Source organism: Dipteris shenzhenensis, chromosome 15 (assembly GCF_047967505.1).
Source record: "Dipteris shenzhenensis isolate YYH24624 ecotype China chromosome 15, Dip_SZ_1.0, whole genome shotgun sequence".
Classification (NCBI taxonomy): domain Eukaryota; kingdom Viridiplantae; phylum Streptophyta; class Polypodiopsida; order Gleicheniales; family Dipteridaceae; genus Dipteris; species Dipteris shenzhenensis.
Genome location: NC_141610.1, coordinates 6,704,600 through 6,776,688, shown reverse-complemented (window position 1 = coordinate 6,776,688; position 72,089 = coordinate 6,704,600). Strand labels below are relative to the sequence as shown.

The 72,089-nt window shown below is 41.1% G+C and overlaps 1 protein-coding gene across 1 annotated transcript; it reads right to left on the bottom strand.

Annotated features, from left to right (window-relative positions):
- Positions 1-22,069: 22,069 nt before the first annotated feature.
- Positions 22,070-68,429, bottom strand: LOC147893275 (pentatricopeptide repeat-containing protein At3g09040, mitochondrial-like). Its single transcript, XM_087385491.1, has 4 exons — positions 68,136-68,429; positions 67,945-68,021; positions 65,440-67,863; positions 22,070-24,934 (listed from the first exon to the last, which is right to left on the bottom strand). Exons 1-4 carry the CDS (start codon positions 68,287-68,289, stop codon positions 22,418-22,420), a joined length of 5,172 nt encoding a protein of 1,723 aa, XP_087241617.1. The 5' UTR covers positions 68,290-68,429; the 3' UTR covers positions 22,070-22,417.
- Between the last annotated feature and the right edge of the window lie 3,660 nt (positions 68,430-72,089).

Genomic DNA, 72,089 nt, shown 5'->3' with positions numbered 1-72,089 from the left:
ACGGGTCTACATCTGTCTTAATTTTAAGGACAAGATTTGCAACGAGAAGGTGGAGGTTTAACATGACATTAAACACTACAAACTTTGCTTTTCATGTCTTCGCTCACTGAACACTACAAATGCAAACCTTGCCATGCATATTTCGAGTATTGCATGATAGACACCGAATTGAACATTAAGAAAATTCTCAAAACTAGGCTAGAGCAAGGCTTTGGTAGCATTGATTAAAAAATTGCTTGATACAAGGGGTAGAAGTGATAAGTATGAATTTTGGAAGGTCTGGAATTATTGTAACAAATTTCCAAAATTTTTGGAATTGGAAAAAATATCCATATTTATTTGACTCCTATCAAATTAATTGTTTTGCATAATTTTACTAGGAGGATAGAAAATCAACTTAAAAATTGATAGTGGTTTGTAGTAGTGTAGTGAGGGTTAAAGAGCTATCTCATTGAGAATTACCATTAATTCACCATCATTAATATGCAACATCCTTTTAAAGTGATCCCCCTCTTCTTGGGAGATATTTCTCTTGGATAGTCCTAGCAAAATATCTCTTGCTTTTAGTAGATCAAGTTTGCCATGAAGCCCTCTAAGCTTGAGCTAGTTGGGATTTTAACATGAATTTCATTACTAGTGTTTTGGAATTCATAAGAGCTAAAAATACTTGCACACCTTGTTTGGCATTCCCATCCTAGTAAATCTAAAAGGAAGGCTCTTGAGTGACATTTTGTACATGCTTTTTGAGCTTTGCTAGCATGATAGCTTGTCTATAAAAGTGCTTTCAAGATTAAAGAAACAATGATATTCTAGATGGAAGACCCATATGGGCTTTAGAAGGTGGAATTCTCACCAAGGATAGAGTAGATCTTGTTTCAAAAGGAAGCTTACAATAGTGGAGTAACTAATACGCAATAAAGTATCACAATGCAAATTTCAAGAATGGTGTAAGTGGAGTTCAATATATCAAAGGACCTCAATACGGATCAAATTGCATATTTCATCAAAGTGGTAGTTGATGTTAGCATACCAAAGGATTAAAGGGGATGAGGTAAAGAGATGCTCACATTTTGAATCCAAGAAGGTGGATGGATGCCCCTACCACTCCCACTTGAGACCACTCTTGAATTCTCAATGTACATAAAGCCTTTGATCCAAAGGAGGAATGTCAAAACTTTGTTTTAGAGAGAGGTTATTGTCTCAGGGTATCCTTTTTGTAATAGAAGGGCCTCGTTGTTGCTTAAGTGGTATCTTAATCTATAAGATTTCCAACAAATAGGGGCACTCTCATTGATCCATCTCAAAAGAATATTCTAATCATCATTTTTATAAGTAAGGCACTAATAAGATGCCTTTATGATAGGCTATAACCTGGAATCCTGGAAGAACTTTTAGAGCAGCTCCTTGGAGTTTTGTACAAACTTTATATACGATGTGTTGTCAATGGCTTGGCATGATGACTACACTGGGAGGATACGCTACAACTTAAGGGTAAACGGTCAGGATGTGTGTTGCAAAGCATGATATGAGATGCATGGAATTCCAAGGACATCTTTTTATCGATACAGGGAGCAATTCGAGAGTGGTGTACAACGATATGTGCATGGGAATTCAGGGATTCTGAGGAGAAGAAGGGAGCACATAGGTATGGGAAGGGCTCTTATTCAACACTTTGTGGGATAATAGCACAAAGCATATGCCTCACAAGAGTAGAAACATGCAAGATGGATCTAGAGAGACACAGCAAGTGATACTTGAACTGTATAAGAAGATAGATGTCCTATGTGAGGTCAAGACTTCACTTAATCAACGTGCTTATCATAGCCTATTCACATCCACATTTGGCAAATTTTGAAAATCAGACTTTAAAAATGTAGCCCTTGCTAAGACGAGTGAATTCTCTAAATGTACCTTGTGCAATTGGATCAAGGCTCAATTGGCAGCCACAAAAGTCAAGATGAGCATAATTCACTGATAGAGGAAAGAAAGATGCATATGATACAGCAATAAAGTTGTAGGAACTTATACTATCCATGGCATAGGTATTCCGAAATGGATCCAAAAAAGTGTGTATGCATAATCCATGATAAGATGGACCAAAAAGAAGATGGCAATTCCAAGACTTCCAAGGACATCGATTCTGCATGGCAATTACAGGTTTCACTCATTGGAATGATTACCCATGGGCATGGACACAATCATTATTGGACATGATGGATACATTCAAAAAATGTACATCATCTTCACCAGTACCATTTCTTCTTACACGGGTTCCTAACTTCAAGGATTATGTGGATGGTTATCAATGTGATGGGCAAGAATGCTAGTTGGACATGCAAAGCCATTACAATTTCGATTTTACATGCAAGGTGACAAACCTATGATGCAGTACAAGGTGCATCCAAAATCACCGAATTGGATGCCCATTGAAGGGGGAATTGAGTTGTGGAAGAAAGATAGTGAGGGTGGACCATTGTTGCCAACAGGTTGTGTAGATATACTGTCAATGGATGCATTTGTGAGAGATCACTTGCAAGTAATATTAGGGATAAAGGATTACATTAAGTTTTGGGAGAGATGTGCAAGTGGAAAGAATGCATCGTATGAGTCCTACATTAGGCCAGTGATAGACTATTGTAAAACCATGATCGGTGAGCTCGAACAGGAAAACATCTCAGAGATAGGAGTGTACATAGATTTTGGCCAAGAACACAATCGCCTGATGAGGAGAATGATATAGATGCTTGCATTAATAAGCTCCAAGGCAATGAGGAATGGAATGATTACTATTGCGGGCCTCTAAACGATAGGATAAGGGAAGAGTTTAGACCAATGGTGGATGTTAAGCAAGGTAACTTCGTCTTGGTGAGGCCATCAGACCCTATATACCCATATGGCTTGGGGTTGCTGTATCAAGTGATGAGATGGATGTTGCATCTCCTTACTTTAATAAATTATTAATTCAGTATTGGGCACCATCAATTAAGAGAATGGGGCTCAATGATGCACATGTTGCTGGAACAAGTATTGGGAAGAGAATAGGTTGGATCCACAAGTATCGGAGTGTATTGATGCGGTCATCTAGTCATGAACATCAAAAACCATAAATAGACCCAAGAAGATTAAGATTCCACAGAGTGTATGTATCAAATCACAGGAGAGCTTGCTTGGTATTAGAGCATAGAAAATGGTGTCGATTTTCTCCCTCTTGACCTCCCAAACTTCCATTGTAATGTGTGTTCTCATGTGATGTTTCTCAATTGTTGTTATCTTGTCAATGGATATTTGCAAATTGTTAATATGTCAATTTTCAAAAGCTGTCTTTCACCAACAATTACTTTTTTCTAGTGGTTCACTATGCACAGTGTTTGTTAACACCACCAACTAGTGTTTATTAACACCTCAAGTAAAATGTACATGTTGTCACCAAATGGTGTTTATTAACACCACCAAATACATGATTTTTAAACTCTGCCACAAATGCTTTGTTTCGATTGCTATAACCAATGAAATGTTTCACAACCAATGAAGTTTTTCATAATCATTGGAATTTCCAAATATCAAGATATTCAATATTGGCATAATTCCCACAATCAATGAAAATTTTTCCAAATTTAATAAAACCTTTCCCAATTTCAACAAAATCCACCCAATTTTGAAATTCCCAAAATGCAACTTTTGTCCCACTTTATCTAATACGGTGTTAAAATGAGAACTCTAGCAAAGATTCTCTTCTTTTCATGTGAATTTTACATATTTTTTAAAAGATGGCCATTTTATCGCTCTCTTCCAAAATGAGGGATTTGCTTTACATAGCCATCTTAGGGCCCAAAATTGAATTATGTCCATCAAACTTGCAATAATAAAACAAATACAAAATTGGCCCATGACCATATATAATGCGCTGTGCGACACCTCGATCGGTACCCTCGCACTAACTCCAATCCTCACTATGAGTTCCATCACCTGTACTCAAGCCGCCAATTACATTAGTTATTAACAATCGATTGAACGAATCACTGAATCAACCGATCCCAACATAACCGTGCTCAAAGCATAATAATCAGACACAACACCAATAACACTAGTGACATTAGTATTAACATGGAATCACCCACAATACCGACCATCTAGCATGGCAAAACACAAGCTAGTCAGGTGTCCCCAACTAACCACACAGTATCCACTAGGACCCCCGCCGTGTCTGATGCGCTCCTATGGAGTACTTTGCCATAGTCACACTTGACTAAAATAATAATGTCCAAAGCAAGATATACCATAAATATAATTTTCATAACACATCATCACTTGTTTATCTTGATATTCTTGATTGGACTCACTTCCTACCTTGCTATCTTAATTGACAGATTATAACCCTTTTGTCTACCTTGGGAATAGAAGATTCATATCCCAATTCATCTTCCAAGTGCTCGAGCACCAACCATCCTACCAACACAGTGCACACAAGAAGAGAAATATAAAAGAGTCTCTCGATTAAGATAGCAAGGTAGGAAGTGAGTCCATTCACGAATATCAAGAGAAACACGTGATGATGAAAACTTTTCATGCTTGGCCTCTGTTTTCTTTTGTTTTCTCCCTTAAAGCGTTATGCTTGGTTTGAAGCATATGCTTCAAGACTTTACGCATATGCTTTAAAGCTTTTAAGAACTTATAAGCTTTAAGCATATGCACAAGCATATGCATAAAGCTTAAATAAAGCTTCAAATCTTTAAGCATATGCATGTTTAATTAGAATGCATTCTAAAGTTTAAATAAAATCTTTTCAAAAGTTTAAATAAACCCTCCCATTTCGTTTCATGAAGGATGTCGAGTGGAGGATCAAGTTGTAAGAAGCAACCCTCCTCCGATAGTACTACCTTGGGTAGTAGTACAGAGAAAGCTCACACATTACTCAGGAATCTAGATCCCAATGCTAGGGAAAGACTCCTACACGAGTGGGATGAGGAGAGAGAGTGAATGTTGTGTCAACTGGCCTCCATAGTGATCTCCCAAGGCACCCATTAAGGTGGTGGACCTAGGGGGAGAGAGAGAGAGAGAGCGTCATTGCTGACATAGACTATTGTGCTACAGAACAATGTAACATTGGTACCCATTTTAAGATTCCCTAAAAAATTCATGAAAATTATAACTTTTTTAAATAAAAGCTATACTTTGCATAGTCAAAAACTAAAAACTTACAGAATTCATACATTTTTCAAACATCATGCCTATAAATTAAAAAGGGCCTCCACTATATCGCAAAATATCTTTCGATTTTCTATATTCTCAAAGTCTTAAAGATTTTTCCTTCCCATGACCTTTGTATTTTTATCAAAATATAACTTTTATTATCTTAACTTATTGTACCTAATAGCATGTTCTACTCATTATTGTCCAAACGAGACTTTTCACTCACTTTTTAAATCACATAAAGAAAGAATGGAAAACTTTTATTCGAGTGAGCCAAAACCTTTAAATTATTTGAGAAAAAAAAGTAAAATTTTTGTAGATTCATAGTTTGGTACTTTTGACATTATAAACGATCTCAAAAGGCCCTAAAACCCTGAAAACGTCTGCAAACATGGATACCTTCTGACGATTTTTAACAAATCCCAGATGGGAAAGCATGCACCCGGCTCTAGGTCGACGATAGCATTTTTTTTTCAAAGAAGGTCAATGATACCATTGACCTGGTGCGCGTTTGGTCGATGATACTTGGTCAATGATATCATTGACCAAATGTGCGCCAGGTCGATGATATCATCGACCTAACACGTGGGCGCATGCTTTTCTCTCTGGGCTTTTTTTAAAAATCATCAGAAGGTACGCATGTTTGCAGTCGTTTTTAGGATTTTGGGGATTTCCAAGCTCATTTATGATGTTGAAAGTACCAAAATATCTATCTACAAAAAGTTTAAAATTTTTCCTAAATAATTTAGAGCTTTCAAAAGTTTTGGCTCACTCGGTCAATCATATCATTGACCAAGCATATAGCTTGGTTGCATAAAGCAAGCAAGGTAGAGCTTGGTAGATGATATCATTGACTAAGCAATTGGGTTAGATATTTTGGTATATGCATTTCAATTAAGACAAGCAGGGGAATTGCCAAAGGCGACACAATACATAACATTATCCCGAAAGATTCCAAAGACATTGATTGGATGTAGTGCACAAGTTAAAGCCAAGACACGCCATGCAAGAAAGAGAGTGGCATCTCAACTTGGCTAGGTTGACTCAGAGAATGTTCTAGTGGTTGGTTTGGACGAGGAAGGCTCTTACAACTTTTATCCCACAAAGCTTTAGCTCTAGTGCATTTAAAGATATAGTATCTGAGGATGAGTACTATTCTTTGTAGAATCAACGGCATGTATATTTGTGAAGCAATGTAATTTCTAGAATGTTAGACTTTTGAAATATGTCATGCCATGGTCCTTTTATTTGCATTTGATGCATAGGTCCATATTGTAATGATTTTGAGACATTATTGTATTTTATGTGGATTTTCTAAGTAAAGGTTTTCATGCCTATTTTTTGAAATACCGTTGTCGATTTTGTTTCAAAAAAAGATGGTTTTAATGTCTTTTGTCAAATTCGATCATGATACAGTGATCATCTACAAGCAGGGGGGAGCCACGATAATAGACCATATGTTGTTGACAGTATATATAGGCACTGCAGGTAATTTTATGATCAGCTTATATATATCATTCCATTCATGTAGTCGGCTGACCCATGAGTACAGGTCGGCATTACTACAGCAGTGCAAAAGGAGCCATATTTGTGGGGGTCCATGAGATAGAGCTCAGCAAGGTGAGGGCTGGTTGGGGAGCCATTGTTGTGAGCTCTGTGAGGTAAGGGATAGTCGGGGACTTGAGGAGCCATTGCGATGCCTGCGAGCTAGAAGAGAGGGGATTTTCCTCCAAAAATTTTATTCACCTGCATGTTCGCATCAAACCCAACCCCCCCCCCCCCCCCCCCCCCCCCACCTCCTTTACCCAACCCCCCTTGGGCACTTGGCTCCTTGGTGCTTTTATGAAATATCATAAATACTCTAGATGAGGAAGCGTGAGCCACTAATCTAGGGGGGGAGATTGTACCCAATCTACTATCGCTTTTGTGGTGTGATTGTGTTCTTCTTCTCCAATTGATTAAGTGGTGAATTTGTGTGAAAAGAATTACCTTTTGGTTTCAGTGGTATTAGAGCTTTGGTCATGCTCCTGTGAAGGAATTAAAGAGAATCTCCCTTGTGTGGAAATTGAAAGAAAGAGAAGTCCTATGGACTGTGGAGGCTTCAAGAGGACCACTTGAGTGTGTGCAGAATCACAGCTTATGGGGAGAGGAAGGTTACATTGAAAGATGTGCCCATGGCACCATGGGTGTGTTTTAGGAACCCCGTTCAAGCTCGCTCACGTACCTGCACCATGCGAATTTTGAAGACGCCTCCCATTCCTCAGATCTCATAGTGCGCAAACTCCAGAGTTCAAACTCCCATCACAGGCATGCATTAAAGCCGTCTTGGCCATCATGTACTCTGCTAGGCCTAGCCTTCACCCAAATTTTCAACCCACGCGACGTGTGCCCACTGCAGATTCTTCAAGATTCTCTCCTCTGTGGCTCTGCCTTTACCCAACCTTGCATTAAAAGACCAGTGCATTGAAGTGCAGCCAGCCACCTCTAGACTGCATGAACCCGTCTGCAAGGTGCAGACCTACAGTCTCACCGACAGCCCAGCCTCTGCCCATGCACATTGCAGCCATGCACCCAAGCAATCCCAACATCAAGGCAGCCTCTTCCCACCTGTAGTTTTGCGGCCCACGTTCTCCTGGACTTCCGAATTCTGAACGAAAGCACCATAGCAGGTCCTCTGCCATCGCGATCGGCAATCACAGTAGCCCCATCAGCTCTTGGTCTCCATGCCCTGCTCTTCAATCCGCATGCCCTATGTAAGTCTTTGCCTGTCTGCTGCTCTGAGAATTGACACAACGTTTTTCAAGTCAAAGAATCCTTCGACTTGCTACAAAGCAAGGGTCAAGGAACCCAAGGCTCAAAGGACCTATAAAGAATTTATTTTTTTTTTTAAAGAAAAAAAAGAGAGCACTCTAAAGTTCTCAAAAAGAAGACGAGGTCCTTTCGGCGATCTGCAACATAAATGCAAGGCCACTCCATCGACCAGCAAAGGCATATTATAAAAAAAGAGAACAAAGCAAAATCTGAAGAAGCTTGAATCAAGAAGATGATTTGGAACCACTAAATCACCGTGCAATTAATTAGAGAGCAATCGAGTGCAAAGACGATGACAAGCGACATCATCGGTCACATATCTCCCACTCTATTCTTTTCTACGTCCGATCAAAGAGCGAGATAAGTGATTTCTTTTGCTTTATATTTCATACACTTAGTATCTTCCGCCATCCATTTCTTACCATACATTCGAATCACACTTTTTCATCCATTTAAATTTCTCATACACTTATTATCTTTATTCCCCTCCGTTCCACTTTATTTGTATTTATCGCATTATCATGGTGCATCAACCATAACCACCCATGCTCCAAGAGCAGTTAGATGCACTTCAGACACAGTTGGCCGATGAGCGTGAGCATAGGGAGCGATCAGAAAAGAACGATGGTAAGAAAAGGAAGAGGCATTCATCCTGACGATGAGTCATCCAACGATGATTCCGATGATGATCCTATTATCAGATAGTCAAAGCCACACTAAGAGCACATAATTCAAGAAAGGAGAGTAAGATAAGTAGAAAAGCTTTCTCATTTTAAAATTTCAATGGAAAGAAAGAAGCACGCACTGTTTTGTCTTAGATCAGTCAGCTAGATGATTATTTTTCAGGGGAGAAATTCTCTAAAAAGGATAAGATTAAATGTGCTGCAAATCATTTAGTTGAGAGTGCTGCACTTTGGCGGAACATCACTAAGCACAGTAAAAGGCGACCAAAATCTTGGAAGTCTTTTCAAAATCTCATTAAGAGAGATTTCCTTCTCTCACATTTCAAAGCAAAAGCCAGACAACAGTGGGATACTTTCAAGCAATTCAATAAAGAAAGGATCTCCACATATACTGATAGGTTTTGGCAAACGTTGATCCAATTATAGTCCTTAGAGAAAGTGAATGAGCGAGAACAATGAAGGAAGTATGTGGTAGGTCTAAAATCTAAGTTGAGAGCCGAAATTAACATGTTTCATCCTCGCTCACTGAACTTTGTGATTTCTCTTGCAATGAATTGTGAGAGGAAGAATGGGATCCCAAAGGAAGGAAAGGATTTGGAATGGCATGTACCCTTTCATAAGAAAAAGAGGTTTAATAAAAAGCCCTTCTTTAAATCTAAAAATGGTTTTGTTCCACAGAAGACAGATTCTTCTTTGAAGCCGAACGGTGGAAATTTTCCAAAGAAAGAAATAAGGTATTTCAGGTGCAACAAGGTGAGGCATATAGCAATTGAATGTCCCAAAAGAAAGAAGACCCCAACAGCAAAAGTGTACAAGATCGATGACGAAGCAGCCAAGCAAGAGGGAGGTAAGTATAATTGTCATGCTCTTCTGAAAATGAAAGGTTTCATTAATGGAAAAGACATTACTCTACATGATGATGGTAGTACGCATGATTTTATTTTGGAAAGAGCTTAGCAAAGCTGAACCTAGGGTCATTCCCATCTAACTATAAGGTCAAAGCTACTTTTACCAAGACAAAGGTACAATTGCACTAGAGAAGTCAAGAATCTTGAAATTTCAATCAAACCATACAAGGATGGACGAGACTTTCTAGTGGCGCCCTACAGGGAGTGGATATCATCTTAGGAATGCCATGGAGACATCAATATAATCCTAAGATAGATTATGATTCACACCAGATGTGGATTGAGGACAAATAAGAAATATGTCTGAAAAGCTCTATGAAACCTGAGATCAGCCCTTTACTCAACCACACACAAGCCAAGAGAGCAATTAGGAAACATGAGAAGACATATCTGATTTTGGTGAATACAGTAGCGGCTACTTGGCCAAACACTAATCCTATAGACCAAAAGTTTCTTTCTCAATTTTCTGATTGTTTCTTAGAGGATTTACCACCTGGACTACCATGTTCTCAACCTGAAGCATAGGATAGAAATCCTACTGGGCAATACTCCACCTTGCAAAGCTTTGTATAGAGTCAACCAGCTAGAGCAAAAGGAAATTCAATAGCGAGTGGAGGAACTGATAGAGAGAGGATTGATAAGACCTAGTAGTTATCCTTATTTTCTTTTGGGCCAGATTTGCTCATATGGATGCATAGTACATGCACATGAGTCAACTGCATCTTTTGATGCTTTGAGCTTTGAGTTTTGGTGATATTTCACTCTATTGTGGCATACACATTTGGGTGCACCTGGTATTTGGTGTGATTCTCTCTTGTATGCACTAGCATTTGGGATTTTGTTTTATTTGCATTATGGCATCCTCTTCCATGCCTGAAAAGGAGTTTTTCAACATTAAAAAGTTTGATGGGACAAACTTTTCTTTGTGGAAAGAACAAATAAGGGATGTGCTTATTCAAAAGAAGCAGATTAAACCCTTGGCAGGGATTGAAGCTAAGACTGCAAATATGTTTAAGGATGATTGGAATGAGTTGGATGCAAAGTCTACTATTAGACTTCATCTTGCAGAGTCAGTTTATTTCATAGTAGTAAATGAGCAGACTACGGAAGATTTGTGGAAGAAACTGTGTGCCACTTATGAGAAGGAAACTGCCTCTAATAAAGTTTACCTCATGAAGGGGTCTCCATTGCTTCTCACTTGAATGAATTCAATATTATTTTCAGCCAGCTTCAGGCTGAGAAAATGAATTTTGATGCGGAGACTAAGGCAATATTTCTCTTATGTTCATTGCCATCCTCATGGGATACCTTCCGTACAGCTGTCAGTAACTCTGCACCTGGTGGAGTACTGAAATTTGATGATGTTGTGGGTAGCTTGTTGGCCGAGGAGATTAGACCGAAGCCTATGGACGGCAACAAGCAGGATGCAGCCTTAAATGTGCAAAGGGGAAGATCACAGTTCAGGGGGAAGTCCCAAGAAAGAGGGAAGTCTCGTAGCAAATCCAGGGCACGGAACATTGAGTGTTACCATTGTGGCAAGAAGGGCCATATGAAAAAGGATTGCTACAAGCTGAAAAGAGAGCAAAAGGATAAGAAAAAGAATGCAAATTGGGGTGCAAATCAAAAGGAAGAGAGTCCAAGGGAGGACAAAGTAAAAGTGAAGATCGAGGAGATCAATGCAGTCACACATGATAGTGACAATGATGTTCTCTTCATGTCTAGTTTATCTGCAGAGTTGCTTACCACTTCAGATGATGCATATTCCCAGCATTGGATTTTGGACTTTGGTGCTTCATTCCATGTTACTCCCCATAGGGAATGGTTCTCCACTTATGACAATGGAAAGACAGGTTGTGTGCATCTTGGAAATGACTATGCATGTGACATAGTGGGAGCAGGTGACATAAAGTTTTCTTTTGCAAATGGGTCTGCATTTGTTTTGAAACATGTGAGACATGTGCCTAAGCTGACCAAGAGTCTTCTTTCAGTGGGTCAGCTAGATGATGCTGGTTTTCACACCACTTTTGGCTTTCAGAGTTGGAAAATTCAGAAGGGCTCTATGCTTTTGGCCAGGGGTGCCAAGTGTGGGACTTTGTATCCCTTACATGTATCAGGGGTATTTGATCATGTTGTTGCAATAACCGAGCAGCCAAGCACTTCTTTGTGGCATTGCAGGTTGGGGCACATGAGCCAGAATGGAATGAAACTCTTATGCCGTTTGGGTTATGTACCGCATTTGAGTTTCTCTGATTTTGACTTTTGTGAGCATTGTCTCTATGGGAAGCAGACTAAATCAGCCCATAAAAGAAGGGGAAAGAAAGAGTTTGAAAAGCTTGATTTGGTGCATTCAAACGTATGTGGTCCCATGCCTACACGGTCATCAGACGTCAGTCAGGTAGAATGCTTAAATGCCTACGGACTGACAATGGTGGAGAGTATCTCTCTCATGACTTTCAGCATTTCTGTGATACATGTGGGATTAAGAGGGAGCTCACATCCCCTCGTACTCCAGAGCAAAATCCAGTTGCAGAAAAGATGAACCGTACCATTCAAGAAAGGTTGCAATGCATGCTTTCCAATGCAAGTCTTTCTGGTGGTTTTTGGGCTGAGGCAATGAAGACTGCAGTGCATGTGATCAATAGATCACCTAGTAAGAGTTTGGATGGTGGTATTCCTGAAGAGGCATGGAGTGGCAAGAAGCCCTCTTACTCTCATTTGCGTATATTTGGGTGTGAGGCATATGCACATGTGCCAAAAGAGCTTCGAAAAAAGCTAGATCCTAAGTCTAGGAAATGCATCTTTCTGGGTTATGGTGAAAGTGGAGAGATGGGCTATCGTCTCTGGGATCCAGAAGCAAAGAAGATCATACGCAGCCATGATGTGGTCTTCAATGAGAAGAAGATGCATAAGGCACCCATGAGGGATGTGGAAATGAGGAGAATCACTTTCCAGGATGTGAATCCACCTGCATATGTTGATAGACAACAAGCTGTCCATGCACCAAATGTGCAAGAAATGGTACCACCAAGTACTCCTACAGGATACAATCAAGAATAGATGATGGATCATCTATTGGTGGAAATGATGAGCCAAATGTGGCTGATATGCAGGTGGGACAGCAAGTTGAAATGCCCTTGAGAAGATCATCTAGAGTGTCTAGACCACCTGATAGGTTTGTTCCAGGGGTAGACTATGTGATGCTTACTGATTGCGGGGAGCCTTCTTGCTATAGAGAGGCTATGATGCGTGAGGATCAACGCAAGTGGGAGTATGCTATGCAATCAGATGAGTTCACTTATGAAGAATAAGACTTGGGACTTGGTTTCTTTGCCACATGGAAAGAAAGCATTGCCATGTAAATGGGTCTACAAAATGAAGGTCACAGGTGATGATGTGGCTAGGTACAAGGCCCGTTTGGTTGCTAAAGGGTTCAAGCAAGAGAAGGGTGTGGACTTTGATGAGATATTCTCTCCGATTGTGAAGATGACCACACTTAGATGCATGCTTGGACTAGTGGCATCAGAGGATATGGAGCTTATGCAGATGGATGTCAAGACAGCTTTCTTGCATGGGGACTTGCATGAGGAAATTTACATGGTGCAGCCGGAAGGCTTTGAAGAAAAGGGCAAAGAGCATTTAGTTTGCAAGCTGAAGAAGAGTCTCTATGGTCTTAAGCAAGCGCCTAGAGAATGGTATCAGAAGTTTGATGCTTTCATTCGGTCCCAGGGTTTTAGAAGGAGTGAAATTGATCATTGCCTCTACACTAAAAGGGCTAAGGATAATAGCCTGATAATCTTGGCACTATATGTGGATGATATGCTATTGGCTAGCAAGAATACTTATGAGCTAGATGCATTAAAGGCCAAGTTGCATGAGGCCTTTGATATGAAGGATTTGGGACTTGCAGGTCATATTCTTGGTATGCGCATCACGCGTGATCGGAGTAGGAAACTCCTTTGGCTTTCACAAAAAGAGTATGTTACAAAAGTATTACAGCGTTTCAATATGGAGGGGGGGAAGGCAGTGAGTACTCCATTGCCTCCATATGTGAAACTGAGTCATACAGATAGTCCCAAATCAGATGAGGAAAGGGCCATGATGGCCAAGGTTCCTTATGCATCAGTAGTTGGGAGTCTTATGTATGCTATGATAGCTACTAGACCAGACATTGCATTTGCAATGGGAGTTGTTAGCCGGTATATGGCTAATCCAGGAAAGAGGCATTGGGAGGCAGTTAAGTGCATCATGAGGTACATGAAGGGTACCAAGGAGATGTACATCTGCTTTGGTAGAGGGGACATGCGTGTACTTGGGTACACAGATTCAGACTATGCAGGGCATGTGGATAGTAGGAGATCCACTTCTGGTTATGTGTTCACCTTTGCAGGTGGTGCAGTGTCGTGGATGTCTCGCGCACAAAAGTGCGTTGCTTTGTCTACCACAGAGGCTGAGTATGTTGCAGCCACAGAGGGTTGCAAGGAGGCTATATGGCTTGATCGGCTAGTGGGAGATTTGGGGATTCATACAAGTGTACCGACATTGCATAGTGATTCCATGAGTGCTATTCAGCTAGCACGGAATCCAGTCTTTCATGCAAAGACCAAACACATTGAGGTCAGGTACCATTTCATCAGGGAGGTACTTGAGGACAAGCGCATAGAGCTTGTCAAGGTTCATACAGATGATAACCCTGCAGATATGCTGACGAAGAGTCTACCTAGTCAGCGGTTTGAGTATTGTCGTGTATTGATGGGCATTGGATAGTATGCTCACTGGTTGTTCTCCCTTAAAGGCACATTGTCCTTTAAGTGGGAGGTTGTGGGGGTTAAAGGTCACTGTGCCTTAACCTCGGTTATGTACAATACTCAAACACATATATAAATGAATGAAAAAGAAGATTAGGGTGGTTTTGCACCCACCAAAACTTGTGTGGCTCTCTGTCTCTCTCTCTCTCTCTTTTTCTGTTCTTGCTTCCGTTGAGAGCACTCTCAGGATACCTCTTTTATCAAAAGAAATTATGCATCACTCAACCCTTTAGACAAATTGTAATGGAAGAAATGCACCAACCACCATATATGGGACATAGGGGAGTGACTGCCACTTTACAAGTGATAGTGAGGGAATTTCATTGGCCTACTATAAGAAAAGATGTGGCTAAGTTTGTAGCCGAATGCATCACTTGTCAAAATATCAAGAGTTATAAAGGAAAGACCCCAGGATTGCTAATTCCTTTTCCTATTCCTATGCAACCTTGGGAACAAATATCTATGAGGTTTTCCTACTACAACGAATCAAAATGATATGATATGGACGCTAGTAGATCGCTTTAGTAAGCAAGCTTATGTCATCCCATGCAAGAATACTTTAATAGCTCAGTAAGCTGCAAATCTATTCATTAAGCATATCTTTATCCATCATGGCTTGCCAAAGATTAAAGTGTCTGATTGAGATTCAAAGTTTTGCAGTAATTTTTGGACTGCATTATTTCATAATCTAGGCACTAAGTTAGATTAGTTTTTCATCCGGAATAAAATGGACATATTGAAGTCACAAATAGTACTATGAGCTTATGCAGGAAGTTAACCAAAGACTTAAAACAAATATCTTCACCTCTTATAGTTTGCTTATAATAATACTCCTCATTCTGCAACTGGAAGAGCACCCTTTGAGATTATCTATGGGAAGGTTTTACCTATTCCTATCACATGATTGACCCATAGAGTGGAGGCAGCAGATGCATTTACCCATGACTATCAAAATATTTTGAAAGAGATTCGAGAAGCCATTGCAATCGCTCAAGAGAAGTACACAAAACAAGCTAATAAGAAATGGAAACACATGCTTTTTAAAGAAGGTGATTATGTGCTTCTTTGGATTGAAAAAAGAAGATTGAAGAGTGTTGAGAAATGGCCAATAATCAAGATGTCCCCTCATTTTTATGGACCTTTCAAGGTGATTCTGAAAATCAATGATCTAGCTTATAGGCTTGAATTACCTGATAATTGGAAAATACATAATGCTTTTCATATCAGACTCTTAAAGCCCTTCAAAGGACCTTTACCTATACACCCTATTTATGAAGAGGCTCCATTGATTGTTGATGAAGAAGAAATTCTAGAACTTGAATGCATTATTCATCATCAATAGACCTCGACCAAAAAAGGAAATGTCTACACTAAATACTTACTCAAATTTAAGAATCATCCAAGAGATGATGCTCAATGGATGCCTAAGCAGTTCTTTTGAACTTTTCCAGACCTCATTAGTTCCTATAATCAAACACGCAACTAAGGTCAGTTGCAATCCAAGCAAGAGGGATGTTACGAAAATTACATTTTTGGTATATCTTGCTTTGGACATTATTATTTTATTCCAGTGTGACTGTGGCAAAGTACTCCATAGGAGCGCACCGGACATGGCAGGGGTCCTAATGGATACTTTGTGTGGTTAGTTGGGGACGCTTGACTAGCTTGTGTTTTGCCATGCTAGATGGTCGATATTGTGGGTGATTCCATGTTAATACTGATGTCGCTAGTGTTATTGGTGTTTATTGTACTTTGAGCACGGTTATGTTGGGATCGGTTGATTTGGTGATTCATTCAATCAATTGTTAATAACTAATGTAATTGGCGGCTTGAGTACAGGTGATGGAACTCATAACGAGGATTGGAGTTAGTGCGAGGATACCGATCGAGGTGTCATACAGCGCATTATATATGGCCATGGGCCAATTTTGTATTTGCTTTATTATTGCAAGTTTGAGCAATATATTTTGAAATGGGCATAATTCAAATTTGGGCCCTAAGATGGCTATGTAAAGCAAATCCCTCATATTGGAAGAGAGGGATAATTTTGGCTTCTTGGTGCTTTTATGAAATATCATAAATACTCTAGATGAGGAAGTGTGAGCCACTCATCTAGGGGGGGAGATTGTACCTAGTCTCCTATCGGCTTTGTGGTGTGATTGTGTTCTTCTTCTCCAATTGATTAACTGGTGAATTTGTGTGGAAAGAATTACCTTTTGGTTTCACGATGAAAACTTTTTTATGCTTGGCCTCAAAGAAATCTTGTGGCATGACGTTGGATCAACAACCACAACACCTTTCTATCTACCATATCTTATCTTAAAGCTTTATGCATATGCATGAAGCTTAAATCTTTAAATCATATGCTTATGCATATGCATTAAGCTTAAAGCTTTGAAGGATATGCTTAAAGCTTTATCAATTTAAAGCATATGCATAAAGCTTTGAAGCATATGGTTAAAGCTTAAAGCTTTAAAGCATATGCTTATGCATATGCACATGCTTCGAACCTATAGGCCTTGCAAATTCAACTTATTAAACACACATTCGTTTTGAAAGAAGGGAAAGCATATGTTCCAAGCCTATTTTTCAAAAACATACATTCATAAAGCCTAACACTCATTATTATTTCAATTACTTAAACATACATAAATTTTGAAACAAAGGGAGGAAAAGGAGAAAAGAGAAAAGAGAAAAAGAGAAAAGGGAAAGAGAGGGAAGAGAGAAAAGGGAAAGGGATGGAAAGGGAAAGTGAAGGAAAGGGAAAGGGAAAGGGAAGGAAAGGGAAAGGAAAAAGGAAGGGAAAGGAAAGGAAAAGTGAAGGAAAGGGAAAAGGGAAAAGGGAAAGGAAAGAAAAACTAAAGAAAACCAAAGAAAATCAACATACGTAGATTGAAGCCTTTGCAAAGTATTATGGCCATCAGATCCCATTTGCATGGTCAAGAACGAACTTTTCCATGCTTTTGCCCATGCATCTCCTCTTTTGGTTCGAAATAATGCACTAGTGGTATTCTAGTCATGCAAATGGAACCCAATGGCCACATTACTTTGCAAGGGACTTAAAATCACCGAGATTGAGGCCCGTACAAAGTATCATGGCCATTGGATCCCATTTTCATGGTCAAGAACAAACATTTCAAAACAAGAGCAATTAGTAAAACTTATGCTCAGAACCGTAATCTACGCTTAATAAATGAACAGCAAACAACAATTTAAGTATCTGAACTTGACCATATTTGGACAAATGCTCCTATAGTAAGCAATTACTGTTGGACAACTAAAGCATACTGGACCAATCACAATCCTATATATATTGCTTATCAGTTCCCAGCAAAATTTGCATTGTGTTTGACTTCCAAAAAGAATTGTTCTTGATTAGACTACTTCTCATGTTTTCCTAAAAGGCATAGCAATAACTATCGCCCCGTGATTTATTGCAGTAAGTATTTTTTACGCCATCGCTGGCACTAATGACAACAGAAATTCAATTAGTTGCACTGATTTTATTGAAATTGTTCGAGAAAAAGGAGTTGGCTAATTCAATGATTTGATTGCACACAGGTAATAGGTCTACCACCAAAAGGCGAAAGACTCACCCTAGCAAAATTCAATAACGAGAAAACAAGGACAAAGAAAGGGCTATGAGCATTTTTCCTTGAATTCTTTGGGCTTTGGAGCCAATGCTTTTGTGCACCATGTGCACCCTTGTTAAAAGTTAGTTTAGTAACTCTAGTTAGACTGAGTATGTAAAGGTAGAACCTCCTCTATTGTTTCTTTATCAATGTTAGATTGGACTTGAGATAGGAATTCATGTTTAAAAATTGATTTACTTTAAGATATCCAAGGAACATGATCTCATTTCCACCATCCATCGATGTACTAGGAAAAATTAGTCATTATAGTAGCTTCAACAATCTATTACTCTAGGTGTACATGATGATTCCTACCCCAAACGAATCCAAAAAGTTACAACATCCCATATCATCATCTTTATCTATCATTATCATAGTGTTAATGGTAGAACAACTCACTTGCCACAACCCCACAATGCTCAAAGTTAGAACTCATCTTGGGCATGCTTCAATTCTAGTCATCAGGATATTAATAAATGTTTGAAAATAGTCAATGCTAAACAAGTCAAACACATGAGGAGCTAGGAAGATAGATAATGAAGAGGATGCTCCTTATAAGCATGAATAATAGATATCAAGGACACAATTGATTGTTCAAATCAACCTTCAATTTAATAAGGGGATTAAATACTTATGGATTTGTGACTAGTAAAAAATTGCTATAGTCACTCCTTTGCATAGTCCATCAATCACCCACTTCCATGCTAAAGTAGTAACTAGTCAAGGTGAAATAAATATGTATTCTAGAATGCGCTCTGATACCATTTAATAAATCAACTAAGGTGATCAATTGGGATACATCGACCAAGGGTTAATACGATAATCATATCATCATTTGGTATAACTCAGGGATCCACCATCTCATGAAGATTTTATTACAAAGGCCAAAGTTACAACTAGAAGAGTAGATAGGGTTGAATTGATAGGAAACTCCATTGGCATATCCCCCAACACTTCTTTATCGAAAGTATACCTCCATGAAACAAGTCTTTGGTCATTGAATCTTCCTTATTGGTTGTCATAGACACTCTGTCTCATCATTCTTTATCATAGCTATCTCAAAATACTCAATGTCAAATACTCTGAGTTTTACATTATCACAATAAACTAATCACCTTGATCATCATTCAGCTACACTTTCTATTGAAGCATTGGCTATTTCAGATTCACAGCATGCTGAAACTCATCTTTGGCATGAGAGAATGGGCCATCTCAATTATAGAGCTCTTGCAAAGCTACATTCACAACAAATGGCAAATGATGTAGAGTCAGACTCACACGGTTTCCAAACATCTGTGTGAGGGTTGTCTTTTGGGTAAGATGCATCGATTTCCTTTTCAAAAGAATTGTCCAAAACTCTCACAAAGGAAATTGCAGCTAGTACACACTGATGTCTGTGGCCCAATGAGGACAAATGCCATTGGGGGATATAAGTATTTCATGACTTTCATTGCTGTTTCTGAAAGGAAAAACAGGTCCACAATGGAGATGGCCAGATGCATGCTTAAGGCCAAGTCTTTGCCTAATAAATTTTGGCTTAATGAAGTAATGTATGCCAACTATGTGCTGAATAGATCACCTACACGGGCATTAAAGACTGTTACACCTTATGAAGCATGGAAAGGCAGGAAGCCGTCACTTTCACACATGAGAGTTTTTGGGTCTCTTGCATATGTTCATGTACCATCTCAACTGAGACATAAGCTTGATGACAAGGTAATCAAATACATATTTATTGGTTACAGCTAAGAGAGCAGAGGGTATCGGTTATACCAACCAAATACTGGAAAGATTATTGTCAGTAGAGATGTAATCTTTGCTGAACATTCAGCTTCTCCTCTTGTGGACTGCAAAGCAAAGCCAGATGTTGACATGTTTGATGCCTTTGAATCTTGGTTACCTCTGCCATCATCAGAAGAGGATTTTGACCAGCAACATGAGCCTCCTGCAGGCCCTCCACTAAGCAATAATCAACCACAACCTCATGCTGATTTGCAAGTTTCTCTTCCAGTCAAAATGATCCCATTATTCATGATGCAGTCATTGAAGAAAGGACTGTCAATAAACAGCACAGGGAAGTTCCCAGATGGCTTCTTGATACATTGAGGGACATCAAACAAGATCAGCCTTTTGCTGCTCGGACAAGATCAGGGAATAGACAGCATGGTCACTTTCTTGAGTTTGCACTCCTTGCTACAGCTTGCAATGAAGAGCCTCTGTGCCATAAAGATGCTTTTCACAGCAAAGAGTGGATGGATGCAATGAGAGCTAAGTTACAATCTATTGCCAAAAATGACACATGGGAATTAGTAGATCTCCCTCCCAACAAGCATGCCATTGGAACACTGTGGGTCTACAAATTAAAAAGGAAATCTAATGGCAGCATAGATCGATACAAAGCCTGTCTTGTTGCAAAAGGGTATGCCTAACAACAAGGCATTGATTTTGAGGAAACATTTGCTCCCACATCCAGGATTACTACCATTAGATGTGTCATTGCCATTGCAGCCCATCATCATTGGCAAGTGCACCAACTTGACATCAAGACTGCTTTTCTTCATGGGGATCTGCAGGAAGAAGTCTATGTCACACAACCTCCCGGCTTTGAGGTTGTTAATTCTGAAAATAAGGTATGCCGGCTTAGAAAAGCCCTTTATGGTTTGAAGCAGGCACCAAGGGCATGGTATGCCAAAATTCATGCACACTTACTATCCCTTCGTTCTTAGAATAGTCCCACAGAACCCACTCTTTATGTCCATGGGAGTGGATCTGAGTTTTTAGTGCTAATTTTATATGTGGATGATATGCTCATCACGGGCCCAAATACTCAACAAATTGCAGCTTTCAAGGCTAATTTGCAACAGTTTTTTTAAATGTCAAACATGGGACAGCTTTACTATTATTTGGGCATTCAGTTTGCTCATGTTGAGGGAGGTATCATGATGTCTCAGTCCAAGTATATTAGACAGCTCCTTGACCGTTTTCAATTTGAGGATTGCAAGCCAATCTCTACTCCAGCGGACCCTGGCTTCAAATTCTCAGCTCATGATGGAAGCCCACCATGTGATATCACTCTTTATCAGCAGGCTGTTGGATGTCTTATTTATTTGTCACACCAGACCTGACTTGCAGTATGCAGTATCTCAGCTCAGCAAATTCATGCACATGCCCAGTTCACAGCATTGGCAGACAGTGAAGAGAGTCTTCAAATATCTCAGAGGCACTCAAGATTTAGCCCTCTTCTATGGTGATCAGGGTTCACTTACCATGCATGCTTACACGGATAGTGACTGGGCAGGATGTTCCAATACCCAGAGTCACATACTGGCAATTGTTTTTTGCTTGGCAATTCATGTATCTCTTGGCTCAACAAGAAGCAACCATCAGTTGCCACGTTTAGCTGTGAGGCTGAGTACAATGCAGCTTTCACCGCTACAGTAGAGTGTGTTTGGCTTCGACAGTTACTTACAGATCTTGGTATTCGCCAGACATCCTCCACTATTATCTACACTGACAGCCAGAGTGCTTTGGCCATTGCGCGTATCCCAATGTTTCAAGCGCGTACCAAGCATATTGAAGTTCACTATCATTATGTTCGAGAGCGGTTGTCAACAGGAGACATAGAGTTGTCCTATCTTCCCACAGAGGACAACATAGCAGATATGTTTACAAAGGCACTTCCTCGTTCCAAGTTCGAAGTCTTTCGATAGGCTTTACACTTGGTTCCCTTTGTTACATGATCTGACATCCCTTGTACATTCATAGGTGGCCATATCCTTTTGGATGAACATGTGCCACCATGACTAGAAAATACTAGGTATTCTGAGACGTTTCCAGAGTACTTCAGCCCATCCCATGGAGGGGGCTTTGTAGGCCATCCTCTGGTGGTTCTAGTGATGCCCTATAGGCCATGGTATGTGCCTTGTAGGCATAAATAAAGACACTTATAGTGTTAGTGTCTTTTAGGCCACATAGGACACTTAGTCCTATGTGACACCTAGGACACTTAGTCCTAGGTGTAGGTACTTGTACTCTTTAGTTTTGGATAATCTAAGTTTGGCGTGACGGGTGTTCTTTTGTGACCCTTTGCTACCTGCACTCTCTCCTTTCTATCCGATCCTACAATGAAAACACTTTGCATCTCCGACAAGTATAGTTTTTGCTTTGTCTAAGCCCGAGGTTGTTCACATGTATTAGAGTCCCCTTGGGAGTGTTGATCAGGGCACGCACGATAACCAGTTTCTCACTGTGCCCACATAAGTTTCTCTGCATCAATGGATATGTCTCATGACACCCAATGCAAATCTGTTTTTACCCTTTCCCCCTCACTTTGAGCCTCACAGAGTTGCATATATGTTTTTGCTCAAAGACGAATGCGCTATTTCCATTCAGCGACTCTGTCCTCGCATCTTCTCAGCTTGTTTTCTCACTCTCATTGCCTCCTTCTCTTCCTCCTGCATATGAGCATCTGCATATATGTTAGACATCAAGACATAAATTGCAGCATCCTTGTCATGCAGTTGCACTGCATGGTCAAAGGCCAGTCTTCCAAGCTCCACATTACCCCATTTTTGGCATGCACCCAAAAGTGTATGCCACATCACAAGATTAGGATCGAAAGGCATCTTCTTCACCATTGCTACTGCCTTGTCTAATTGGCCCGCACGGCCAAGAAGATCAACCATGCAAATAAGGTGCTCAACCGTTGGAGTGATGCCATAGTCTTTGATCATGGAATCAAAGTAATTCTGTCCCTTATCCACGAGACCCATGTGACTGCATACAGTAAGAACAACAGAGAATGTGGACTCATTTGGCTTTCTCCCTTGTACTTGCATTATCTCAAGCATATGGAAAACAACTTCACTTTCTCCTTGCTGGGCAGACCCTGAGATCAGCGCAGACCATGAGACATCATTTCGGACTGGCAGCCTGTCAAATGCTTCCTGTGCTTCTGCAACAGATCCACATTTTCCATACATACCCACCAAGGTGTTGCCCACAACAAGATCTCCTTCCAGCCCCTTCCTACCAATCTTGGCATGCATTTCTCGGCCCTTGTCCAGGGCCCCTATGCTGCCACAAGCTTTCAAGATGCCAACAAACGTGAGAACATCTGGAGAGAGACTCTCCAGTTGCATCTGTTCAAAACACTTCAGTGCTTCCTCACCAAGCCCCTGCTCGGCATATCCTGCAATCAGTGCATTCCATGAGACTACATCTCGAACTGACAGCTTGTCAAACCATTCCCGAGCTTCTGCAAGCAAGCTACATTTGGCATACATATCCACCAAGGTACTGCCAACAAAATGATCTCTTTCCACACCCATTCTGGCTATCTCGGCATGCAGTTCTCGGCCCTTGCCCATGGCTCCTATGCTGGCACAAGCTTTCAAGCTACAAACAAATGTGAAAGCGTTTGGAGAGACACCCTCCAGTAGCATCTGTTCGAGACAGTTCAGTGATTCCTCACCTAGTCCATGTTTGGCGTATCCTGCCATGAGTGCATTCCAGGCAAATATATCCAGAATTGGCACCTTGTCAAATGCTTCCCGTGCTTCTGCAAGTGAGCCACATTTGGCATACATATCGACCAAGCTGCTGCCAACAATAACATCTCTTTCCAGCCCCTTCCTGGCTATCTCGGTGTGGATTTCTCGGCCCTCGTCCATGGCTGCTATGCTTCCACAAGCTTTCAATCCACAAACAAGAGTGACAGCATTTGGAGAGAGACCCTCCAGTTGCATCTGTTTGAGACAGTTCAGCGCTTCTTCACCAGGCCCCTGCTCGGCATATCCTGATATGACTGCAGTCCATGAGACCTCATTACGAACTGGCAGCTTTTCAAAGACTTCCCATGCTTCCGCAAGAGAGCCACATTTGGCATACACATCCACCAAGATGCTGCCAACAACAAAATCTCTCTCCAGCCCCTTTCTGGCTATCTCGGCATGTATTTCTTGGCCCTTGTCTAAGTCTCCTATGCCGCCACAGGCTTTCAAGCTGCAAACAAACGTGACAGCATCTGGAGAGAGACCCTCGAGTTGCATCTGTTCGAGACAGTTAAGTGCTTTCTCACCAAGCCCCAAGTTGGCATATCCTGCAATGAGTGTAGTCCATGAAACCTCATTACGAACTGGCAGCTTGTCAAACGCTTCCCATGCTTCAGCAAGCAAGCCACATTTAGCATACATATCTATCAATGTGTTGCCAACAACAAGATCTCTTTCCAGCCCCTTTCTGGCTATCTCGGCATGTATTCCTCGGCCCTTGTCCATGGCTCCTATGCTGCCACAAGCTTTCAAGCTGCAAACAAATGTAACAACATTTGGAGAGAGATCCTCCTGTTGCATCTGTTTGAGACAGTTCAGCGCTTGTTCACCAAGGCCATGCTCAGCATATCCTGCAATGAGAGCAGTCCACAAGAATACGTCTCTAACTGGCAGCTTGTCCAATGCTTCTCGTGCTTCTACAAGCAAGCCACATTTGGCATACATATCCACCAAGCTGCTGCCAACAACAAGATCTCTTTCCAGCCCCTTTCTGGCTATCTCTGCATGCAGTTCTCGGCCCTTGTCCATGGCTCCAATGGTCCCACAAGCTTTCAAGCTGCAAACAAACGTGACAGCATTTGGAGAGAGACCCTCCAGTTTCATCTTTTCGAGACAGTTCAGCGATTCCTCACTGTGCCCATGTTTCGCATATCCTGCAATGAGTGCATTCCAGGCGACCTCATTTCGAGCTGGCAGCATGTCAAACATTCCCCGTGCCTCTGCCAGCGACCCACATTTGGCATACATATCCACCAAAGTGCTGCCAATAAAAAGATCTCTTTCCAGGCCCTTTCTGGCTATCTCAGTATGTATTTCTCGACCTCTTTCTGCATCTTTCAGCCTAGCACAAGCCTTCAATACCGACACTAACGTATACTTGCAAGGGTATAACGACTCCTCTTGCATTTTCTGGTAGAGGTTCAGGGCATACTTTGAATCTCCAAATTCTATATAACCCCAGATGAGAGAATTCCAAGAATGAGCATTCCGATCAACCAACTTGTTAAAAAGCTGCTGGGCATCGTACATGCTTCCAACTTGCACCAACATCGGGACCAGATAGTTTCCAAGAGATCTATGATCTTCCAGCCCATTTTTGCACATGAAGGCATAGAAACGCTTGGTGTACGCTAGATTTTTCTTTATTCTGCACTTATGCAAGATGCATGTAAGGTTCTCGACTGAAGCAGGCTGGGGCATCTGTTCCATAAACGTGAGCGCCTCCTCTAAGCTAAGCGTTTCCCAGCCATTCTTCTCGTGCAGTTGTTGTGCATTGACCTTTTCTCTAGCCGTGCCACATTCATCCACCAAGACACGGTCTTGGGCCTGGCCAGTGGATGCTTTGGCCTCTTTCTTGAGCATGTCTTTAGCCCGACTTCGATTGTACCAGCCGTCAACGCATTGCGTCTCCTTAGTTCTTGCGTTTTTCTGTGTCAAAATTCTCAAGAGACTCGTCAGAGTGGCCAATCTATAGATTTACCTGTGCAAATAATTCAGCTTACACCCGTCGCACACTTACTTTGCTCTCCCGGTTATCACACATTGGGAGGGATCCGTGAAATGCTCTTTGCATAAGGGCTCGGTCCATGACCTACCTGCAAAACCACATCGAAAACCAACGCAGAGAATAACAAATGGTAAAAATAAGTTTTTTCTCAATTTGGGTCGTTGCAAGATACAAGAAAGGACGGCAGGACCTGAACGAGGACATTTCTCGAAGATCGCTCCACTAGCCACCGGAGACAGAGGACTGTGTAGACGAGCTGGCAACCAGTCGGAGTGTGGATCTCCGCTACGAAAATACGCAAGGCCATGAACCTGAGCGGCGACAGGGCTGCATAGTTTCGTTGCGCATGAACGACAGGGGTCTAAATGTCGTCTTGTGCATATGTTCACCATTATCGCGAGAACAATTCGAGGAATGCTGTGAATTTTCTTAACAGATGCAGGCTGTAAGCAAATCAAAACATTTTAGTTATTCCTCCGAGGAATGCTGCAAAACCTTTGAAAAGATCCACCTTGAAGTTGAGTGAGGAAAGCAATTCTAAGAGTCACTCCACAAGGGACAAAGAGTGCACAACTCCGTGCGCGACTCTATAGCCTGAATGGTTTTTGCTCGCGTGGTGAACAAGAAGGTGAATGATATTTAATCATTCATAAGGCCTGCCAAGGATAAACAAGGTGGAGGGTCCAGTGAGGCCTGAGGCCCTGCTTTGAGAAGGGTGTAGTAGGTGTAAGATCAGTGGAAGGTGCGTGGATGAGGGTATGTGAGTGTTTTTTTCTTCGGTCTACTTGTGGGCTAGGCTTTAAATGATGGTTATGTTTTTCATCTCTATATTTCTTTTTTAGCTTTCAGTTTGCTAGATCAGGCCCCTTGAATGTATTCAACTTGTTTTATTTTGTTTGGTCCAAGTTTTTTCGCGGAAGGTGTTTGGTTCATTTTGTTTTAGGTTTGGAATTAATGGTTGGGTTTTGTTTTAGGACTAGAATTATTATTATTGGCCTGTCCCATGGGGGTATCCTTAGCAATGATTCAGATTTCGTAAAGCAAAGAATAGGGTTTTTTGCAATTAAGTAATTCATTATTTACATGTCTTTCCCCAATTGGTTAGGTACTTAGTATTTAAGGATGACATTCTATGTGATCCCTTTTTCGGCGGCGCTGATCGAAGAGGATGAAGCATTCAATACGAAGTTCGAGGTGCAACTATTGACAGCTGCACCTCTTCTCTTCAATCGTGGCCGTTCGTGCCTTATCGAAGGCGTCTTAGCCGCGTCCAAATGCAAGTGGAGGATTATGACTCTGCAAGTGTGGGCAGCTGCAGCTCTGTTGTAGAATTATATCTCCTCCCTTTGCGAAGGCGTCAGCTGCATGCAGTGCTGTCGTAAACAGTCGAATTACATCTCCTCCCTTTACGAAGCCGTTTGCATGCAAGTGGAGGAATACGAATCAATTGTGCTGAATGCATGCAGCTGGAATCAGCCATCATAATGACTGCCAAGAATATTTTCAACGAGGTATGGCGCATGCACGTTAAGGGCTCTAAGTCTTGAGCTTGCCTCTAGCTAACGTCAAATGTTCTTCATACAACTGCATGATGGGGAAGGCAAACGAAGAACAATATCAACATATGGTCCTCTAATGTGTACTGGAACTTGAACTCCACCACGTTGCACAATATCGCTAGTGAGAGAAGGGACTAGCTCAATAGTTTGAGGGCTTGAGTAGCAATATGGATGCAAAGGGTCTCTACTAACTCGGCCACCTCCACATGCCTCGCAAATGTGCTCGATTAAGTATGCATTCACATACGTAAAGTGGAGCACCCCAAATACTTGCATTCACAAGAGGAGTTTTTAGTAATGCGTGTACTCAAAAGAAGATTGGATTGAAACAAGGGCAACACAAGTACCTTAGTTCCGTAACCCAAGCGTGCCACCTGGCTCATGAAAGCAGCTTTCAAATTGTCTTTTATTGGACCATCGGGAACTTCAGCTAGGATTGTAAAATCAAATACACAAATTGCACCCTTTGCTTTCAAGAACAAAATGTTCTTCAAGATGTACATAACGACACCTTCTTCATTGAACTCTAGTCACGAAAGTTAACTGTGCACCAAAACATATTAGGGATGAAATTTAAAGAGGAGGAAATAAGAAGTTTCAAAGAAGAAACAATGATTGCTTTAATTTACTACAGCTCTGTCTTCATCTCGTGAGGGCCATCAGCAACAATGATCTGATCGTTTGAGCCGTTCTCTCTAGCTACTTTGATTATAACAATGCCAATCGTTCCCATTACATTGGAGACATTCCATTTGTTAAAGTTGACCATCTCCGCTGCCCAAGGAACATATGTGCATATTTCTCCTTTGAAGGGAGAACCCTTTGATGGAACATACCTGCATAGTCAATGATCCGGTAGCAAGAAAAGGTTCCCATCAAAGGGTTCTCCTTTGTTAAAGTTGACCATCCCACCCAAGGAACATATATGCATAATAAAAGATCCGATAGCAAGCAAAGGTTCCCATCAAAGGGTTCTCCTTTGATAATACATGTGGTGGCATCAAGAAGCAAGGAGAATTTGGATGTTCCATCTTCAGTGGCTCCTTTCTCCCCCACTTGTAGGAAGTTCACAAATTGGTGAATGTAACTAGATGGCACTAGCAACATCACAATGTGTGAACAAAACTTGTCTGTAAGGTCTCCTTTCAAAAACACTGGGTACTATGGATTTATCACTTTGTAAGTACCATATTTACAAAGCAATTTACCCTTAAAGACAAATCTATGAGGTGCATAATTAGACAATTGAGTAATACTTAAGGAGACCAAAGCATTCCCTCCACCCTCAAAAATTTCTTTTGATGGTATTATAGCTTTCGAAATAGCAACATTGTGTGGAGAGGGCATGAGCTTGCTAATTGCATTACATCCCTTGTAGGAATTGACATCATTGTTCTCTTCTTTGCACACACGTTGTTTGCTTGCTGTAATACAAATATGACGTAAAATAAGCACGTTGACTATAAGCCCATGTTACTCACATAGTTTTTCGTGTGAAATATTAAACTTTTAATATTTTACATTGCAATGGAATTACCATGGTTGTGAAAGAATTGAAAAATAAATTTTACGAAAGCATAATTTACAATTAATATGAGAAGACATATTAACATTCTTTTGAACTAGCTCATTCAATGACACTAAAGTAATACTGAAAAACAAACTTGCATGCTAGTATGTAGAAATTAAAAGATTTACAACATCAAAATGAAAATTATAAATTAATCGGACTCAATGTTGATAACATCATTGTCTTCAATTGTAGGTTTAGGTTTGTTATCCTCCAAATGTTTTTTGGTTTTTACTCTAGAGGAGCGTTTGATTGTAGAGGTGATCGTGGATCTAAAACTAACATACTCCGGGTAGTCTCGTAAGAGTTTCCTTGCTGGCAACAAAGAAAACCAATGTAACTAATCAAAGCTTTCACAAGAAAGTAAAAGTAGAAAATTGCAACACTATGAAGGTACCTTGGGCATATGCCACTTCGGCAACCTCTTGAAAGATCCCTTTCAAGGATCGGCGAGGGGACTTCTTAATAGGCGAATGTTTCAACAAATTCTCCTTCGGTGGTTTGCTTGGAGAAGCTAAAACCGACGGTGTTGACTTCGAGGTTAGCGGGGAAGCGCTCTTACCCATGTAAGAGCAAGCCGAGACAGTCGAGCAGCGTAAAAAAGGATGGTATCTAAAGAAGGGAAGACACATTGAATAACAAGTCACCCTTCACGAAAGCGCCGCTGCTCGTCTCCATGTAGGCATTCGAGGTGTCCATCGCTACTTACTCTCGTACTCAAATCAAATATTGACGTTGTGCAAAAATCACTCACGGACTTACGTTTTATAGTAGAGGAAAGTGCATGTGAGGTCCATGACTCGACAATGCCTTCGAATGAATAACGTATCACCTGAAATCTAAGGAAACCTAGTGGGAGCTTTACCATCAATAGCTCTAGATTTGTAATTGCATTTGAGGCTGATGCATGATAGCCTCCTTTTGCAAGTATGTTTTTCCACTTTATGTTCTTGAATATGTAGCGAATGCAATCATTTCACTTGTACTCACAAAATTTGCAAGAATTGCCTCATTGACATATGCATCTCTCCTTTCAAATTTATGACAATGATCATACATCTTCTCTTGAAAGAAAAACAACTAGCAATAGACAAGAGTTTCGCTTTAGGTAATCCAATTAATTCAAATGTTTTACTTTGCCTACAATATTTATTTCCTTCTCTTGCATACCAACAAATTTTGCAAAGTATTTTTAAGAGCATTACCTTAGTATGGTCCACAATGAGCACTCCATGGCATATGTTTTGTTCAATGAACAAGAACTACTTTTTAACATTGGAGGCACTTCAAAACCTCACTCTAAAGTCAGGATCTTCGCGTGCACTCACTGTAGACATTGTGCAATGCTTCCACCTAATATTTGGGCCAACTTTCACAATCCTCTACTATGATGGATGAAAACTTTCCTACAAAATCAACTTAGGGAAAACAAATAAAAATTCCACATTCTTTTCAACACCATATGTTTGAAAATTTTGATTATGGTATTGGTTTTTGTGTGTTGTTTTGTTCATGTCAATTGCACTGCCGTATCCTTCATTGTTCTTGTTTGATTGTTGACTTGTTGATGTGTTTATGGCATTTGTAGTTGCTTAAGATCTTGTTGGAAACATAGGAATAAGCTTGTTGAAATGCACTTTGTTTGGATCTATAATGTCCTTATATTGGAGATACATGTCATGCCATGTAGTGATTTTTTCGTCAAGAACTGGCTCGATATTGTGGTATGGAAAGAATAAAAGACATAGCTCTTTGTAGTAGTTCTCGGGATCTTTTGTTTGGTCGTAATTGTTGAATCGAATAATTTTTTGCTTTTTCCTTTTCCTTGTTGTGGTTCTTATAATTGTGTAGCTGCTTGCATATTTTGCAAGGCATATATCATGAAGATCTTCATGTCTTTGCAAGTACTTTGTGTTGATATTGTCAAAGAAAATGTTGGTGCTTTCTGGGTGCATGTTTTGAAGCTGCTCTTTGTGCTTGAGCATTTCTCTGGTGGGTTGATGTATTGAAATTGTCTTGTTGTGCTCAAAACCAGTAGCGATAGTGCTAAGTATACTGCTTGTTGTGAACTTATATGTTGAGTGTTCAAGATTGCATTTACAACTATTCTAATTTGTTCATTTGGTGGAGCGCTAGAATCCATGCATTGTGCCAAAGCTTGCTTGATGGCAGAAGTAGTTTCTTTGTCTGCTTTTGTCATGTAAGATGTGCAATAAGCTATAGCTCCATGGGGGTTTAATATGAATTACACATCTGTATTTGCTTCCCATAATCTCAACATAGCAGGGTTAAAGTTGTTAGTATAAATGTCTCTTGGTTCTCGTTTGAGAAAAAGCATTGGTTGGGAAATGGATGCTTGCAATGCTAAGATATATTCTTCCTTTGTCATACCAATAGTTTCTAAGAAAATTTGGTAGGTCAATGTTGTGATGTTTTCCTCTTGAAGAGTAGATGTAATTTGCTTAAACTTTTTTTTTAGTGTGGGTGGTGCCACATCATCTCTTATTGGTGTTAAAATTCTAGTGTTACACACTGGTAGACGTGGAAATCCAAAACGGCATTTGTTCTTTCTTTTGAAGCATGTTTTGTGGTACTTATGTGTTTGAATGTCTTTTTTTGTGTTGGTGAATTTGCTTATGTCAGCAGTAATGTATTTTTCGCATTCGTACCCATGATGATGAAAGAACTTGTTTTGCCAATATTTTCATGGTTTTGGAGAAAAGATTCTCGATGCTAAATGCAAAGCGACGGTCCACATTTGTTAGTTCCCATTTTGCAATGTCTTGGTAGGATGTGTACTTTGGAATTGTGTACTCTCGTGGGCTGCCATAGAAGAGTCTAGGAAAAGAAGGCTCTTCACAATAAGTGTCCTTGAAGATGCTTAATGGCGAGAAGCCTTTTGTAGGTGCAATTGCAATGGTTTGATTCTCAAAATCTACTACTTGTTGGCTTGTATATATTCCATGGACTAAAGTAGTTGTGAGAAGCTCTTCTTCTTGTGCTTCGTGAAATGGTTCATCAATGCAATCGTATGTTTTGTTTAGTATTTGTATGGCTTTAATGTGTTCTTCCCAAAGATTATTTATAAGAACTTTGTTGTCTTCATATAATGGTGTTGAAAGTAATTCTTTCAATGCAAGCATTGTATACATAGGCCTCACAATCCCACTCATCTAATTGTGCTTGTACGAAAATTTATGCTTCAATTCTACTAGTAGAACAGTGTCATTTTCACTCAAAAATCTAGGTAGTGCTTGTTGCGCTCGATCGACATCTGCAAATATGTTTACCACACTTCCATGAAGTCAGTATTGTCCTTCATATGTTAATTCACGGATTTGTGCAAATGGTATTCTAATTGAAATCAATCGTGCTTCAATGTCATTGAGGGTACTGGTAAATTTTGTTGTGGGGTTCATATGCATATTCGAAGAGTAGAACAAGAGCATTTGTTGTTTCTTGACATCTTTCCAAAAATTCATACATATTGCTTTGTCTGGTGGTTCATTTTTTGCAATGTCCACACCATTCGATAGTAGGAATACCCCCATTTCAATGGTAAGATTCTTTGTCTTCAATCAAAATTTTAATGAACAGCGACATGCACATGGATAGGTAGGAGTGTCGAACAATTTTTTCATGTATTGTTTTTCAAAGAACATACTTTTTCTTTTTCTCTTGTGACCATGACGATCATCTTCGATTGGAATTTCTTGCATTTGTGGACTTGTGGCAAAGTAGTGGATTGGCTCTAGAATGACTTTACGTAGTTTGTAGACTTTGTTTGTAATTGCTCTTGTTGTATGATGGTTTTCCAACAACGAAGCAGTTTCATATAAGGTTGCTATGTCCTTTGCTGGTAGATTGGGATTTTTTGCTACTAAGTCATGTAGGATTAAATCATTCTCTTTTGACCAAACTTTATAAGAACATTTACCTTGTAAGTGAATGAATGGGCTCACTGTGCAAAAATGATTAGAAACAAGATCTCATTATGGACGATATTATGCTCTCCAAAAGAGTCTCACCAACAAAACCATTTTTACCTTTTCCTAACCGGAAATGCCGGCACAAGAAAAACATACACCCTTCAAGCCATTGTTCAAGCACTCTTGCGCTATTACTCCCACAAAGAAATAGAAAATGTCAACTGCCAAAACTCCTCTTGCTAGCATACACAGGTAAAGTAGCATTCAACATAGGCAGAACAACTATTCATGCAGCCTTGCACCTACCACTGATGGCATCCCACTATACAAGCCTCTCCAGTGAAAAACTATAAGGACTTTCTTAGTTATACAAAGACCTTCAACTAGTTGTATTCAACGAATTCTCTCTTATTGGCACAGCATGCTCGTTGCAGCGGACATGCGCCACAACCACTTGCAACGATTCAGGGGTGTTGACATCCTCTTCTCTGGGACCTTTGTCAAGCTAGCCCAACCAAAGACTCGTGCCTCTTTATGACTCACACCTTAAACACATCCACACAATCTTCATTCTCGAAAAACAATGTTCTATTGTTCGAACTTAAAACACCAATGTGCCAAACAAACAAACAATTTCTTATGGTACTCAATAGAATGAGAATAGCAAATCACATGCTAGCTGCTGACATCTCCTTTCTTAACAATTCATATTACAAACAACCCATACAAAAAGAAAACATTCCTCATTTGTTCTACACCAATGATTCCAAAGACATCCACAACAAAGAAGTTTTCGAACTACTATAACAACAAGCTCATATCCTCGAATCCATAGATAAAAAACACAAAACATGTAGCAAAACTATTGATGTCCCACCTAACCCAAGGAATTGTGAAGGACAACATAAAACACTGCACTTAAAACTAGGAATGATCGTCGAAATATGTTCGGGTAATCTCGACATATCTGATGGATTGGTCAATGGCGCTAACGGTGTATTCAAACATTCAAAAAGAGAAACATAGATTCAATCATCTGGATCTTGTTCAACAACACTAACACTAGAAGACAAGCATGTTACAAATACTCCTCTCTTTACAACGAAGACATTCCAAAAACATGGACACCCATACATTCAATTACACGAGAATTTCAAGTAGGCAAAAATCATTTGAATACAATCTCAAGAACACAATTTCCTATTCAACCAGTAGTTGCTAGACATCATTCACAAGGTTTGTCCATGGATAGCCTTGAGTTTGATCCCTCCTTGATCAAACCACATGGTCTAGCATACACAGCTCTATCACGTATTCGAGACCCCGCCAATCTCTACATTGTCAAGCCAATAAAACCAAAACACATCAAAGTGGACAAACATGTTTTGGAAGAATTGCAACACCTCCAAGCACATATGCAATGGGTTCCAAAGCAAATGAATTTCTCATCATCAAGACATATATATGACACATTACAATCTCTGAACACAAGAAAATTTTCACCCCATTGGATAAACCTTGTCAACAATAAGAGCATAATGAGTGCTCCAATCCTTTTCTTGCAAGAATTGCATGAACCAATCCAAACAAATGTGTCTTTCCCTTCATTTACATGTTTACATAACAATAATAGAGTGGGCATAGCTACATGCTACAAGAATAACATCGAATTGCTCAAACATCATTACACTAACCAAAATGGTTGTGAATGCTATCTGACAATTTTAAAAAATAGCAAATCTAGCATAATTACAATCATAAATGTATACAACTCATCTTCATCTACAATCGCAACACTTGTTTCATGCATAAAAGAACAACTACAAAACATTGATAACAACATACACATAATAATCATAGGAGATTTCAACATTAACTTAAACAATTCAAACTACTCTACAAAAAAATTACAAAGTTTCATGAACGAAAATAATTTCACACAATTAATTAACCATCCAACAACTATTAGTGGAACAACCATCAACCACATCTGGACAAACTAAACCAATGAATGCACGGTCTCAGGGACAAACTTTATTTATTGGTCAGACCACTCCCTACTCTACAAAAGCATTTAATCATAATCAAAATACAAAGTTATTTAATTTCAATATGTTCAAAATAACATTAAAATTTTTGGCTCAATTCAACGACGTTACAATTGACTCCAACATACCAAAACAACAGAAATAACAAAAATAATACTTTCACAAAATTATACAAAAACAAATTGGGCAGGCCTCATGAATGAATTTTGTCATTCACCTTGTGTCTTTTTTTTTTTAAAAGGTGGAGTTGGTTTAAGGTTAGTGGGAGTTATATGGATTAGGGTTTGTAGATGATTTGTTGTTTTCTCTAGTTTTTTTCAGGCTTGTTTTCTAGGTTTGAAATTAATGGTTAGGTTTTGTTTTAGGACTAGAATTAATGGGTTTGCTTTTTTGGGTTTAAAGGTTGTTTGAGATAGTTAGTTATCGACAAGTATGTAGACCATAGAATGGTCTGAGCAATATGCGTACGCAGATCCACTATCATTTTTTTTGTTAGGTATGTTAGTCCAAATGTGATCTAGTTGTGAACCATATATTGTTATGATATGATGGCATTGAAGGTTATTGTAGTGTTTGTGATTGTTTTGTTTGTTGAAGCATGTCAATGTTAAAGTCTCCTATGAGAATTCTTTTTTGTGTGGCAATAGTTGTTGATAATTTTTAGCGAAGTAATTGAAAGATTGTTTTTGTGTTTTCGGATGGTGGTCTGTATATATATACAATTTCATATGTTTCATTTTTTGTTATGATTTTCGTCGTCGTGATTTCAATTCCGTGTAGTGAAATTTTTTCTGAATGTTCAATGACAATGTTGTTTCGAACTAGGGTACAACTGTTATGATTGTTTATATATTGGAAGTCGGATGCTAGATATGGTTGGTAGTGTTCAGTTTTTGTTTCTTGCAAACATATAATATCATAATCGACAAGCGAGTATGTGGCTTGTATATCTTCTTTGTATTTATGTAGTGACCTAGTGTTTAAAGATTGTATCAGTATAGTTGTGTGTGTGTGTTGGTAGATTTTGTTGTTTAATGTTTCCTATTTTGAATGAGTTGTTAGCCTTTTTATTTCATCGTGAACATCTTTGTCTACGAGGAGATGTTGTTGTTGGAGTGGCTGAAGTAAGTAAAGGTTGTCTATGTTTTTAATGCGTGAAAGCGATGTGTATGCAAGCCCATGTGTACGAATTCCTACTGGTGAGAAAGCTAGCTTATCCATTGTTAGTCCTTGTGCTCTGTGTATTGTTCTAGCAGCAGCTGCTTGGATTGAAAATTGTTGTCGAGTAAGAATACTTATTTTAGAAAGGCCAATTTGTATTTCCCTTGTAACTCAAAATATAAGTATCCATTTGCAATTGATGTTTGTAGTGTATGCATGATAGTTTTTTTGACGGGTTTCATTTCCAATTTTTGGATTTTGAAATTAAATCCATACAATATCATTACTATTGTAGGTAGTCATGTTCATGAAAACTCCATTAACTAATCCATCTTGTTGGTTAATGTTTCTTGCACATAATTCAACCAGCGTTCCTTCTTTGATTTGGTCATTCGTAGCCCATCTGCTGCTTTAGGGTTTTCTAAAATTTTGGATGAGATGTGGCTATCATTATTAAATGTATCGATTGCTCTAACATTGTATTCTTTACCTATTACTTGCTAGAAGAATTTATTGTTTTGTTTATTTGTTTCAAGATTGGTGTAGTAAAGGTGAGGGAAAGTATGGTCTCTAGATGGCTCGCGACGACATCGGTTTATGTATTGTATTTGTTCATTTGTATGTGTACATTTTCTAAAAGCGTTCAATGTCTGTATGAACTCATTATTATGTTGACGCATTGTTTTTTTTTAGCTCATAACTTTGTGCTTTGTGTGCTAGTATGTATTTGCCATTGTTTGTAACGAATCTTCTTCTGGTTTGAATACCCAGCTATCTCTCACTGGTTTAGCTTGATATACATCACCACAACATATGACATCGATATTTCCAAAGTATTCTGAATGGTTTCTTTTAAATGCTCTCATGCGAAGGTCTGCAAAGTCCACAGTGCATCTTCTTTCTAATGAAATTTCATCAAAGACAATAAGTTGTAATTGTTCATAAAGATGGATTAGTATGTCAAGCTATTCCCTTGAGAGGGAGGTTAAGTTTTTTGTTTGTAATGGTAAATATAATGCGTCATGAATATGAGGCCATTTATGTTGTAAGCTGCTTTTCTTATGTAAGCTAGCATTAATACAAATCTATATTTGAAATGGTTCCATTATAAAACCGGAGCAAACCTTGGACTATAAGTAATCAAAGGTAAGTTTTGCCTGTGTCTGCTCCACCAGTGAGAAACAAATGTATTTTTTCTGTTGGATGTATTCTTTTTCGTATCATAATATCATCGAATAGTTGTATTTGTTCGTTGTTTAAGGAGCGAATCATCTTGAAATACTCATCATTGTGCATTAGGATTTGTTTCTTAACTAGAATAATAAAATTGTCGATTTTCTTTTTTTATTTGTATTCTGCCTGCCAGATGCAATGTCATATGTAGGGAAGTTATTTTGTTTGACGTCGTCGTTGTTAATATTATTAGTGTTATAGTTTTGTGTTTGTGAAATGTTTTTTTCTGGCTTTTGATCATCATTAATTTCTTGTGTGTATAAAGCCTTATTTTGTAGTATAATGTCATGGCTAGAATCAAAGACTTGTTTCCAGGAACCATGTATCTATAGACTGATGCATATCATAAAGTAGTTTACGCAACCAAGCTACCTCACATGCAGCCATTACTGCACCCCTGTACTCAGTCTCTGTGCTCGACAAGGCAACTATAGGATGTTTCTTGCTGCTCCAAGTAACTGTAGCACTCTCAAAAGAGAACACATATCCATTGATAGATCGTCTATCAGAAATACTACCAGGCCAATCAGCATCAATGTATCCATGCAACTGTATCTAAATCCCAGTCTCATAAAATAGTCCATACTGCAATGTGGACTTCACATATCTCAGTATGCATCTAGCCACATCTAAATGTGGTTTCCTTGGAGCCTGTATAAAATTACTAATACAACAGCATAGCTCAAATCTGGCTTGATAATCGTTATATAAATCAAACTTCGTACTATGCGTCTGTATATAGTAGGGTCTTCTAGAAGCTCACCTGCATCTGCGCTCAGCTTCACATTCTGCTCCAAAGGAACTGAAATAGGCTTACAGCTTGTCATTCCATATTTGAACAGCATGTCCAATCCATACTGCCTCTGCAAGAGTCATATCCCACTTGTAGACTTAATCACCTCAATGCCCAAGAAGTAACGCAGCTCTCCCAAATCCTTCATCTCAAACTTCTGCTTCAATAGCATTTTCACATGAGGGATATTTTCATCACTATTACCTATGATAATCAAATCATCAACATAAATGACAAGCAGCATAATACATTTCTCTATTTTTTTCACATAAAGTGAGAAATCTGCCGTGAAAATCTGAAAGCCAATAGTGACAAGATACTGTCCTATCTTGTCAGACCATGCTCTGGATGCTTGCTTTAAGTCATACAAGGCTTTCTTCAACCTGCAAACAAACTCAAGATAAACAGCATGCACATAACCTGGTGGTTGCTCCATATACACCTCTTCTTGCAAATCACCATGCGAAAAGGCATTCTTTATATCCATCTGATGTAAAGACCATCCCTTTGATGCAGCCATAGCAATGACTGCTCTTACGGTTGTCATTCTTACAACCGGACTGAATGTTTTTTCATAATCAATGCCATATGTCTGTGCATGCCCCTTGACAACTAATCTTGCCTTGTATCTGCTCAGAGAACCATCTGTATTATGCTTCATCTTATAGACCCACTTGCAGCGAATTGCATTCTTGTCTTTAGGCAAAGGCACCAATTTGCATGTAGCATTTGCTTCCAAGGCATCCATTTCTTCATCCATGGCTTTCTCCCATTTTTCTTTTCCCATGGCTTGCTCAAAAGAAGTGGGTTCTGATTCATGTATCACTTTGATCATATAGGCATAATGAATAGTTGTAAATCCATCATATTTCAGCCTATCCACAGGATACTTAACTTTGGTAGACCTACGCAAAATAGGCTCACTACCAGGTGCTCTCAAAACATCCCTTGTCTTCTTTACTCCAAGTGTAACAACAGAAGGAATACCCAACTCATCATCAAAGCTTTGTTCTAAGCCACTGGATTCACCATCCACATAAGAGTGACCTGCATTCATATCAACCATGGACTGATCTACTTTCTCTTTTCCCTTTCGTGATACTTGCATACCACTATCTGCATTGCTTTGAGGAGATTCTCCTGATCTCAATCTGCCTGTCCATGGCAAAGTATGTGAACCATTGCTAAAGAACACTATAGGTCCACTAATATTTTGTGATTGCTGCTGTGAATTCTGTGCTGCATTACCATTTTGTGTATTTACATCATCAATCACATTCACTGGTTTATACCAGCTGCTCATCTCATCAAAAATAACATCTCTGCTCACTGTAAACTTATGAATAGAAGGGTTATAGCATCATACCCTTTCTGCTGCAGAGAATAACCAATAAAGATGCACTTCTTAGCTTTTGGATCCAACTTAGATCTCAACTCATCTAGCACATAAACATAGGCAAAGCAACAAAAAACTTTCAAATGAGAAATATCTGGTTTCCTACCAGTATACCTCTCCTCTGGTGTCATGCCATGTATTGCTGCAGTGCGAGTCCTATTCATTATGTAGATGTTTTTCCTTTCTGCAAGTCCATTTTGCTGTGGGGTATGACTGCATGAATATTGTTGCTTTATGCCATGCTCCTGCAGGAACCTTGCAAACTCATTTGAGAGGTACTCTCTCCCTCCATCTAACCTTAGACATTTTATTTGCAAGCCTATTTCTTTCTCAACCATAGCTTTAAAAGCTTTGAAATGCCCAAACACTTCACTTTTCTTTTTCATAATATACACCCAAACTTTTTTGCTGTAGTCATCAATAAAAGTGACAAAATAATGATAGCCTCCAATAGATGCAGCTTTAGTAGTCCACACATCAGAGTGGATTAATTCCAATGGCCTCTTACTCTCTTGAACATGTCTAGGAAATGGTTTCCTTGCCTGTTTTTCAAATTGACAGGCTTCACATATCTTATGCATTTCTATAACCTTGAACTTAGGCAATCCTAAAACAATATTTTAGGCCAACATTAATTTAAGTCGCTATACATTAACATGACCAATGCGTTTATGTTAAATATCAATATCTACAATTACACCGGTCCTATGTGCAAACATTGCTGCACTCAATTCAAACATGTCTGCATCTAACGTAAACATCCTGCCCTTCTTCTTCCCTTTTGCTATCAAGCGACCTTTATTTTTTATATCCTCAACAAAGCATCCATGAGGATTAAATCTGACCTGCAAGCCTTGCTCAACCATTTGACCAACAGAAACCAAGTTCTTAGTGATATTCGAAAATGAAATACATCAGACAGGTATTTCTTTTTCCCATCTTGCATAGACAAAGAAATTTTATCAATCTGCACAATAAGATGTGCAATATCATTACCAGTCTCCATAAATCTTGTTCTTTCCATTTTCCTTGCACCCTGCATCAATTCTGCATAACCTGTCATGTGGTTTGACGCACCTGAGTCAACATACCACATATCATTACTTTCTTCTGTACTTGTCACAGAATTGGTCATGTGCTGCACCATAAACAAATGCTTATTTTTGTCATCACCCTGTCTACTAGAGGATGCATAATTGCCTTGCTGCAATTTTTCATTCATGATGTCATTCTGCTTTTTGTAGCAGTCTTTAGCCATATGATCCATTTTACCACAGTAGTAGCAATCTGTTTGTATTTTGACCTCTGCCATCTACCACGACCTCTTTGGCTCCCCCTACCTCTAAAGTTACTACGTCCTCCTCCATAAGACTGATTTTCAAGACAGCTTCTTTTGAAGTTCCTCCTAAAGAAGATGCACCACCATTTCTCTGCTCTTCAGAAATTAGAAGATGACCTCTGCCATCTACCACGACCTCTTTGGCTCCCCCTACCTCTAAAGTTACTACGTCCTCCTCCATAAGACTGATTTTCAAGACAGCTTCTTTTGAAGTTCCTCCTAAAGAAAATGCACCACCATTTCTCTGCTCTTCAGAAATTAGAAGAGCAATCAACTCCCGAAAATCAAAAAAATTCTTACGGATGGCAATGGATGTCCAAAACTGTGCATAATCTTTTCCTAGATCATTCAAGGTCACAGAATCTAAATCATCTTCCACTAACGACCGAATGGAAGCAAGTGCATCTGCAATCTTCTTCACCTTCATGTGGTAATCATTGATGCTTACATCAGATGCCATTACAGAACACTACAAAAATATTCTATCACTGCAAAAAACATAACTTCTGTCTCACAAGGGCAAATCTGTAAAACTGACGAAAGTGATTTGACCACACAATCACTTCCTAGTGACGATTTTGCATCAACATGCAATAAGAACGATTCTGTCACTCCCAATATCTCTACGCATAGGCATATGATGCAATTTTTACGGTAACTTTTTACCGACCTATAGAACAATGGTCACACAACAAAAACAAGACACCTTTCTGAGTGCCTGCGAAAAACTTTCGTCACCAAAACGAGTCTCAAAATGACCTCGAATCAAAAAAATAATGTCACCAATGGCTTTGCTTTCTTCCGCAACATATACTACCCTCACCACACCGCAAAAAGCGTCCCAATCTGAGACAATGCCCTCTTGCATTTTTCGACTGTGCTACCTATAGAGATTTACGAAAAATGAAAGCAACACTAATCCTCTTACCAAGACACCGCGAACTTGGTTTGCTTTCTTGAGCTCCTTACCACGAACCGAGCTCTGATACCATGTGAAGAGAGTAAGAGAGAAGTAAGGAGTCTCATTTGCAGCTTTCACACATACACAATGGGAATTTACGCACAAAGGTGGAGGCTGAAAACAGTTTTCCTCTTCTTAGTTGTGAAAGCAAAAAAAACTCTCTGAGTACAAAAGAAATAGATGAACCCTATATGTGGGTCTCAAACCAAACTTAGCTAACCTAGGTGGCATACTAATTGAGCCACTAACTAGAGTACATAAAGATAGCTGTCATCCAGCTATTATTCATGGACGGTGTACCAACCGCATCTGCAACTAATAAGTCAATGACATAAATGCACAACGATCACCCTGGCATATCACGAGTGGAGCTCGATATCTCAACACATGGAGCACTGAGAGGGAGAGAGTAGCAAGGAAGAGGAAGGAGAAGCAAATGAGGACAAGAGAAAGAGGAGGAGGAGAGTAGGCCGACAGGTGTAGAAGGAAGGAAAGGAGATACTGCAGAAGGGAGGAGGAGGGGAGAGATGCTACATGAGGGAGGAGGAGGGAAGAGATTCTACAGGAGGGAGGAGCAGAGGAGAGAGAGCTTGAGCAGCTCGAGGAGGAGGGGAGAGGAAGGAGGGAGGAGGAACCAGAAGGAGGAGGAGGGGAGAGGGAGGAGGGAGAAGGAGAAGGAGCAAGACGGAGGGGAGAGGGAGGGGAGAGGAGAAGGGAGGGGAGCGGAGGAGGGAGGGGGAGGGAGAGGAGAGAAAGGAGAAGGGAGGAAGAGAGGGAGGGAGGAGGGAGGGAGGGAGAGGGAGGGAGAGAGAGAAAGGAAGGGAGAAAGAGAGAGAGAGAGAGAGGGAGGGAGAGAGATTTAAAATTTGAAATTCAAATTTCAAAAAGTGGCCCCCTCTCCTCATTGATGGGAGGAGAGGTGGACTCAAATATGGGATTAACCCACCTAGGTTTAGGCTGGTTAGGCCTCTTTACCAAGCCCCTTGCATTAGCCCACTAAGCATTCCCTAATCCATTCCTTATGAGGCCCTTTTGAGACCCCAATTCTCTCCTAATGGAAGTATAAAAATTGAGCTAATTTATCTTTTCACAAAAGCAATTTAGAATACTATTAAAAGAATGCAAAAATACAACAAAGCAACATTTTTGGATTGCTAAGCTACTAACAAAGACACTTGAAATGTGAGGATTCTTATTCATGTTTTCATTATAAGTATTCTTGCCCATGCACACCCTCCTACAAATACACATTTTTGTTATCTCTTACTTAAGCATATACATTTGTAATGCTATATTCTAAGATTCACCAACAAAAGGTCATGTTACTAAATCAAGTCCAACCTTTCTCTTCACTAAGAAGAATGAAATGGACCTTATTCTCTGAACTTTCATTAAGTTACAATTATGAAGGTGTAGCATATACTCAGACATACTAAGCATTCTAGAGTTGATGGTTGCATTAATATGGTATTTGGAGCTCACCTATTTGTTTACTCTTTCAAAACAAGAAATCCCAATGCTCTTTAACTCTTTAGATAGGCATTATATCTGAAACAACATGGAGTCTCTTCTCAGCATTTAATTCCTTCACTTACCTTTATTTTAGGCTGGAAATAAAATAATCCCCTAGTGTGAGGAACTATTGAGTCTGTAAATAATCCATCACAATTACAAAAAAACATACATTCACCAATCGAAGCATACATGATCAGAAATAGTCCTCAACATTATGGGCAATATTTGTTGTTTGTAGAGAAGCCATTAATGCTTTAGAAATTGATATCATCATTTCTTAACTAAAAAGAGTGCCTGAGATAAGGTGTAGAGATCCTACATATCAAATAAGATTTCCAATATCAGTTAGATTAGTAGCATTCAACAGTAAATAAATTTTTCAAGCTTTATACCATAAAAGAGTTCAAGAAGTAAATACCTTAAAAAATAGACACCTTGGGCCAAGAAATAGATGTATTGCATACCAAAAAAGATACCATCTGCAAGAAAAAACAAAAATGAACTAAGCACCTGCATAAAAGGAAGGCAAGAAAGAAGCATAAAATAGAACATGAAACTTATCATATTTAAGTCTCATAAATTTGAAAACTTTCCACATCATCTAATGGTCTTCCATCATCCAAAGATGTATTGTTTCCACCCCTTCTATGGCAATCTGAGTCCCACAAAGTATAGGCCTCCTCAAATGGAAAAGTCTCCAAATTAGGCTTCGCAGTGTACAATCTCATACATGTGTCCAAATTTTTGTCAAGCCTATTTCGTAGGTAATTTTTAATGAAGGTCAAGCTACTAAACACTCGTGCGTCTTCAAGTGATCCAAGGATCATGGTTTAGCATAGATCAGCAAGCTTAAAGTATTCTGACATCCTCTCTTTCACCTGAATCTAATTTTTTCCACAATCTAGTCATGGCTCCGAGCTTTGACGAATGTTCTATCTTACTATATTGCTCCCACAGTTTGCCCAAAGATGCCTGACTGATTTATCAGCTCTTTGGAATCAAGTAGTGCATTCAATCATGAAACTCCATGCCTTTTCCAAACTCATTTGAAATGACTTGCACCTTGTTCTTGAAGTCAGGCATCAATATTTTTTTATCTCTTGCATTGTTCCAATACAAAGGGTGAACAATAGCAAATAATTTTAGAAGTTCTTCTTTAGGAAATCTTTGTCGAATTTCATCTGTTAAAGTGGTACAAATAGAAAAATCTCTTTCTTTACAGAACTAATGAGCTGCGGAAAGGCTTCTTGTTTGACTTTTTGACATCTATCAAGTCATTTCACCTTTCTTCTGACATAAAGCTCTATCAACTTACCTTTGGAGTTCATGCAAAGATATCCTTTTTTGTCATAGCACAGATAGCTATTCTCATTCCCAACATCCAACATAGTATTCCACTCACGAAACTCTTCACTTGAGAAGCTTGAGCATTCCCCATAGAGAGTATTTAATTAAAGGCATGCCAACTTTTATGCTACAGTGTACTCCATGATGTAGTACTCCCTTTGTTGAGTTATTTTGACCACATGATTCATCTCATGCAACATAGGAAGTAGGCCACCAAGATACAAAAATGTTTCAGCATCTGTAAGAAGATCTAGCAACCTATACAATCGCTACACCGGGCCCATGAGTGAAATCCACCTTATATCAACCTACTTCATGAGCTTCTTACCTTGGCTGATCCCATCTACAAACACCTTAAACTCATTGAGTCGTTTAGGACTCCTTGAGAAAAAAGCATATGCTTTGCGCATCAAATCCTCTACCTTTTGTACACGATCCAAAGTTTTGAGAATCTGATAAGCCAAGTTTGTGCGATGAGCCATGCAATGTATTCCCACCATGTATGGAGCATAACTATTCTTCAATTGAACACAAAGTCTAGCTTGTTGCCCATGCATTACTGAGCAGCCATCAACACCCACACAAACAACTTTCTGAGACATCTTTTAAGCTCATCCCGCCAGCTATTGTCATGGCATCACAAACCAATCTCACTAAAGTATTTGAATCTGCACTACTTTGTAACTTGAAGATGCCCACTTAGCACACATGTCTCACATGTCCCTCCACAAAATATGCACTCATGCATGCCCATGAACTATTATCACGAGTGGTCACTTCATCAAGTGAGATAGCAATAAATGTGGCATTTACTAGCTTCTCTTGTAACCTTCCCTTGACTATCTGTGCCATGAACTTAGCAAATTCCCAACCACAAGGCTCATTCCAATAACGTGTCGGAAAATGTGGAACTTGAAGTCCAATGGACTTCAAAGGCTTTTGCCACTTTGGATAGTCTGACATGGGCTTTCCTATGGAGAGTATGTGTAATACAATAGCAAATTGTGTAATCCTTCACATACTTTTTGTCATATAAGCAATCCTTCACATACTTTTTGTCATATAAGCATTGAATAGCTGCTCCAACCTTCTTATCCTCTTCTAGCTGAAGTAAATGAGCTTCATATTGAGCCATGTTTTGTACATGCCGGCATTCATCTTTGGACTTCCATTGAGCAAGAGTTTTCATATTTCCATCAACCAGCTCTTTCTCATACACCTTGCCTAAATGTTTCTCTATTGTATCAAGCTTCAATTGCAACTTGATCTTTCGACCCAACTTCCAACTACAAGCTATACACGTAGCAAACTTTAGTGGCTCATCACTTTTAGATTGCAATGGCTGTATGATAGGAAATTTTGACACCCAATCAGCTTGGAATTCCCTTCCAATATCCCACTGACCTCTCCTCCTCCTACTTTCTTTTGCAACGACTTTCTTTCCTTCCTCTATTGAATTTTCTTGAGAAGATGAGGAGGAGCTTTTTGGAATGGACTATAATACATCATTTGTTCCATCTTCAAGTTGATGAGAAGGTGATGATGATGATGAAGTAGTTAAAGTTGATTGCAAAGAGTGGATCATCGTATTAGTGTCAGTGAGGCTTGTTGTTGATGGGCTTGGACCCTCTAAGGAAGCACCCTTGGCATTCTTAGCAAGGAAAATTTGTTCCAAGCTTCTTTTGACAGCTAGTGGACTGCTCTTCTTCTTTATTGGAGCCATAGAGATCAAACCAATAGACTACGATCAATGTGGTAGAGCTGGAAAAAAGCCAATAGCATGAGTATTAGGCTCTCTCGCTCTGTGTGTGTGTGTGCGCGCGCGCGCAGAAATGGCATAGTTGTTCACACTAGACTATGATCTTCAATGATCTTAAGCCTCTCTTGAATTGTCGAAAACCAAAATTTGGCCAAACAAACATGGTGTGTGGCATGAATTTCCACCTACCAATCAACTTAGATGGTGGATGTTGGAAAGGTCAACTCCCCATATGAGGAGAGCGTGGAGGAGGGAGACCTAGGGCATGTGCCCAAGAGAAAAGGTGAGAGGGGGCTGCCACATGGGCAGCACCTCACAGGGACAGGACAGCCAAAGGGGCTGCCACATGGGCAGCACACAGGCTGCCATGTGGGCAGCTATCAAGACAGGGCCAATGGGCTGACAGAGGAGTAGCATGGCAGGCCAAAAGGCGCCTGCAAAGGGCAGGCTATGGGCCTGCAAAAGAGCAATGGCAGAGGCGCAACAGACGGGGCAGACCAACAGGAGTCCGGCCAGGAGAGAGGCTGGTTGGGCTGCTTGAACGCAGCCAACCATGCCTTATATAGGGCAGACCTGAGGGCAGATGCTGTGTTGTTTAGTATTGCTACAACGGATGGAACCTATGGAAGGAGCAGATGGTGGGGACAAGTCCTGGATCTAGCCTGGTAGGAGGTCAGTTAGGAGCAGTAGACATGGCGAGGGATTCCACAAATAGAGGCACTGTGGATGGGCATCTGTGAGCAGATGGACAGCATGCAACAGAACCTACCGGCTCCACAACCATGGAAGGGAGAAGCAGCACCTGTGTCAGCCATTGGCTAAGGCTGGTGGGGCTGGTTGGAGCCAGCTAACCAGACTTGGAGATGGGGTGAGCAAGGGGGCAGAACAATGAGTTGGAGACTCTGGTGCCTCACATTGGGCTATGCACACAAGAGCAAGGGGGCAAGACATTGAAAGATTACAACACTATTATGATTATGAGATGAATCGAAATCAGAATATTCAACAGGATGTCAAATATTGCCTACTCAAACCTTAAATTAGAATTAAGTGAATTAGATTGAATCAATTTTTGAGTTCACTTAAAAGAGGATTCTAGAACTGGTACTTCTCAATTTACCTAGCATGGTAAATACAGAGATTCAAAGGTCCTTTGTGGTACTACCTTACAAATACTACTATTGGAATTCGATTGCATTGATTTGTTTGGGCATGTATATAGCCCTAGCTAACATCTCATCTGAGCATTTGCAAGGTCTCTCTAGCCTCAACCTTGACCCATCAATCACCACATGTGTTGGCCTTTATCCATAGCCAATCAAGGCTGATCCTTTTGATCAAATGCGCTTCTATTGTTTGAAGATCGACTAGACCTTGTGTGGTAGATCTTGTGCATGCCTTGCTGCCCACATGGTTTTCCTTCTACTACCCATGTAGCAAACCTTGATAACTGCAGATTGCTACACTACAACCAACATCATGATCACATTCTTACAAGTGATGGTCATTGTAGCCACGTTTACACTTTTGGATAGCCATCTTGTCAGTATACTTTTGCAAATACAAGCACCACATGCAATCCAAAAAAAGAAATGGCTCCCTAGGAAAGACTCCCATATGCTAGGCCGGCATCGCTCCTGTGAATGGCGAGGGGCATCACTTCCCCCGCTCATTAACCTCTAGGGATCCAAACCCTACTGCATAAAGAAACATGTATACACAAGCAATTTAAGGAGGTAAGAAGGTCTTATATATCTTCATGTCATCCTGCTTCAACATGTATCCACTTGCTTGGTACTATTTCTTTTTGTTTTTCAATAGTATGCTTATTAAGAAATGAAATGTTTTCCTTCTGTTCAGTTACGGACAATGGGGACTAGGTCTAGCATTTGAGGGTGGACCCCCTTGCTTGGGGTTATGGGCATTAGTGACCCACAAGAGTGATGGCCTCTCTTTGAGAGGGACATCTAGAAACCACACCCCACCTGAGTACCCAAACATGGGACCAATCAAATGCACAGATTGCATACTGACCTAGGAACCATTCAAGAGAATGTTCCCTGAGCTTTGGGTGTGGGCCTGGCAGCATGCCAAGAGTAATGGAGATACAAGATAAGACGACAAACAAATGAGCTCAGTATGGCTCAATTATGACCTTAGAGTACGTCAATAGATAGTCTAAGCTGTTAGGAACCCGTGGGTGCGATCAGAATTAAATTCTGACAACTTTGAAATTTTAGGGTTTTTGGGAGTGACGTGGCAGCTGACACGTGGCAAGCTGACACGTGGAATCTGAGCTGGCAGGTCAGTCCACCTGTCCCACACATGTGGCAGCATGCATGGCAAGTGGCAGGGCATGCAGGCCAAGTGTTTGGCCCCAAATCTGGTAGATTTGGGGCAGGTTGTGGGTTGTCCTCTTTGGGACTGCAGCCCACCAAAAATCTGGGACAAGTGTCCACCTTCCACTCTAGGCCTAGGGGGGGGGCTGAGCCTATAAAAGAAGGCCTCTCCCCTTCATTCCACACATGAAAATTTCGTCACTTTTCTTCTCCCTCCTTTTGGATGATGCAGCAGAACCTCTCCAGCTCCTTGGGTGCAGCCAGCTTCTCCCCAGGCCATTCTCTCACCTCAGCAGCACTTTCTCTCTCTACAACAGCACATTCTCTCTCTACAGTTCCAGCCCCTCCTCTCCAGAAATCTGCCCCCTCTCAGCTCTTCTGGAACAGCAGCAGCATCCTCTCTCCTTCACCTAGCCTGGAGCAGCCACAGCCCCTTTCTCTCTCCTGCTGCAGTCTTTCTCTCTCTACTGCAGAATTTCTCTCTCTACTGTTCCAGCCCATTTCCCTTGCAGAAATCTGCCTTTCTGTGCACCTCTGGAACAGCAGCAGCTCCTCTCTTACATCTCCTCCCTTGGGATCAGCATTGGCACTCTCTCTCTACAGCTATCACTCCATAAAAGATGTCTCTCTCTAGCCTACAGGCTGTTTTTCTAAGCTGTTCTCATTCCAGCCCCATTTCCACACTCTCCTCACCCAAGGTAGCTTCAGAGGCATCAAGGATTTCATCTACAAAAGGGTCAAGTCACGAAGGGAGCCTGTATTGTCAAGTTTATCTCATTTACAGCACTATTTCATGTTGTTTCTACTATCTTCTAGAAACTAGTGCTTGTCTCTAATGTTGGATGTAAGTGGTGATTGTTGCAGGCTTCTTCCTTGTGGATTGGGCAAGCCAAGAGTTGAAACCTGAGCTTGGAGTCCTCTTTTTTTGTTGTCTACCTTGTACATATGCTCTTGAGTCTTGTATCTAGGTCCTAGGTTTTCACTGAGTTCATCAGTTTGGAAGGTGCATTGCACCTTGGTCTTGTATCTCCATTTTCAAGAATAAAGTGAGCCTGGATAAGAGGGGGGGCCCGTCTTGGCCCCTCAATCATATTGCATCCTCCAATGATGTCATTTTGTGTTTAAGCTGTATAAGTCTTAATTCCAGCTTAATTGCAAACTCTTAAGTTCAAGTATATGTGTTTGGCAACTCGCAATCATCTCATTCAAATGCCTCTGCAAAATCCGTTGTTTGAATTGATAGAAAGCACCGAGTAGTTTACATTGGTATCAGAGCTTAGGCAGTGGTCCTGTACTCTGTGCTTTCTCTTGTTGAGTCTCTCCTTCATTGAGTCATCTTGTCATCATGGCAGCCAATGGACCTGACCCTCCTCCTAACCTGCATGAGTTGAGTGCTCTCTTGGCAAACATTGCTCAACAGGTTCAAGTGTTGGAAAGCAACCAAGCAGAAATTCATGACATAGGGCCCCAATCCCAAGGAAGAGGCCGTGCGGACAACACCAACTCCACTCATGCAAACAAAAGAGAAAATCTTTGCCGCTGATCAATTCGTGGAGGATTATGACTCTGCTTATGCCACAGTTCGAGCAGCCATTCAAAAGGCACAGGAGAAACAAAGAGCAGCTGCAAATAAAAGACGGAGGGCGTTTGCAGTGAAAGAAGGCCAATGGGTCTTATTGAAATTTGAGAAAGCCCGGTTAAAAACCAAAGTGGGCAAAAAGCGCATCTACTTCAAGCTATCCTTTCGATATTATGGTCCTTTTCAGGTGTTGCAGGTAATAAATGATGTCTCAGTCCGATTGAGACTTCCAGAGCATTGGAAGATCCACAATGTCTTCCACGTAAGCTTGGTGAAACCCTTCATTGGGGAACCACCTCAAGAGCCCACACTGAACGATGCACCTGAAGTAGAGGACACTGAGATCTTGTTGATCCCAGAGCAAATTATTTTGCGTAACTTCACTACGGGACGTCGAGGCACGACTCGCAAAATGTACCTTTTGAAGTTCAGAGGGCTCCCATCCTCCGATGCCCAATGGGTGGACAGAGCCACATTTCAGGAGTGTCCTGCAATCTTGGATGCTTACGAGGAACCATTTCAGTTGCGGACAACCGAATGAAAGACGGAGGGAATGTCATCCTGCTTCAACATGTATCCACTTGCTTGGTACTATTTCTTTTTGTTTTTCAATAGTATGCTTATTAAGAAATGAAATGTTTTCCTTCTGTTCAGTTACGGACAATGGGGACTAGGTCTAGCATTTGAGGGTGGACCCCCTTGCTTGGGATTATGGGCATTAGTGACCCACAAGAGTGATGGCCTCTCTTTGAGAGGGACATCTAGAAACCACACCCCACCTGAGTACCCAAACATGGGACCAATCAAATGCACAGATTGCATACCGACCTAGGAAATTGCATACCGACCTAGGAACCATTCAAGAGAATGTTCCCTGAGCTTTGGGTGTGGGCCTGGCAGCATGCCAAGAGTAATGGAGATACAAGATAAGACGACAAACAAATGAGCTCAGTATGGCTCAATTATGACCTTAGAGTACGTCAATAGATAGTCTAAGCTGTTAGGAACCCGTGGGTACGATCAGAATTAAATTCTGACAACTTTGAAATTTTAGGGTTTTTGGGAGTGACGTGGCAGCTGACACGTGGCAAGCTGACACGTGGAATCTGAGCTGGCAGGTCAGTCCACCTGTCCCACACATGTGGCAGCATGCATGGCAAGTGGCAGGGCATGCAGGCCAAGTGTTTGGCCCCAAATCTGATAGATTTGGGGCAGGTTGTGGGCTGTCCTCTTTGGGACTGCAGCCCACCAAAAATCTGGGACAAGTGTCCACCTTCCACTCTAGGCCTAGGGGGGGGGCTGAGCCTATAAAAGAAGGCCTCTCCCCTTCATTCCACACATGAAAATTTCGTCACTTTTCTTCTCCCTCCTTTTGGATGATGCAGCAGAACCTCTCCAGCTCCTTGGGTGCAGCCAGCTTCTCCCCAAGCCATTCTCTCACCTCAGCAGCACTTTCTCTCTCTACAACAGCACATTCTCTCTCTACAGTTCCAGCCCCTCCTCTCCAGAAATCTGCCCCCTCTCAGCTCTTCTGGAACAGCAGCAGCATCCTCTCTCCTTCACCTAGCCTGGAGCAGCCACAGCCCCTTTCTCTCTCCTGCTGCAGTCTTTCTCTCTCTACTGCAAAATTTCTCTCTCTACTGTTCCAGCCCATTTCCCTTGCAGAAATCTGCCTTTCTGTGCACCTCTGGAACAGGAGCAGCTCCTCTCTTACATATCCTCCCTTGGGATCAGCATTGGCACTCTCTCTCTACAGCTATCACTCCATAAAAGCTTTCTCTCTCTAGCCTACAGGCTGTTTTTCTAAGCTGTTCTCATTCCAGCCCCATTTCCACACTCTCCTCACCCAAGGTAGCTTCAGAGGCATCAAGGATTTCATCTACAAAAGGGTCAAGTCACGAAGGGAGCCTGTATTGTCAAGTTTATCTCATTTACAGCACTATTTCATGTTGTTTCTACTATCTTCTAGAAACTAGTGCTTGTCTCTAATGTTGGATGTAAGTGGTGATTGTTGCAGGCTTCTTCCTTGTGGATTGGGCAAGCCAAGAGTTGAAACCTGAGCTTGGAGTCCTCTTTTTTTGTTGTCTACCTTGTACATATGCTCTTGAGTCTTGTATCTAGGTCCTAGGTTTTCACTGAGTTCATCAGTTTGGAAGGTGCATTGCACCTTGGTCTTGTATCTCCATTTTCAAGAATAAAGTGAGCCTGGATAAGGGGGGGGGGCCGTCTTGGCCCCTCAATCATATTGCATCCTCCAATGATGTCATTTTGTGTTTAAGCTGTATAAGTCTTAATTCCAGCTTAATTGCAAACTCTTAAGTTCAAGTATATGTGTTTGGCAACTCGCAATCATCTCATTCAAATGCCTCTGCAAAATCCGTTGTTTGAATTGATAGAAAGCACCGAGTAGTTTACACTTCAAGATGAAAAAACCAAAGAACAAAGGATTGTTAGTACAAAATTGTGAAGGTGCAAGAACATGAGTATGCCTTAGGTGCATGTGTCCATGTTAAAAAATATGTGTTCATATTTGTACATGTGCAAACATGTGAGTACATCTGTAAAACTAGGTGCATGTGTCCATGTTTCCACCAAAACTATAACAATATGGGATATGAAGGGGGTAAATTAGTTCATAGGATACATTAGAGAAAAAACCAAAAAAGCATAAAAACCTATATGCAAAACACATATTAAAAAGCAAAGAACAAGAAACAGCAAATGCCATGGAAAACAACCATTCAAAAAAAGTAAAATCCTACACCATTTGATTGTCACCTTTGGTTCTATAGCCCCACCTCTAGCAGGCCTTTCATGGTGGGTAGAGGTGGGCCAGCCTATGTGGCCACCCTTAGGGCAGCAGACCCACAAGTCTCCAAGCTCTAGGAGGCTATATACTAGCTAAGGTGTTCTGACTTGCTGGTTGGCCACCTAGGTTGTATGTTCAAAGCCCCTATGGGGGCAGCTCCTTTTATGGCTGTGTGACAACCCATTGTGGGGCAGACCTAGTCAGCCCATATAGGGTAGGAGTAAACCCTTTAGAGGTAGGGTGTCAGCCTCTTATAGGGATGCATGGCAGCCCCCTATTTGCTGTAGGGGGTCGGCCCTAGGAGCAAGTGGGTCGGCCCACCTAGGCCTGCTGGTTGGGCCTATTTGACCAGCCGACTGGAAAAGGAAGAGGGGTGAAGTGCCTATATATAAACCCCCTCCCCCACTTGTTCAGCATCTCTTGCAGCAACACTTGTGCATCATTTAGTGAAGGTTTTATCCAGCAGTTCAGGGGTTCTGGCTGAGTCCCATTGCAATCTCCCTTCTCTTTCTCTCCTTTCTGTTCGGTGTGTGTGTGGTTTGCTCTCTCTCTCTCTCTCTTTCTCCCCCCCCCCCCCCCCTCCCTTGTCCCTTGTCTATTTAGTTCCATTGCACTTGTCACATACAAATGGGGAGGTGCCCAGACCACGTCCAATGATTCGACTCCTACTTGACAACATGGCATCACGAGTTGTAGAGGAGAAATTTTGCGCGGGCTAGGTTGCCTACAGGTAAAAATATTAGATTGAGGAATAGTGATAGTGTATGAAGCAAGGTTCGATGATCCAGCTAGAAAGAGAAGCTACCAAAAGAATATATATTTCCGTCCAAAGCTATGGACACAACAAAAGAGAGGTAGATCCAAAGTCCCACCAGAGTGTGGTCCTTTGATCTTACCACATACTTCTACTATCTGCCAGATATCTCTAGACTTGAGCCCGCGTGCTCCACCTTGAGCATGTGTAGACTCTCCGTCCAGATCTCAGCTTCTTGCTGCCCTTGTAGATAGCCAAGTACCAGCCCCAACGAGACTCTGCAGCCTCTATTGCACTCTTTTGCCTCGTGGAAGTAGGCCTCAAGATGTGTGCACTATTGCTCCTGCTGCTCACAAAACTGTTGGTGTGCTGGATACCAAAATGAGGCCCAGGGCCTCTCCTTTTATAGGGCCCAAGGCCCCTTCAAACTGACCCATTGGACCAGGCCTAAATGGCCGCCTTTTGCAGCCCCTCCAACTGACTGGGTCTGTCCCAAAACCACCCCCCTGGGGCCTTCAAAACTGGGCCAACGGCCCTCACTTCTGTGGCAACCAGCAGCCCTAACCAGCCGACTTGTAGTCAGCCTGGTTGGCTTCCTATAAGGCCTAAATGCAGGCCCGAATCCTGCCCTATGGAAGCACCTTTTGCCCTGCCATAACCTCTGCATGTTGCAGGCCCATTTCGCCACCTTTTGCGCCTCTGCCAGGCTCTTGTGCTGCCCCGCCACTTGTTGTACTGCAGCCATTCCAGAGGTACAACTGTCCCGCCACCTTGTTGCAGGGCACACACCTTCCCACACTCCTTGCCTTCTGGCCCGCCATGTAGGCAACCTATCCTTGCACCATTTGTTGCTTCTGCCAGGCCCTTCCTTGGCACCTGGGTTCCATGGCTTGTGCTGCCCACATGGCAACCTGTGTGCTGCCCATGTGGCAGCCTATGTTTTGTCTGTGTGCTGCCCACATGGCAGCCCCTTCAGGCCTTGGTCTACCTCCCCCATGCTCTCCTCATTTGGGGGCTTACAGACGGGGAGGTGACTTTTCCAACACTTGCGCCCTAGAAGACAGCCAAGCCTCTAGCCCTCTGTGAGCTCAGCCTCTAGCAACACTTGCTCTTGCCTTGCCTCCTGGATGTAGGCCCAACGGTGGGGCTGGTGCTGCCCCTTCCACTCCCTGATTTGCTGGCTTGCTGGATGCAAAATGACCTACCAAGGAGCCCTTTTTATAGGCCCCAAGAGGCCCCCAAAACTGACTGGCCTGACCTTCCTCTTGGCCGACTCAGGCTGTCCCCAACAGACCCCACAGCTCGCCATATATGGGGCTGTAGGCTGCCCTTTCTGGGCTGTGTGCTGACCAACCTTGTTGGCCATCCGAACAGCTTGTAGGCCCTATGTAAGGGCAGGGTGCTTATTTGCAGCCCATCATCTAGGCCCATAGCCTACTGTACCACCTGGTCTAGTAGATTCCCTACTCCAGGGCTATAGGTCTGCCCTAATTGCGCCACTTCTAGGCCCTGTTGTTGCAGGTCGCTCTCTTGCCCACACACTCTGCCAACTAGCTTGCCACACAGGCACCTACTTCCTTACCACATTGTGCTGCTCCAAATCTTCCTCTTCCAGGACAGATCCTTGCTGAGTGCATCGCCAACTCTCCTAGCTTAATGACCTCAATTGTTAGCTAGAGAAAGCTCTACAATCTAATTCTTTGAAACAAAAGGAAATGCATGAACCTGTAAGTGACTTTCAAATAATGCAAGTTGCATTGAACCTAGTGTAGGCTACAAGGAACAAGCTTGAAGTTGAAGCCACGAAATCTTGTGTAGGATTAGGTGGAAAGATTGACCTTGCAATAGACTATGCATTCTCACACACGGAATGGCAAAGAGGAGATCAAAGGGTTGAGAGATTCTATTGCAAATAAGGAAACATAAATTCAAGGATTGAGATTACAAGTAGAATTGCTACAATCCACACAATCCCATACCAAGGAATAAGAACAAAACTAGCTAGATCAGCAAGCTCAGTGCAAAGCCCTCGGTCAGCAAATGAAAGAAAGAAACATTGCTTACGGTAAATTGTTTGACATTCACCAATAAACAATGCTTCAGTCGTCAAAGAGAGAACATCTACTTGAAGAGAAGGAAAACCTAATCACTCAAATTCAGCAGACTTAGAAAGAAATTGGGTTACATTCCTAGTTGGGACTTGCAACAATCATCACGTTCAAAACCTTACCTCTCCAAAGCGGCAAAATGAAGTCGAATAGAGTCAGCACGAGCACCAAATTTAGAGAGGTTGCTGCTGGTTGATGTGAGGTGTGTCCTGCCCCTACGAGTGGACTAGCGCTATGTTTGTATATACTTGGCCACAGGTGGCCAGAGAAGCAATCAACCTGAAATTGCCCTTTAAATCAATAGATCGTACAAACAAACGATCAGGTCACTGGATGAAATCAAAAAAAGATGTAAAAGCAGCAATAGCAACTTATTACCTGCCAAAAAAAAGAGCAGAGTGACCAAAAAGCATTTGCTGAAGGAATCCAGCGTAGGCAAGGATGCGCTGTCCAATGAGCATTGACATTTAAGAGCCAACCTATGGGTTTTTTGCAATCCTAGCCATAAGCTGTCGCTAGCATGAGTTAGGCAAGGATGCCGTTGTCCAATGAGCATTGACGTTTAAGAGCCAACATGTGGTTTTTTTGCAATCCTACCCATAAGCTGTCGCTAGCGTGAGTTCCCACAGTACCACAGTGCACAAATGGCGTGAGTGGAACCATCCAAGGATTCATACAAGGACTGGATACATCTTTCCTGCCGCTCAAGCAAAGAGAATAGGCACTTCAAGACAAGAACTGAAGGCAAGGTGACTGTATCGATATTGCTACAGCCAAAGCCTAGAAGAGATGATAACTCATCTACAACAAGCAGTTTAGGGGGAAGAAGATAAAGCTCAAAAGCATGAGAGATTGGGGGAGGGGGCGAAACTGAAAACAGTCTACGTATACTCTCGAGGAATGGCGGGCGAAATTGAAACCAGCACATATATCCTCTCAAGAAAAGGAGGGCAAATTTTAGCTATGAATGTGAGTGAAATTGTTTTTTTGGGACTAAAAATGACTTATAAAAGTCTATTAGAATAGCCCTTTCATATCAAATGGAGCCTTAAATTCGCCTTTGGGCTAAAATTCACCCTTAATTTTTTCCTTGTTTATCATCTAGCTACACATTGTTGTGGTACTCAATCAAAGCCATGTAAAGCTATGGTGAAATACCCATTAACACATAAGAATTGTTCTCTACAATGCACAACTCGCATGTAGTTGTACAAACTCTGGATTTCCACAATACAACCAAGAGAGGCTTACACTAAGTGAGAATTAATGCGGGATCATGTCTAAAATTTCTTTCGGGAATGAGCTCCTGCATGCAAGCCAATGCCTGTCTAGCCTGCACAATCTGGAAGGAAGATAACCAGCCTGCATGGTATGCAGGCTCGTATGTCATGGCTCCCTTGGAGAAGCTGTATGCAGACTAGGCCTGCATGGTATGTAGGTAGGTATCTCATGGCTCCCTTGGAGAAGCTCTTTGAGGTGAAAAGGAAGGAAAAGGGACCTCTTTCTTATAGCAAAATTTCTCTTGTTAGGTGTAGAAGGATAGTACGGCGAATACATGGCTCATAAAGCTTCATATTTCAATGATCCATCGGAAGTTCCTTGACAACATATGTGAGGTTTTGTTTAATAATAAAAGGGGTGTTCAAAGGACTTGTTTCTTGCACTAAATTGGTTACACCGGGAGTTCCTTGACAGCACACATGCAGTTTTGTTTGGTGTTCAAAGGAATTGTTTCTTGCACTAAATTGGTTGCACCTGCACCTATTTTATGATGTATGGGTGATAGAGTTATGAAACTTGTTGTTACTCCAAATCGATATATCTTGTTATCATTGCAACCTCGTTTCTCGATGCTCAGCCACTCTGGTACCCTTCACTCTACATTAGAAAAAATGTAGGAGAAAAACAGTAACAAGCGGCAATGTAGTGCTTTCTGACTCAGACCGAGACTTCTGAAGCAATACTTCTAGGCTCTCTCAAGACAAAATCCTGCAATTTCTTTCGCAGATCAAAACATGGTAGCTTACAATAGACTTTTGAGTTATTGTGAAAACATATTGAGCACTAAACACATGACTTCAATAACTAACCTTTCTCTGTCGACCTGATCCTGAAGATTTCGGAAATGCACAAAGCTTAGATAAACTTCACACACATGCATCTTCATATGGAGTTTTCAAAAGCAGGAGATCACAACGGGGCTCTCCTCATTCCATCTACACAAGTGAGAACGAGCATGCCAGATGTTGTCCACCCAAGTCCAACTGCCCTTCTCAGGTTGAAACAAGGCAACCATCTCAGGTTCCTGGGCATGCCGAGTCCATATCAAGTAGTAATTTCGAGTGGCCACGAAACGAAAATGCTTCTCTCCCATGATTTGCCGCATATCGTCTGGCATTGCACCTATAAACTCCCATTTGCATTTGCCTCTAGAAAGCCGGAAGATTTTCAAGCAACTCACAGAGAAGGCCATCAAACCTCCATATTGGCCTCGACTATATTCAAGTGTCCATCCTCGAGCTGTCAAGTACGGAGATCCTGCTTCTGTTTGGTAAGACCCATCAATTGGATATCGATCGGGCAAAGACAGCACATAGACTCAGCCGTTTTGTGAGCTCGGACGTCCGGGTGTGGAGACGATACAAGAAGCAAGTCTTTGCATGCGGCCATACTTGATCGTTGGGAAAGCTCACCTTCTCCTGAATGTTCAGCAGTGGATTGTACATCAAAATCCACGCTGCCCGCACCACCGGCGTATTGGTGCCTGCTTGTGCATTCCGTGTCATGTGATGCAAGTCACCGATCTCCTGTCCGCTACAAACTCTGGCGATGTGATCAAAGTGTACCAGTGCTTGCAGACCAGGCGCGATGACCACAGCGTCCGAGGTGTAGCCTTGAGCAGGATGAGACCCACCACATCCAGTGGAACGGGTTCGGCTGCTGCATCCTCGACTTTCACAGCCGGTTTCTTCTTCTTGCTCTCTCGGTCCGCCATAGAAGCTGCGTTGCATCTCTGTTAAAACTCGTCACGATAGAATGTCACGATCTATTCGACATGTATGGAAAAGCTAATTTGAGAGAGCTTTGCTGCATGTAATTTTTTGCATGACCATAGAACAAGCCACGTGTCATGATATTTATGGCTTGAGCTGCGACAAAAGTCCAACCCGAGAGAGAGTTTTGTTTTGTAACCATGATTAACAAGACGCATGGCGCTTCTTGAACGAGATTGTTGCATGGACTCCAAGTAGTTTGAGAGTACTCAAGTGAGAACTAGTTCTATGGGTAGCACGTGTAGAGTAACCTGAATTCAAAGGAAAAGTGAATTGATGCTATAGCCCACCCTTTTTAGGGGCAGTGCTAACAAATTTAATTGTGAGAGTTGGTTTGACTGCAGCTATCTTAATTGTAGTTGATGCAATGATTATAATTTAATCGCGAAGAAGAACCATAAGCACAAAGAAAACAAAAACAATTGAGAACATGAGAACCCTTAGTAGCCTCCTTGGAGGTCCTGGAGTGGGGACCCAAATGACATTTGGGTATATGTTCATCCAGCTCCTTGTTTAGATGCACTTGGGCTTTGTTGGATTTGTCAATGGCCTTGTTAAATCTCCTTTCTCCATGTCCCACCAAGACAAAAATAAAAGACCAGGATATAAATACACTTGATTAAATTGGAGTTTATTCCTAAAAATCCATATGTGCCATAAAGCGTGTGCTCTAATTTGAGAGCCTACTTCTCTTGCTTCGTTCTAAAGGCATCCCCTAAAAGAATGGCCTTGTAGTCAAGATGCTCCCCTATATTCATTTTAATGATTTTTCAAACGTTCCTAGAGTGAGGGCAGGCAACAAATAGGTGAAAAAAAATATTAGCACATTTCTTATGTGTACATCTGTGTTGCTAGCAGTTATGTTATTAGCACATGTATACTTTATCACCAGCACATTTTTCTTGTTAGCACATATGTTATTATCACACCTATTATTAGCATATCTACTATCAGCACATCTGTTATTAACACATCTATAATTGGCATGCCTATGTCATTAGCACATGTGTGTTTAATAGCACATCTATAGTATCCGTCCATATGCTATTTAGTACATTTGTTATTAGCACATCTGTACTACATTTGTTATTAGAACTTATGTGTTGTTATTAGGTGTGTCATTAACGTGTTTGCTATTAGCACATTTGTGATATTAGTACACCTATTATTAGCACATTTTTATTGTTAGCATATATGTTCTTAGCACATTTGTTGTTAGCACATCTATTATTAGCACATCTATACTTGCCGCAACTATGTTACTTGCACATCCATGTTATTAGCTCATCTATAGTATCAATAAATGTGTTATTTAGTATATATGTCATTACCACATCTATATAAATAGCATCTGTAATTATTAGTACATTTCTTACTAGCACGTCTGTCTTGTTAGCACATGGTGGGTTATTAGCACGTCTCCATACCTATTATTAGCACATTTTGTTATTAGCACATCTGCTTTAATAGCATATATAATTATTGATGCTCCTCTTATTAGTACATTTGTGTTATTAGCTCACCTATTAGTAGGTATCAAGGATTTACGAGAGATTTTAAAATGGTTGGTTTAAATCGACAATTGAAAATGTTATAATTTTTTTTGCATTAAAAAACACTAGAAGGAGGCATGCACATACCGAGATAAAGTACATTGAAAATATTTTTTTAAAGGCACTAAAAACATTAGTAAACTCGTCAGTATCTGCATCAGTAAGAACATGCTAGTATACGCGTCAATATTTACGTTGTTAAATACCAATGATTTTAGTAGTAAAAAAGAAAATTTTGGGGCAGAATGGGGCTTTTTGCTTCATTCCCATTTTTTCCCAATGTATCCCTTCAAAACAAGGTGGTACAAAAATGAATACGTACATGCCAAAAGTGCCTCTCAAAACAAGGGTAGTACAAAAGGAATATACAAGAGGCTCGAGGCTCATACAAAATTCCCCTTCAAGAGAGGGTAGTAAAAAAAAATTCTTCAAAAGAGGGTATATGGTAGAAAAAGATACAAGATGACTTGGCTATGTACAACATGGAAAAATGGACGAAAAGATAGCCAACATTTATCTAAGCTAAGAAATCTAGTCATTTGATGAGTTCTTGTCCGCCTCGTCCTCCCCCTCATCCTCATCGTTATTCTCCTTCTCCCCCAAGGGTCATACTGGCGGATCATCTGCATGTCCAGATCCAAATCCCTCACCTGTATCGGTGCTCGCACCCTAAGAACGTTGCATGTAACAAGTTAGAAAATATAACTAAAGCGAGTTGTTAGAAAATATAACTAAATCGGGTTGTTAAACATGGAAATGAAGACGATTGAGAACTATCATAGACTTACAAGGTGGCGAGTTGCTTCTTGCCAATTGATTGGGTGGCCCTCCTGCTCCATTTTCACAAATAGGTCATACTCACTATTTGTCCAAGCATAGTCATACTTTCCTTTAGTTAGAGTGCACCAATCACCTCTCTCTTGTGAATCCCCCCAAAAAAAAAATTAGATGAACTAGTACTAGGAGAAAAATGTGAGGTATGCAAATCAAACTTCAAATTATAAAAGAAGTATGTAGCAAAATAATTAATATGTTGTATCATTTTACTGTTCCCCACTGTTCCCTAGGTGCAAAGAACCTCTCTTTTATAGTCAAGGTCATGCCGCTCTCCTCTATTTCCTCCACTTTCTTGGCTCCTCTTGGAACTCCCTCACGGCCCTGCTCCCAATCCTCATCACTTGCAAAATTGGGCCTTGGCTTGTTCTCCCTTACTACATTGCGTATCTCAAATTGGCAATGCTTCAATACTTCCCCCATTCGATGCAACATCCACTTGCAATCGAACTCATGACTTTCGGGTATAGGAAATAAGGCATGGAGCTGAGATATTACATAGTCTTTGGAGCTCTTTGGTTTCTTTGGCCATGGATCCAAGATATTCCAATCAAAGACTACTGACATGAGCTGGCACATACGAGTCATGACTGAATCACCTATGGGATCCATTATGAGCTCCTCTGCATGATCCACATCATATGCTTTTGGAGTATCTAAATTAAACTAAAATGGTGTGGATGGACTTATGGTACCAACTGGTGTCTAAGTAGATGTACATACAGGCATGGTAGTGGCTTGCATAGTTTTGGGCAGGGGGTACTAGATGCAGGCGACTATTAAGACCGAGGGTCATATGTGCGGATTGCACTACATTCTCATCCGCAGCACATGACCCTAACCTACATCTAGAGCCATGTCATTGTTGGCCCCATGTCGGTGATGCCTAGCTACGAGCCGACGATTGGTTATGCTGGTGACTCCTCGAGTCTACAAGCAGGCCTGCCGTTAGTAGGGACTCACTGGAGAGGGCCCAGTCTTGGTTTGCTAGCGAGATTGTGCCAAAGCCTGCTCGACTACCTCTTGTTTTTGTGGGTTCATGCCCGATATAAAATCAGTAAGCTGAGCCGGACTCATCGATGAGACCCATGAAAACACAAATTTCTAACTACTCTCAGATTCAGATGATGTCCTACGACTAGACATACCTATTACGATCATGGGACCCAAAAAAATAAGAAAGAACCTTGAATCAAATCCTTATTACTTACATGGAAACTTGAAATTGAAACTAGAGAGCAGAGAAGTAGTAGAAGATGCGAAAATGCAGAAACACAAAAGTACAAATACACGAAAATGCGAAAACACTGAAATGCAAAGACGCAGAAATTGCAGAAACATGAAAATAAAGTAGAAGATTAGAGAGTAGAGAAAGAGTAGAAAATTTATATAGGTCTACATTATGGACAAAGAATTTGGGATCTAATCACTAAATGTTATTCGTCGGAAAATCTTCGTCATTCTTCTCCGTTTTCTTTGTAGTGAAGAGATTCCAAATGTTCCATCATGTGCTCTACACTTATGGGGAAAAGAGGGAAAGACAAGAAGAGAAGAGGAAAGAGAAGGGAAGAACAAAGGAGAAGAAAAGAGAAGAGAAGAGGAAGTAGAAAGGAATAAGAAGAAGATGAATAAGAAGAGGAGAATATGCATAAGAGGAATAAGAAGAAGATAAATAAAAAGAAGAGAGGAGAAGAGGAATAAGATGAATAAGAAGAAGTTAAAAAAGAGGAACAAGAGGGAAAAGAGGAGAAGAGAGGAGAAGAGGAATAAGAGAGAAAAGAGGTAAAGATAGAAGAGAAAAGAGGCGTGAAGAGAAGAGAAGAGGAAGTACACGAGAATAAGAAGAAGAATAAGAAGATGAATAAGAAGAGGAGAAGAGGAATAAGAGAGGAGAAGAGAAACAAGAGGAATAAGTAGACGATAATAAGAAGAATATGAATAAGAATAAATGAGTAGAAAGAAAGAGTAGAAAGAAGAAGAAAAAGGATTAGAATAAGAAGAAGACTAAAGAGTCCATGCATCCAAAAGCATCTCAAAAATATAAATTCATTGAAAATAATCAAACCCTCTATTTTTGTCGATATGCTCATCGGTAAGCCCGTCAGTTTTTTAAGCATGATTTTCAAATACATGTTAGGATGTCGACATTTAGTACCAACACCACATGCACTCTAGTTTAGCATGTTACAATTATTCACTCCATTAGTTTTAATTGCAAAGGAGAAGGTTGGCATCCCCATCTTCAAATTCAATGAGGGCAAGATTTGTGTACAGACCTCATTTTATGATCATCATGACATTGATACTAAGGGAAGGTGTTGAGAAAAGCAATATCAACATCATTATGCATTTGTTAATCAAGAAAAGAGTGTCTAAGGACACATGTTTAAGAATAGCCCTTAAGCCCTTTGTGACATGAAGTAGCTTGTGTTGATTTCAGTCATGTATAAAAATAGGCTGGTTAAATCGATGCAACATTGATCTTCTCTTATTTTCGAGTTGTGTGAAGAGACTAATGATAAGGGCGCATCGTTGATATTTCCATGAAAGGACCAAATAAATTTTTTTTTTTGGAGGGAGGAGTGGGGGGGGAGGGGGGGGATAAGATCACACTATCCATTAGAGCAAGAAGGCGATGTGTGCACAACCAATGGTGACTTCAACATTTCCAATTCGCACGAGGATTCCATTTTGAAGGTGCCGTGAAGATGTAGGTGAAACCAACTATGCTTGTGTTATACCTTAACTTCAAATTGGTGTTGCCATGTATGACCACTTGCTCTCTTCCATGATCGTTGACACATAAGAGGGCCAAGAAGGACTAAAACGTTGCAGTAACATGAGTCTTTGACAAGTTCGTCCATTACACACAAAAGGGCACTCCGTAGGGCTCTTCAACCCAACTATTGCAAGCATGAGCTGTATAAACTTTGAGTACCTCAAAGACAAATTTAAAACCCCCCGAAGAAAGTTAAGTTTAGCCGGCCCATTGAAGCCAAAAAATATTAAGAATCAGAAAAGGACTTCGTGTCAAGTGGATGGGCAAGGTCCACATGGTGGTAAATTCTCTTAGCATAAAGAAGTGGACCCGTGTACCCACCAAGCAGCTACCATGCTAAGCTCAAACAGTCCAAGAATTCTATTCCAAGTGTCTCAAAATACCAACAGGGTGGTGTCATGTACCAGAGGCTGATGTTGTACATGAAGGTAGTAAGCACACAGTCCCTTTCTTTGGACTAGTGTGCAGGCATTGAGAAGGCAATTGGCCTAGTGGACACACTTTGATTCCTAGATTCACAATTCACGCCACCTTGTGCTAGCAGCATATTCACCATCTTCTCAAGGCAACACAAACAATGATCCAACCCAATTCCATCCTCGTCCACACACATAATCACCTATCTGAACATAAGCTATTGTCGATGCTTTTAGCGTCACCAAAAGACCCCACAAGCACACTCTCCTTCATTGAAAGCATGTGAGTGATTTGCATCATGACAAGAACGTTTGCTGGTATACCTTTGATGTCAGTCCAATGGCTACATAACAGTCATTACAAAACCTAAGATTCTTGACAATAGGTATGGGTGTCGCCTTCGGGGTGCTTTTGTTATGGCACACACGATAGCCAGCTTCTCACTGTGCCCACAGAACCCATCTTTCTTTGTATGAACAGATGTCTCTTGGCACCCAATTCAATCTGGGACATACCTTCCCTGCCTCATTTTAGAGAAAGATCTTTTCGCTTGACCTTGGGCATGTGTTGCATCCCCCACCAAAAAGGAATGCACAATCCCCCTATTGTCAGTCCGCTGAATCTGTCCCGCTTTCTTCCATGCTTTTCTTCACACTCTCATTGCCTTGACCCTCTTCTCTTCCTTCTGCATGTGGGCATCTGCATAGATGTTAGACATCATGACATAAGATGCAGCGTCCTTTTCATCCAATTGCACTGCATGTTCAAAGGCCAGTCTTCCAAGCTCCACATTACCCCACTTTTGACAAGCACCCAACATTGTATGCCACAGCACAAGATTGGGTTGGAAAGGAGTCTTCTTCACCATCGCTACAGCCTCATCTAATTGGCCTGCACGACCGAGAAGATCAACAATGCCAATGTGGTGCTCAATAGCTGGAACGATGTCATAGTCTCTGTTCATGGCCCCAAAGAAAATCTGGCCCTTATCCACTAGACCCATGTGACTGCAGACCGTAAGAACAACAGAGAATGTGACCCCATTCGGCGTTATCCCCTCTCCTCTCATTCTATCAAGCATATGAAAAACAATTTCACTTTCTCCTTGCTGGGCATATCCTGAGATGAGTGCGTTCCACGAGACTACATCTTGAACTGGTAGCTTGTCAAATGCTTCCCATGCTTCTGCAAGCGAGCCACATTTGGCATACAGATCCACCAACGCACTGCCGACAAAATGATCTCCTTCCAGGCCCTTTCGGCCTATCTCGCCATGCATTTCTCGGCCCTTGTGCATGGCTCCTATGCTACCACAAGCTTTCAAGATGCAAACAAACGTGACAGCATTTGTAAGGAGACCCTCCAGTTGCATCTGTTCAAGGCAGTTCAGCGCTTCCTCACCAAGTCCCTTCTCAGCATATCCTGCAATGAGTGCAGTCCATGAGAGTACATCTCGAACTGGTAGCTTATCAAATGCTTCCCGCGCTTCTGCAAGCGAGCCACATTTGGCATACATATCGACCAAGGTGCTGCCAACAACAAGATCTCTTTCCAGCCCCTTTCTGGATATCTCAGTGTGCATTTCTCGTCCCTTTTCCATGGCTCCTATGCTGCCACAAGCTTTCAAGCTGCAAACAAACGTTACAGCATTCGGAGAGAGACCCTCCAGTTGCATCTGTTCAAGACAGTTCAGCGCTTCCTCACCATGTCCATGCTCAGCGTATCCTGCCATAAGTGCAGTCCATGAGACCTCATCTTGAACTGGCAGCTTGTCAAACGCTTCCCCTGCTTGTGCAAGCGAGCCACATTTGGCATACATATCCACCAAGGTGTTGCCAACAGCAACATCTCTTTCCAGACCTTTTCTGGCTATCTCCATGTGTATTTCTTGGCCCTTGTCTATGGCTCCTATGCTGCCACAAGCTTTCAAGCTGCAGACGGAAGTGATAGCATCTGGAGAGAGACCTTCAAGTTGCATCTCCTCAAGACAGTTCAGTGCTTCCTCACTAAGCCCTTGCTCGGCATATCCTGCGATCAGTGCATTCCATGAGACTATATCTAGAAGCGGCAGCTTGTCAAATACTTCCTGTGCTTCTACAAGCGATCCACATTTGGCATACATATCCACCAAGGTGTTGCCAACAACAAGGTCTCTCTCCAGCCCCTTTCTGGCTATCTTGGCATGTATTTCTTGGCCATTGTCTATGGCTCCAATGCTGCCACAAGCTTTCAAGCTGCAAACAAATGTGACAGAATCTGGAGAGAGACCCTCCCGTTGCATCTCTTCGAGACATTCCAGAGCTTCCTCGGCAAGCCCATGCTCAGCATATCCTGTCATGAGTGCCGTCCACGAGACTTCATTTCGAACGGGCAGCTTGTCAAATGCTTCCCGTGCTTCTGCAAGCGAGCCACATTTTGCATACATATCCACCACACTGCTGCCAACAAAAAGATCTCTTTCCAGCCCCTTTTTGGCTATCTCAGCATGTATTTCTCGGCCCTTGTCCATGGCTCCTATGCTGCTACAAGCTTTCAAGCTGCAAACAAATGTGACAGCGTTTGGAGAGAGACCCTCCAGTTGCATTTGTTCGAGAAAGTTCAGTGCTTCCTCACCAAGCCCATGCTTGGCATATCCTGCAATCAGTGCATTCCAAGAGACCTCATTTCGAACTGACAGCTTGTCAAAAGCTTCCCGTGCTTCCACAAGCCAGCCACATTTGGCATACATATCCACCATGGTGCTGCCAACAAAGACATCTCCTTCCAGCCCCCTTCTCGCTATCTCAGTGTGGGTTTCTCGTCCTCTTTCTGCATCTTTCAGCTTAGCACAAGCCTTTAGTACGGACACAAAGGTATACTTGCTAGGGTGTACAAAATCCTCTAGCATTTTCTGGTAGAGGTTCAGGGCATGCTTCGAATCACCAAATTCAATATAACCCCAGATGAGAGAATCCCATGAATACACATACCGATCAACCAACTTGTTAAAAACCTGCTGAGCATCCCATATGCTTCCAACTTGGACCAACATTGGGATGAGGGAATTCCCAAGAGATCTATGATCTTCCAGCCCAATTTTGCACACATAGGCATACAAGCGCTTGGTATAGGCTAAATTCTTTTTTGTTCTGCACTTCTGCAAGATGCATGTAAGGCTCTGAACTGAAAGCGGTTGGGGCATCTGTTCCATAGACGTGAGTGCCTTCTCTAAGCTTAGGGTTTCCCAGCCACTAGTTTGCAGTTCTTGTGCTTTAGATGTATTGACCTTTACTACAGCCTTACCACACTCCTCCACCAAGACACGGTCTTGGGCATGACCAGTGGATGATTTAAGCTTTTTCTCGAGCATGTCTTTGAGCTGACCTGGATTGTACCAGCCGTCTATCCCTGGTGACTCTCTCGTCATTATATGCTTGAAATTTGAAGATCTTGGGTTTTTCTGTAGTTAAGGTTGACAAGTCAGACTAGCCAATGCACAGATTTACCTGTGCAAATCATTCAGTTCAGCCTTGACACTTACTTTGCTCTCTCGAGTGTCCCACCACAGGGAGGGATCCGTGAAGTACTCTTTCCATAACAGTTGAGTCCCTGACCGAGCTGCGAAGCATGGCATCAACGACAACCAATTGGCCGAAGTGTGCAAATACGCACAGCCTTACTAACTAAAAGAAAATTACATCAATTTCAACCGTTGCAAAAATACGGCCATACCTGAAAGCGAGCGTTCCTCCACCGCTGCAATGGCCGGGGGGGAAGCCATCGGAAAGTAAGGGATTGATTGCCTGCGCAGATGCGCTGCAAACCAGTCGGAGTCTGGATCTCTGCTACGAAAAAATCCCGGGCCATGCATGTGAGCTGCAGACATGTTGAACCCTGTGAGGTGAGTTGGGGACGGAGCGAGAGAGCCACGTTCCTATGAGGAAGCCGGTTGCCGCTCCGGAGTCCCGGAGCCACTGAGACTAAAGCTGTGCATGCTCGTGGTATGGGCTGGACGTGGGCAGGCAATCTTGCTAGTCCAAGATCCAAGGGCGTTTACACACTATGGCCGCCACCCATGCATTTATTGAATCTCCACCGTGGGCACCCCACGACCAGGCAAGTGTGTAAACACCCTAAAGGCCTTATGACATTGTGGTACTTTTGTGGGAAATGGAAAATTCTATGCCAAGGTGGAAAGTGGTCCCCTACCTTTTCTTCCCATGTTTTTCTCACAAAAACCAAGGACTTGAGCTCAATGGTTTTGTGGGGAAAAGAGTTTCTGAAGCATTTAAGGGCTGAAAATGACATAAAATCCACGTTTTTACTAAACATTATGACATTCAACCGTGGGAAATTTGTTTTTCCCACCATGTCATTACCCGTTAAGGTCCATATACTCACAAAGTGTATAGTGGGTCATTCACACAACTATCATCATGGTATAAAAAGTCCAGATACGAGGATGACTGACCATATAGGAAACGCATAGCAAACACAAGACCAAAGTGTAGCAACACGCATGTGGGACACTTTTGCATGTTGTCGTGTACTTGGTATCTTTTCAACATTGCCTTCCAAGCCTTCACTTTCGAAAAAAAAGTGTCCCAGCCCTTTCTTTGCCGTGTGGCACATGCCCATCATGCTGAGCACGTCCATCCCTTGTCCATACTCTTCTATTTTTTTGTCTCTCTCCATCCCTTATTGTTGTCCGTCTCTTCCACATTTTGACATCTTACTCCGTGTTGAACCCATCATAGCTAGTGTGAATTAGTGGAGGATCCGTCCATCCCCAAAACAGAAGTGGTTTCGTGGTTTTGTCTACAATTCAACTAAGGAGAGGAGCTGTGATATTAGCCTATGTATTAGGCATTAGGCAATAGTTAGCAGTAGTGATTAAAAATTTGACTTAGAAAATATTGTTCATTTAAGGAATTAGGCTAGGCATTAGTCTAAGGAAAATATTAAAAAATTAAATTAGAAAATATTGTTCGTTTAAGGAATTAGGCTAGGCATTAGTTAGTACATTTTTAGTCTAAAGGCATTAGCTAGAAGATTTTTAGTCTAAGTCATTAGGCATTAGGCAATAGTTAGCATTAGGAATTAAAAAATTAACTATAGTGTTAGTTTAAGGACTTATAGTGTTAGGATCAATGCAAGCTTGGGTGTAGCCATTTTTTGTAAGGTTTAGGAAAATTTATGTATATAGGTATCTAGCATGACCCATAACTTATGCATTCCTCAATGGAATTCAGCAAACTGTCTTCAAGTTGTAGTGCACATTTTAAATTGATTTTGAGTGATCTCTTTCGATTTCACGATTTTTCAATTGTTTTTCACTACTGTTGTGTCATTTTCGTTAAGAGGGACTTTGGATGTTGGATCAGCAATCTAAGGAACACTTTTGAGAGTCTTTCTTCACTAGCAAGGTTATTGATCATGAGTTAGTCTTCTTCCAAGCAATATGTCAATAAAAGCTTCATGAGCTTTTTATTTTGAATAAGAGCAAAGAGTCACTATAGATAACAAGAAATTGATGCTCATGTGTGCTTCCTAGAGCTTGGCGACTTGTGCAAAGAAGTATGGGCAGCAAACAAGGCTCGTTTTTCTTCCTCTTGTAAGGGCCACTAGTTCTAAGAATTCCACGGTGAAGCGTCAAGTGCTCGCTGGCTAGGAGGATCTATGCTCCTCTTGCTCCCCAATTCTGTCTAGTAAGAATTGTCTAAGTAGCAGAAGCCTCCCTTGCTTATGTTTGCCAATGCATGCTATGCAAAATACACCTCTGAGTTTCAACGAACTCTTCATTAGAAAATCTTGCAGTTTTTGTCTTCAAAAGTTTACATTTCAAATCGATGCTTGGCTTCCTTCATCGACCTGCACAAAACAAAACATTGACAAAAGAAGAAGAGATGGAGGAGCAATGTGTTTCTAGACACAGCTTTTGACAACGTCACAGCTCACAATACAATATAATACTTCCAATGGGGCCTTTTTTGAGCTATGAGCTAAAGTGCAACAGTGGAAGCAAATTGTCAAACGGAGCTATGGCTGCCTTTGCTAGGGATTAAGGAAAGCATCTTCTAGATGCATTGGTTGCTATAGTATTCTTGGCAAATCATAAAATGGAGGATTGATTTTCAAGCAAGCCTAATAGATAGCATAGAAAGGTATTTGAATATATACAACATGTGCACGACATGGCAAAATCTAAACAAAACTAGAGAAGAAGAGAAGCCAAAGTCTAAGCCTTTGAAAAAACAAAAAAACCACGTCACCCATTCTCTCTTCCCCTTCTTCAAGGATTTCTATACCCCTCTTTCTCTTTAGAGACCCCTTCTCGCTCGACTTTGCAGACTGAGCTCATGGGAAGTGATTCTAAATACCAGGATTGAAAGCAAGATCGTGAAGCAAAGAGAGAGTTGACTGCAAATTTGAATTCCAAGGCCTTTAAAAAATTATAGGATGATGACATTGCATCATTCTCTCTTTGATAAAGCTTTATGCTTTATGCTTTCTTGAAAAGATTCATTTTATAATGATGAGCAGAGAGAGAGGAAGAATATCTATTGGCCGTGAGGAAAGGGCGAGAAAAGGAAAGGCCACTATTGGAGAGGAAATACATGAGGAAACAAATGAGGAAACTATGGATTTGGAGGATGTGGATAATGATGATTATGGAATCCTGTACTGGAATTTTCAAAACTAGAAACCTAAAGGCAAATATAAAAAAATGTTTGAGACTATTAATGATTCATTAAAAACTCTAACTGAAGTCATCCCTAAGTTATCCAATTCTCAATCGGTAACTCATGTTGCAAAATCACCGAGTCCTCCATGTCGAATTGAGGCATTCACCTCCCGCACCTTAAAGAAACCTCAAACATTTTGAAGGACTTAAAGCCACCAATACAACGAGGAAGGACTTAAAGCCACCAATATACATTTTGAAGGACTTAAAGGCACCAATATACAATGAGGAAGAAAAAGAAAGAAACAAGGATGCTCTAAATTCATTCTTGCAAAAGTGGCAAGACTTTTATAAACTCAAGAACACCCTCTTGAAAATCAAGTCATGGAAGCGAGTCTTTCCCTTAGAAACAGATTGTATATATTTTGGATGAGCCTATTGAAAATGGGTTGGAAAGGGTATGGGAAGATTGGGATAACTGTGATGTGGGTAAAAACACTTTAGTCCAATCCAAAGCTAACTACAAGGAGGCAGTGCTTAAGTTAAAGGGAAATGAATTCCATAAGATTAGAGGTTTCTGAGGGGTCTAAAACACAACTACAAGGGTGAGGTGAGAAGAAATTCTCCCAAAGCCTTTGGAAAAGCCATCAAGTATGCCCAAATATATGATGATACCATGGGGACACCTAGAGTTGGAACTTCGAAACCAATTGGTTTGGTTCCACGATTCAATAAATTGTTCAATTTGAAAAGAAGGTGGCAATTTAAGGAGGAGGTTTCTCAAGCACCCTAAGAAACCTCAAACACAAAGATTTCCTTTTTTGAAAAAAGGGATTATGAAAAGGCGAGGCTTGAAACATTTAGGTAAAGATCATTCTGCTTAGTATTTCCCTAGTAATAGATAGGGGAGAGCTAAAGCCCAAATAAACCTCCATAAAAACAAGTAGATGCAATGCAAATATTGCCACTTAAGGGTACTAAGAAGTACACTAAGGTAGAGG

What these genes read in the sequence shown, in the direction of transcription:
- LOC147893275 (XM_087385491.1), bottom strand. Translation starts at nt 68,289, where the DNA reads ATGTCTGCAGCTCACATGCATGGCCCGGGATTTTTTCGTAGCAGAGAT. An exon ending in GGAGGAACGCTCGCTTTCAG is followed by an intron (nt 68,022 to 68,135) that starts GTATGGCCGTAT and finishes CATGCTTCGCAG; the next exon opens with CTCGGTCAGGGACTCAACTG. An exon ending in GGGACACTCGAGAGAGCAAA is followed by an intron (nt 67,864 to 67,944) that starts GTAAGTGTCAAG and finishes CCTTAACTACAG; the next exon opens with AAAAACCCAAGATCTTCAAA.